At 38.9% G+C, this 72,075-nt stretch overlaps 1 protein-coding gene across 1 annotated transcript; it reads right to left on the reverse strand.

Moving 5' to 3' along the window:
- Nucleotides 1–4,317: 4,317 nt before the first annotated feature.
- Gprc6a (G protein-coupled receptor, class C, group 6, member A) lies at nt 4,318–25,990 on the reverse strand. Its single transcript, XM_005389118.1, is given in 12 exon segments — nt 4,318–4,920; nt 4,923–5,091; nt 5,093–5,429; nt 7,557–7,680; nt 12,195–12,407; nt 19,314–19,333; nt 19,336–19,412; nt 19,414–19,985; nt 19,988–20,152; nt 21,697–21,998; nt 25,799–25,918; nt 25,921–25,990. Coding segments are annotated over 12 exon segments (2,772 nt in total).
- Between the last annotated feature and the right edge of the window lie 46,085 nt (nt 25,991–72,075).

Genomic DNA, 72,075 nt, shown 5'->3' on the forward strand with positions numbered 1-72,075 from the left:
AAACACTTCCAAAAGTTTAAAATAAATTTTATTAAATACATTTTCTTTTTATAAAATTCATTTCAAATTCTTTTGGAAGCAGGTTGTTATAAATATAATAAACTATACTGACAAACACCTCACTTTTCTTGGTGCTTACCAACATGAGGTCTCTTATCAGGTGCTGTCACTTAGGTTTAGTATCATGAATGGACATAGTGATTTTTCAAATATTCTGGATTCCATTGGTTTCACACTGAAAATTCATAGCACTCGGTTCCCATGCTTTCTGTTTATCTTGTATTTATAATGGATGGCTTTTTGAAGAGAAATACTCCAACACAGACCCATTGGTTAACTGCAGATTGCATTTAATACTTTAGGTTTCTACATTTTTGGTCATACCTTCGGGTGTCTACCAAGCAAAAAACAGACCCAGTGCACAGATGTGCAGATGTAAAATAATGGCAGTTGATAAAAATGAGAAGATATCTGGCTAATTTGTCTTTAGGCCCCAAATTTTCTGATAATCTGATTTTGACTAAAAATGTGCTGTTGCCAAGAATCAGGAGATGTTATGAAGTATAACACATTCCAGAGACTGGAAATCTCCCTGTGGGAAGCTCTTGGGTGTGTGTGCATCTGTGGCTGTGTTCAGCATTCTGTTGCTCTTAGTAAGCTCCCAGCATGGGAGTTAGGGCTGAAAGCCGAGCCCTAGGAGCTGAGGCTGCGGCTAGCTTGCTGCTCTGCCGTCCTCAGCCTGCAGGCCCATGTCATGGCCACCGTGGCGCAGGAGGAGGTCTACTCCTTTCTTTTCGGTGACACACTGCAGGCGCCACTTCAAACATTGTTTGTACTCTTATTCTCTATCTTCTTTTCACCTGAGCTTTTAGGTTTTTGTAATTAATTGTTTTCTACTCTAGCTATTTAGAAGTCTTACGTGGAGACTTTCATATCACAGGGAAAACTTGGGAAAGCTATTGAATTACTGTGTTGATCGGGATTTTAAGGACACTTGTGGCAATGTTAGTTGCTCATTCAACAGTTTTTAAACTCAGGGCACATAGCTGACAACTTGAATTTTGCTCTTAAATCCCTTACAGTTTGAGCTGACCAGCTTCTGATTTCATCCTGCCAATAGAAGCTGTACGTGCAGTGCATGTTATTTATTCCCCCATCTTGAATTCTAACAATAAAATATTCTACTGTGTGCTTCTCTGTGGGAAATGGGGGGTGCCATATGAGTAACCTGATGCTGAATACTAAATGTTTTCCCCCTAAATCAATTTGTCTTGACTAACTGGAAAATCTCTGAATAATGCTTTGCACTTTAGGGAGACAACCTGTAAAGAGTTGGTTACTTTATAATGGTGGGTGCTGTTGGCTGGAGCCATGGATACTTTTTCTGGGTTCTTTTGGCTTACTTTTTATTATTTTAAATGCTTTACTCTAAAAAAAGTTAAAAGAATCAATTTATTATACTCAATTGAATTTAAGATTTTCAAAAGTTAAAAGAAAATGTTAAATAGTCGTTCTCTTCCTTGTGCTTCACCTGAGGGCAAAGACTCCGGAACTGAATTTCTTGCATTGCGTGGCGTTGTTTCTTCTGGGATAGTGGTTGAAAGCTGTGCCACTGTGCCTATGAAACTATGTTTCTTTTATTGCTCTATTGGCACAACAGACTGAGATTCCTGTTTTGTGTGATTATACTCAAGAATCTGGAAGCTTTCCTGCAACATTGCCCTCTTGTCAATAGGAGAAGGTGTTTTTGATCAACAGAGCAATGAATTGGTAAAATCGCAAACAGAATAGTCCTTTCTTAATATTCTCACATGGATCAGAATATTTTATCCCTTAACAATCCCCCCTGCAGTGCTTGGGACTGAACCCAGGGTCCTGGCACTGACACAGCTCAGCTCACTTTATCTTTTTCTTTCTTTGGTATTTCTTGTGCAAGACATAGACCTTGTGTGTACAGGCACTCGATTGTTAGCCGAATAAACTGAAAGGAAAACAGATGAATGCCGTGAAGTGTAATGAGTGCCAGGACAAAGGCAGGAAGACAGACTTCCCAGGAGAGGCAGTCTGTAGGTGGGCTGAGGGCTCAGGGAGGATGCGGCGTGAGGGGACTTGGAGGCTCTGGGGCAGGGGCGGCATGGTGTGGGGTCATCCCCAGCAGCTCACCCTGTCTGGAGGCCAAAGCACCAGAAGATGAGCCCTGGTACTGGGCCTGAAGACCTTGAGCATCAGCATGAGGAGTGTCGACTTTCTGCAGGTTTTTAAAATAACTGAGTAGCATGAGGAGGTTTTTTCCTTATAGAAACAGGTCTAGTGGAAGTAAATAGGAACTTTACTAAGAACTTCTTGTTTGGAGTAAAATATTTGAGACCAGAGGCAAATTAGGATGCTGTTGTAACAATCTATGAAAGAGAGGACAAAGGCCTGGATTAATAAAGGGATGACAGGGAAGGTCATGCCAAGGTTTTGAAAGTATAGAAGAATTAGAAAATAAAAGAATATGACAAATTAAAGAGGTAGAAGGTGAAGTAGACAGGAGAATTGAGGGTGACTCCCAGGTCCCAATCACCTCGAAGGGGAGCATCACCCTGAGAAATGGGGAGCAGGAGCAGGAGGGGGAAAGGAGGAACGGGAGAAGAGAAATGGGCTCCCTTCTGGATATCTGACTTTAGGGCCAGGTGTGTTGTCCGGGACAAATGGAGGCGACGTGGAGGTGGGCAATGCTGCTGTGAGGTGGTAGCTGAGAGGAGGGACCTGTGGGCCGAAGCCAGGGCTCTGCGGAAGGCCCCGCTGAAGGGAGACATTGAGGAAGACAAGCTGACAAGGGAGACCCTGCAGGTCAGAGTGTGGGGGTGGAACCAGGAGGGCTTTTCATCAGACTGCAGAATTCTGACTCTTTGAACTCAAAGAGGGAACTAAGGAAAGGCATTCAAATGGAGAGAAGTTAGACTAAATGCCATCAGGATGCAAGGGAAATGAGCACGTAAAATGGCCACTAAATCTGAGAGATAAGGGTCATGATGACTGTTCTGTGAACTATCTCAACAAGTGGTCCAGCCAGATACCGGAGTTCAGTGGGCTCAGAACTAATAGGTCACTAATATATAACTAATGTACCAAAAATCACAGTATTCCTTTAAGCATTCAATTGTAAAAAGAAAGGAGAAAGACAGAAGAGCTAAAGAGAAAGTCAGGATTGGGGGGAAAGCTATTTTGTATGTTTATCTGCTTTAAAAGGACGGGAAAGATGTGAACATTATATCCAAACCTTGTTCCCACTGCTGGCCCTCTGAGTATAAAATCTTATGTCCATGGGGATGTTTGACACATCTTGAAACCACTGAGCTACCTCAAATCTAACATGTCACCTTATATTCCAATGTAAACCAATTCTTCCTTCTGTGTTTCATATCACCTATGAATAACATCCTATAGCAAACGCTTTAGGTAGATGGTCACCTCTTGTAGAGCCTGAGCTCTTACTCAGGCCCTCTCTGCTCTTCCTTTGAATACAGCCTCACCCTCTCCTAAGTAGACCCCAACTTCGAGCTGCTTTCAACCTTGAGGCTGCACACCGTGATGGCCACCCACTGCCCGCAGACAAAGACGCCTTAGCAAGGAGCTCTGACCACCTCCACATGGAGCCCAGGCAGACTTCTCTCCAGGAATGCCAAGACTCCTCTCACTGTCACCCTTCTGCTGCTGCAGCTTCTCTTGCTTGTCTAGAACTCTTTGTACTTTGAGTAGCTAGCTCTTGTTCCTCTCTCAGGTGTTCTCCTAAACATCACACCCATTATTTAATCTTCTCCGAAAGCTTCCCGTCCTCCCCCAGGGTGGCTACGTGTCCTATGATGTTATAATCATAGACACCCCATGCTGAAAAGTGATATGACTCTTTCTCCCTGAAATTTGATCTCCTAAGGTCAGGAACGATTCATTGCTTGTGCATCTCACTGAGCAGTGGAACGGGTAGGTTAAGGTGCTTAAGAGAGGAGGGGGCCATACAAAGAGGTTTGAGAAAAAGGGGGAGAGGGTGGAGTGGGGTGATACATTATAGGTTAACTCTGGATGGCAGAGGTAACTCAGGTGCCTAAGAAAAGGAAGGCAGAGATAAAGACTGACAGTAGTGCTGAGCAGGAAGGGAGTTTCAGAATGGAGGCTCTCTTTCCTTCATTAATAGGTGGTTGGACAGAGTGAAATTTGGTGAAGATGGTGACAGAGAAGAAATACATAATATTTTCTGGGAGACTAAGTGCACATCTTAGGACGAAGTCCCTGCAAACACTGTACTCTGGAACATGCCATCTCCTAAAGGCTCACTCATATACTCAAAGTTCTTCTCTGAGGCAAAGCTTTAGACGTATTTGCAGCATTTTCTTTGCGTAGGTGTTCAAGTGCTTGTACCTGAAGGTCTTTGGTTCTCTGCCAGGCTGCACACTTGCCACCAGGGCTGGTGTGGCTCACCGTGAAGCTGCTGTTGGTGGAGTTCAGGGAAGGGTGACTCACAGTAAGGCTGTCGGCACTATGCGAAGAGTAGCTGTAAACTAACTGGAGAAAGGCAGACTTTGTGTTAGTCTCTTGCTTGCAAAGAATGATATAGCATTTGGGGAAGAACGTGCAGCATAGGATCCCATAGTTGGATATTAGGATGACGATAATCTCCACAGCAGGCAGATACTTGCCAAACGTGGTAGCATAGACAGGGATGAAAGTGACCCATGCTATGAAGTAAATGAGCGTGCCAAAGGTTATGAATTTGGCTTCATTGTAATTCTCAGGTAACTTCCTGCCTTTGAAGGCTAATATGAAGCAAACGAAGGCTGGGATAGCGATGTAGCCCAGCATGATGCCAAATGCCAGCACTGACCCCCCATGGCATTCAAGTATGATGACCCTGGGCAGGGGTACATTCTCCGCCACCACACAGGTGCTGCGAAGGTGAGCCAGAGCATGCGGACGAGGACCTGGATTCCTGTGCATGAAATGACAATGGGCACCGGTTTACAGAGGCACCTGAGGGTATTCTGCAACTTGGGGTCAAAGCTAAAAGCCAACAGAATTTTTAGGGACTTCATGAAAATGCAAGAGACACACAAAGCTCACACCAAATAACGTCTACCTGGTTTTACATGTGAAGTCTCGTGGTTCTCCAACGAGGAAGCCAGTGCTGGCAAAGTTGAGGAAATGGCAGAGGAGGATCACATAGTACAGCAGTAATCCCCCGGAAGATTTCACAGCAGGTGTGTTCAGGGTTCGTGTAAATGTTATGCCAATGGCCAGGACAAGGGCGATTCCCAGAAGGGAGAAGGCCGCTAGCAGGACAGCCAAGGCATCACCCAAGCTGAGGAGTGCAACCTCCTTCTCAAAGCACATGGTGCTCCTCACAGGGGCCTGGTGAATTTCATTGTTGCACAGGAAGCAGTGATCCATGTCTGAAGGACAGAGGAAGGTCAGCAGCCTTGCAAACAACTAAACCAGGTGATTGCCCACAATACCACAAATGAAACTCCCAGGGCACTCATTCCAACCACAAAACAGATACAGGCAATTATCACAGCAGTTTCTTTTTAAAACGTGCACAGAACCCAGAAAAAGAGAGAGTGAAACAGCAAAGGTGAGGAAAGAGGCAGAGGGGAAGAGAAAGACAAAAAGCCAGCTAGGCTATGGGCCTGTAGGGTATTTACATTTCAGGATAGACACTAGCAGCTTTTAAACTTGCTGTTACACATAGCAGTTCACCACTCTGATATGAATAAGTGATTTTGAATCAAATATAGATGCGGTTCCTGTCTTCTCTTTACCACTTGTGAGTCCTGCAATCTTGAACAAGTGCATCGAAATTTCTAATCCCATTTCCCACTCCCCTCCCCACCCCTAATGGGTGCCCCATCAGAACACTGCACATAGTGGGCCCCCAATGTGTAGGAGCTGCTATTATGAATGAGGCTGCAGTTCTTTGTAAAGCAGGGGCATTACAGCTAGCTTGCCCTAAAAGTTCGGTCTCTTTCCAAGTTGAGATACCACAAGATAATCACATCATGACAGCTAAGAAAGAATTAAAGTTTATTTTTTCCTCAGGAGGTGAGCAGACTTGATCCTTTTTGATAAACCGGAGCAGTGTTTATGCAAATCCCACCCGCAGGGCAGCATGGGATCTCGGGAGTAGGGTGCCTTTGCTCCCTATCCCACCCCTTAAAATGATGGATCCTAATGCTTCTGAAAAGCCTTTCTCAGGACATCATCCGATTACATGCAGCAAAAATCGAAAGTGCTCATTCAACTTTTTAAAATGTCTGTGTTCTTGTCTATGTCGACCTCAGAGTGAGGTGCTTTTGTCCATAAACTTTATGGACAAAACTTCCTTTGCTTTTTAATATCTATTTCCCTACAAGTACCCTTCTTTGTTTTCTTTTTATCCCTGGCTGCTACCGTCTCTGCTCATTCATTCAGGGGACATTTGTGGTCTCGTTGTGTGGACAGCATGTGTGACAGATGTGGAGAAGAGGAGAGGGTAAGCCTTCAGGTTACACTCACTCCTGGCATTCCCGCCAGGGTCCTCAGTTGTCTACACTCATCCTGTTTGTCCAAAGATGGAGCCCACACTGGACCTAGAAAGGCTTTAGAGTCTTTCTATGGGAACTTAATGTGCTTACTTCTCTACTTGGAGGATGGCTGCTGGGTACCATATTGCCTGAAGAATTTATCCCCAGTTATCTAATTATTTAGGCAGCACAGGTCCTCTCAGACTAGAACAAGTGGCATCTTAAAGGCACTGACAAAACATGAGCACTGGAGTATCTCTATTGTTATACTTTTCCCTTTGGAGCCAGTAAGAAGAAAGAATGTTTATTTGGGAACATTCTGATTCTGGGATTCTCAGTTTTCCAGAAGATGAACAGGAGTGTGGCAATAAGTGAAGAAACGTGGTGCTTTCAGGTGGGCTTTGCTGCGGAGAACATGCCAGTAGTTCTTAGAGCTTCTAAAGTTGCTGACTTCAGCTGTGCACTCTAATTTGTGTACTGTGCTCTGATCTTGCCAAACTGATAAAGATAGGGTGGGCAAACAGTTGGTTACTCACACCTCATCTCTGCTAATACTGGGTCCACTTGTCTTACAGAAGTTCCTTTCTAAGCAGAAGCAACCTTTGCCTCTTGCTAGGAACATTAAGATCTGCAGGATATGTGCACCTGTGTCTTGACTGGGAGCTCTGGCTTTATAGCATGTTGGTTTGGTTAATCCAACATTTACTTCTTTGTACCCAATGACAAGAGATGTGCATATGGAAAAAAATTGGTGGAAAACTTGCTTTGTTTTAAGAGTTGCTAATGACAAAGTATGCTGGAAGCAATGACTTTTTCCTTGGAAGTGAAATTCCTCTCATATCTGTATTATTTATTGGTCATATACCAAGTGATATAAAATAGGAAATTCCAAAATAAAATGAAATTTCATAGCCATTTTTACCTAGCAGATAGGAAGCTTGTAAAATTCTTTTTAGATGAGAGAAATCAAAATGGAATTCATGAAAAGGAAAACTGTCCCAGTGTGCCCACAAGTACCCGCCTGGTTGCTGTAGTGATTTTCAGGGCAGCTCACACAGTGAGAGCAGCAGGTGTGTTGGCTTCCGGTTGTCTTCTTCATTTGTCCTGGGCTGCAGTCCTTGGAGCATTTAGATAGAATTTGCTGCATAGAAAGTGAAAAGAAATCCCCAAAAGATTTTTAAAAAATACCCTAGTGATCTCTCATTTAAAGATGTATACTAAGTGGCATTGTGATCATTTTAGTACCACTAGGACTTTTTGTACTCCTGAGATATGAACAAGCTTAAAATATATAAAATACTTCAGGTGGAGAAATTGTTTTAGAAAGTATTTAATTGTCACATCAATAACATCTGTAAGAAACAATGGCCATTATTTCCTTCAGGCTGTTCTCAGAGGAGAAATGTATAGTAGCAAAAAAATGAGGATTTAGAAATTTCCAATCCTATGCTGAATAGAGTTTTGTCAAATAAGAAGATAGTAAATTATAAGCTTATATTCTTTGGAAGACATTTTTTATCATCTGAAAATCCTTAGAAGGCTTCTAAGAAGCCTATCCAGCCTCACTCTAAAAAAACAAACAAAAAATTGGAATATTTTGAGTTTATAATTCCAGCATTTTGGGAGGCTGAAGCAGGAGGATTACTGGTTCAAGCCCAATCTGAGCAACCTAATGAGACCCTGGTTCCAAATAAAAAAAAGGACTAGAGATGTAGCTCAATCCTCAGTACCATAAAAACACAAAACAAACAAATGAAACTAAAAAGCTACTAGTGCTAGTTAAAAAGACAACCTAAAATACTGAGAATTTAAGTCAGAGTTCTGCATGTCATGATGCAGGTCATATGCAGCATCCTACTTCTGAGGGATTGTCTGCTTCTGATCCAGATAATAGTTCTTTTACAAGATTTACGGTGTGCCATTCTTTTTCATTCAGGATCCCATGTCATGGTACATCCCGTGAATTAATCTGTGTTATAGTTTCACTTTTACCCCAGGGAAGTCAAAACAGAAGCTTTCTCAGGATTCTCTGAACAGCTGTTGCTGAGTCCGGAACACAAAGTATTAGGTCAACCACTGTTTTCTCTGGAATATGAAGACCTGGGAGGGAGAGAGAAACAGCTAAGTTTTGGGGCCCTCAACTCAATTATTACTGACTGGGTTTTAGCAGGAAGTGGATTGCCTTGAGGACTCCCCAGGCAAACTCCGAATCTGAATCTGAGGTATTTGCTCCTGGGATGTGCTCAGAAGACACAAAAGGATTTAACTATCAGATTCAGCCAGGTGTCAAAGGAGACAAAAGTACAGTCTTCCCTCCCACAGCTTCTCTCCCTGAGCATCCAGAGACAGCAGGGAGAGCCCAGGACTTGGTGTAGATATGAGAGATTGAACGTTATCTGATGTTTTGGACTAGGAATGTTGATGACACACCAGGAATGTGGATGCCCTTACTAACTGCCAACTGGCAAGCAGATCTTGAAATCTGAGCACATGTTCTCAGACATTATTCATTTTTATTATATTCTTGAAATATTTGTCGCTGTTTCCATTAGAAAAGAAGGCTGGCCCTCCTGCATGTGTGTCCTCTCCAGTCAGTTGCAGAAGTCCCAGCCCTGCACCCTGTGCCTGCACCCTCAGAGTGTGTCTCCTGCAGTCCGGAGGCTAAATTTGGGCATAATTAAAAATGGCACTTCTTGCAAAAATGAGAAAGAATCCTCCCTATATTCAATTACTGAGTTAGAATATTTAAAGGTGCAGTGTGGGTTACGGTGCTTCGCAGGGGCTGCGTTCCTAATGCAGTTTCATGAACAATGACGGTAAAGAAGATGAGGAGCTGAGAACACAGAAGGCCATGTTCCTGTCTCCCAGGGAAAAAGCATCTTGCTTCCCTGGAACCTCTGACAAGGGAGACACTATTAACTAAAATGGTTTATGGCACCACTATAACCATTCTCCCATCCACCAAACATGCGCGGAGTGCCTGCTATATGCCAGACATTGTTTTAATTGTGGGAGCTACGGCAGGGAATAGACAGAGAAATCACATTTCTATCTGACAAGGTTGACAATAAAGAAAACAAAAGTAAATAAAACAAAGATGAGACAGTGACTACAAGCTCGAGGTTGGCATTGCCCTCCCTCTCTCTCCCTCTCTGTCTACCTGCTGCGGATGGACCCTGAGGCCCTCACAAGTGGACAAGGGCTCTACCCGTGACCAACACACCTAGTCACTGCAATTTTAAATAAGGTATCCAGGAAAAGCCTCCCTGGGAAGGAAGGGACATTTCAGGAAGTACAGAAAAAAAATGAGAAATTAACCTAATAGACATCAGAGGACATATTACAGACAAAAGAAATGGCAAGTACAAAGCCTTGCTCTGGGAGAGAGAGGAGCAGGAGGAGTAGGGTCGCAGGTGAGGGCGGGGGAGATGAAGCTGGAGGCGCTGCTCAGATCATGGGCGCGAGATCTCTGAAGAAAGGTAGTCTGTGTGGATGGGGCTGCACAGAGCACAGTGTAAGTCCCCTGGCTGGTTGGAGGGATGCAGTAAAGGTGGAGAGGTGGGAACCCCACTGCAACCATCTGGACAGCAGCTTGAATAGTTGTACACACTGGTCAGACTTTAGACACATTTTTTTGTTTTTGTTCAGTTGGTTTTGGTTTTTGGAGACAGGGTGTCACTGTGTAGTTCAGGCTGGCTTTGAGCTCACTGTGTAATGCAGGCTGGCCTCCAACTCATGGCAATCCTCCTGCCTCAGCCTGCTGAGTGCTGGGATTACAGGCATGCCACCACACCCGGCTTTTCTAGACAGATTTTAAAGCCAAACTTTCATTGGTTGTGGAGTATGACAGAGAGAGGTGGTGAGGAACCCAACATAGTTTACTTCATGAAGAGTTAAGAAAGGGAGTTGCCATTTACTGTGCAGGAGCAGCTTTGGTAGGGAATATCAAGAGCTCTGTTTTGGGGAAATTAAGCTAAATTGACTACTGTATGCTAGGCAGAGATGTCAGTTAAGCAATTGTACATTTATTAGGGTGGCAGGACAAAATAAACATCTAGGTGTCCTTAGCCATCTGTGTAATGACACCATCTAACGTCATGCTAGAATAACCAAGGAAAAGGACAGACAAGCAGAAAAAGATGAGCAGCTCTGGGCTGCTGGTGAGTAGAGGTAGCAGGGACAGGAAGGAGCAGGCGAAGGGTTACAGACAGGAGCAGGAAGGCCAGGGACTGAGGTGTCATGGAAGCAAGCAAGAAGAGTGTCTTGTGGAGGAGAGGATCACTGGCTGATATACAGCAGGACAGCGCTGGAGTCGATAATGTGATTAAGCTACACAGAAACAATTTTGATGTATTCTAGACAGCCCCCAGGAGTGCGGGAGGAGAGAGATTAGGGTGAATCACTGTGTTCAACTTGCACAGCGAGTCGTGCTATGAGGAGCAGAGGCACAGGGAATTCATGGAAGAGTACATGGGGTTTCTGTGGCTTTTTTTAAGATAAGAGAGGGAAGCCCCCAGCACATCTGAGTCATCACGCAGATAACGCAGAAGAGAGAAAACTCAAGGGCACAAGGGACAAGTAAGGTGCCAGCACCAGACCTTGAGGAGAGGGAGGAGGTGCTGATCTTGGCCAGGGGCACAGAGGGAGGGATGTGGCACAGAGGGGCTGTGGGGGGCGCTGCATTCTGTCCAAGCGTTACCTTCTCGTTGGTAGAATGGGGAGCAGGATCAGCAGGACAGAAGGGTGGATAAGGCGCACTGATGTCAGAGGCACACAGAAGAGAGAACGCAGCTATCCAGCACTGTGGGCGGGTCAGTGAAGTGGGCAGTGATCTGTCCGCAGCACTGCAGGCCCCTGAAAGCCAGCAGTCTCAGATTCACAGTGAAGCTGGTGAGCAGCATTTCTTTTCTTGTCTTGACTTCTAAAACTTTTGTTTTCTGACAAGTTCAGCTACTCTGGGGCCATACTCAGACAGAGTTGAACTGAACCAGAAGAATGTCCTGTCACATGGCAATGAAGAGAGTGGCGAGGGAGTGACCCTGCGTCCAGGAGCGCATTGCACTAGTTGGCCATGGAGTTTGGCAGAAAGGGAGGACAGTGAGCAGGGAGAGATGAGGCAGGTGGAAGAATAGGAGAGGTGACAGAAGAGACTTTGAATCTGACATCTCTTCTCCCTTACTTTCTCATTACTGAGACAAAATACCCAACATCCAGAGTTAAAGGAGGAAAGGTTTATTTGGCTCACAGTTTGTAGAGGTTTTAGTCCATGATCAGCTGGCTCCAAGGCAGGGTGGTGTGGCAGAGGGCCATTGCAGAGATGAAGCAGTGCATGGAGGGCAGAAGGTAGCAAAGCAACAAGGGGAGGTCACAGCTCTTTCTGCCCGTATGTCTTATCCGGGTTACTTAACGCAGGTAGCATTCACACCCTTAGTTCTAGTGCACTTGATCATGGCATTACACCATGAGTTACCCCAGCATCACACATTCTAGATCCAGCAGGCTCTGAAAAAGGCCTGGCTACGACTGCATTAGGCTTTAGGGGATGTCTAGACACAAATGATGGAGGGGATTGCGGAGGTCCTGGCGGGTTCAAGGACTTTGGCAGTAAGATACCAATAGGTTCAAACGCTACAGTGTAGCCTACAACAAAACTACCTTAAATTTCCTGAATTCCTTTTTTGTTTCTTGACTTGTGAGGATGAAGACATCATCCTGCAGGTCATATTCTGCCACCTTGGTGACAGTCATCTGGCCATTGGTCTCTTTCCACAGGACAACATTGTATTCAGTGTTCAAGTCCCCATGGGCATCAAAATGGAAAGAATCCCCTCCATCCCCAAATGTCACATTTCTCAGCACATCAAGTAAATACAAAATGAGAATGAAAACAAGCACTGAGCATAAACTTTCTAGCTGTATCCATCATCCCAATCACAACATTGCCTTATCAGGAATATCACTTCAAGTGAGAAGAAAGAAGATTCTGCGTCTGGTCGGGGGACCTCTGAACCATCAGCACAATCAGACAATGAGTTCCACTTGTGTTCTAGCCTCATCTGCCAAAGTTCTGCCAAGTTCGGATCTATGGGTGGTAGCTACTCCACCCTGGGACATTAAAATCCAAGCATCTGCATGAGTGCATGTCACAGAGTTTCAGAATGGACCCTCTGTAGTAGATAGCAGGTGTCCCATTCTGGCTCCATTCTTTATTAGTAGTACATTTTCGACCGTTACAGTGACTTTCATCTTTTCTCCAGTGGTTCTTAAGTCTGTTTCAATGAGTGAATGCATAGAAAAGTGACCTCTAAATTCTATTTCCTTCCTCTCTTCCTCCTTCTTTGCCCCCTTCTTTCCCTCCCTTCCTTCCTTCTTTTCTTCACCTCTCCTATTCTTCCACCTGCCTCATCTCTTCTCAGCTCCCTTCCATTTGTTTTGTTTTATTGTGAGACAAGGTCTCACTGTGTAGCTCAGACTGACCTCAAACCCATGATTCTCCAGTCTCAGCCTCCTGAAACCTGGGGTTACAGGTGTGTACTACCACAGAAACTTCTTATTTCTAATTTGGTTTATAAGATGATTTTTTTAACTTGGAAGAAAAGAAATATAATGAAGAATTACTTGTCTTCTTACCCAATTTGTATGGTGAGAGCTGATATATGATAGGGCTAGAACAGGACATATGTTACTAACAAACAGGCAGCAGCATCAAACCTGTGCAGCAGGAGGACCCTGGGATTGTCACTGCGACTCACCACCAGCCTGAAGTGTAAGCCGGGTTCACAAAGCCCTCTCCAAATGCACTCATTGTACTTACTCATTACTAGGTTGATAGTTCTCGGTGACTTTGTCAGATTCAAAGTCATGGTCAGAAATTATTGTATATGAGTAGAATTATTCTATTGTATTCCATTTTGGTTAATCTTTTTGAGTGTTTCATTTTTGCCAACAGAATATAAGAAAATCAAGTTAAATTTTAAGGTAAATATGTGAGCTATGTGTTATGGTTTGTGTCTGTGTGTCCCCCCCAAAGCCTCATGCGGCCATGGGGCAGGCTTTTAGAGTTTGATTATGGGTGTGAGAGCTACACCCACCCTAGGGTGGATAGTTTACATATGTAAGGGAGAGGAAGAGGCTGCTTGAGGCCATTCCGCCCTTGTGAGTGCTTGTTGATTCGGCTGTGAGCTGTAGCCCTCTGCCATGTGCCACTCTGCCTTGTAACTTGCCAAGTACGGACTGAAACCTCCACCAACTGTAAATGAAATAAACCTTTCCTTCCTTAGTTTTGGGTGTCAGGTATTTTGTCCCAGCAATGAGAGGAAAGTAACCAAGACACTATGATAGTCATGGCACTGACCAAATAGCACTTTAGTAAAATCTCTAGTATGTGTTTTAATTTTATTATATGTCTATGGATTTACTACTTCTTTTAGTGACTGTAAATTACTACTATAAGAACTACTTTAAGGAAGCAGGATATTAGATCTAACATGGTGGAATTAACCAAAAACATTCTAGAATTGCCTAAAATTTTAAAATGGAAGAAATAAAAATAAAGGAATGTGAAGGTTTATTTAATATTTTCACTTCAACCCATATACTGGTCAATTCTATTCTTTCCTTAACCAATACCATGTATCTTAGTTCTTTAGGAAGTAGAGTCTCTTCCACACTTGTGTTTGAACTATATTTTCCACATGCTTTTTTCCATCCCTTAATTAGACTTTACAGGGTAAAGTTCTGACACATGTATGTTCTATAAATAATGATAACATCATATAATGTAAACAATCTTACACTGTTTTATGCTTGGTCTTACAGGGAAGTGGATAGAGGCAGACAAAACAGTACATTCATTACTCATTAAATATGATAGAACATTTACTTTGGTTTAGAGTAAAATTCAAACATTAACACTTCAGTTATTTATCTCTTAAATATTTTTTCCATCAATTACCTATTTTTTTAATGGAAACTCTGAGCTTCAGTATGAATTGACACTACAAAACATATAAACTCATTTTTACTGTGTAACTCATCTCTGCCTGGTAATATTCTGTTTTTAAGGAACATAAGGCCAGAGGCCACACCAAGTAAGGTGTTATGGTTGACCTTGTGTTGTGTTTCTGTAACTTCCTCAATCTGCTCCAGTTTTGTAAGTGAGTTTGTTTGTGGGAAGAGAGCTACGTGACTGAATTAGAGAACAGCAAAGGACATGGCTTACATCTTTGTCCTAGATTATGTCTTTTTCTTTGTGGAGTTTTCTGTGGTGTAGAAGAAAGCACACTGAACTAAGGCTAACTGTGTGAGTGACTATGGGACAGACTTGAATTTTGGTAGTCTTCTCCATCTATAAATTGCTGGAAGAGGTGATAACCAGTAATACTTCCTCTTTCTTAAGATGGAGTGTAAAGAGCAGAAGCCCTACCTTAATATTAGATGAGAGGTGAGATATACGAATACTTAGAATGCCGGGGCTTAAATTGTCAGTTACTACTGTCCTTACCCCCATTAAGTCACTCTCACATCTCCCCTAACTTATAGACATCTACCATGGCTACACATGCATATCTCATAAAATTTTCAATTCCAACATCTGTCAGCCAGAATATTTAGTATTTCTTCTCCTTACTTTTCTCCATGTTTCCATGCCAACAAACTGTTGCTCACATTGGAAATCATTTGTAATCCATATTCTGGTCTCTGTCATCTTTCCTATCCAATCTATACCTAAGTGTTCTTCACCCATCCTCTTAAAAATATTGGTATTCATCTCTCTATCCTCCCTGCCACACCTGTAGAACAAAGCATTCTTATCCTACACTTGGATTACCACATTGGTCTTACTCTCTCCAATCTTGTATTCCTCTACTTAATTCACACTGCAAGTGGAATTTGATTTCTTCAGTGGAAAACAGATCACATCCATATCTTGCTTAAAACTATCCTTAGTCAGCTCCTTTTTGCTCTCTGATGTCCAAATATTAAAACTCATTTTCCAGCCTTCCTATTTAAATGATGGGTGCTGTACCAGCTGTGAGCATTATAGGGGAAATTGTTAGAAGTGCAGATTTTCTGCTCTTATTATACAACTAGAAAATTAGAACCTGCCTAAGATTCCCAGGTGATCCAAATGCACGGCAAAGACTGAGATGTCTTAACTGGTGAGTTGCTATCAACCTGTCCTTCACAAACTCCTCCAATTTCTTGCTTACAGCTTCTGTGTGAGGCTTCAGTCCCATGGCATCATTTTCCCACCTTTTGCCGAGTATTTCTGTCCTCCCACCCTTCCATTGCATTCTCTATAGATGCCTTGTTTTTTGGAAAGTGTTCTCTGAATTGCTAATACTGGACAGGCTGGCTCAGTTATGTCCTCCTCCGCCATTTTGTGCTCACACGAAACATGGTCATGCACCATCCTACTTTATAATCCACTCCACAGTCACCTGCTTTCACACCACTCTAGACAGGTGACTCCTGGAAGGAAGGAGTCGTTTTCTTCTCCATCATATCTTCAGTGCTCATCACAATCCCTGGAGCACTGAGAGACCCAGAACATAATTGTTAAATAATCAGGACTACCTAACATCATCCCACATGTATCATTTACTAGCTTACATATCATCATAAGTAGGAAAAAAGACCTAAGTCACTAGTCACAACAAGAAAGTGGTATCCCCACACACATCTGACAAACATTAGAAGTCTGTTGAAGTACAATAAGTGTGGCTGTGCTGTCCCCAAACACGGCTCACAATACCATCGAATAGAGAGCCAGAGTCCATTTTATACTTGCACACGGTAAAAACTAAACCCTTTTAAAGTGATTGGAGTCTCAACTCACTCAGAAAGTGTCATTTAGATATCAGTGAATTTTGACGGGGGACAAATGGAGTACGTCATGATGGGGACCCTAAATGTTGCTGATCTTTTAAATTTGGCATCTAGGAAAGTTTCTTCATGAGAAGAGTTGTTTGCAGTGTTTGTCCTGCTGCATCTGGCCCTCCTCAGACAGGCTTATTTCCATCATGATCAAAGGAGCAAGCCACAAGTCTTCTTTTCCAGTCTGTTTGTTTGTTTCTAGATTAATGAACTATTGGGGACATATGGGATGACCCCATGTTCCTGGTGTTTAAATAAAACATTTTAGAAAACTTCCTCAAGTCTTTTCCTCAAAATGTTTGAGACATATTCTTGACTTAAAACACTTTCCCGGATTTTTCCCAGATTGCTAGCAGATAAATAGCTCTGCTATTTGTGTTCTTTTTCTGTGTGAGAGTCTGTGTCCTCTCTTCTTTGTTCTGTTAGTCTCTGTGACTAGTCTTTATTTCTCTTTCTCAATCTCTTACTACTAGAATTGTATGTAGGGGTTTTATTATGGTAGCCTACGTTTTAAATAAAGTAAAAGTTTTTTTTTTTGCAATGTACCAGGCCAAAACTATTGAAATGTTTTAGAAAATATCATATTAAACTTTGATTATAGGGGAAAATGGTGGTCTAAGTAAGACAATTTACAGTTTTCACCAATGCCTCATTAAAGTTTTATACTACTAAGAAAATGCTTTCGAGCATGCATTTAAAAAGCATTATACATATGAATAAATTATTTGAGATTTTAAATTTAAAAAGATCTATTCATTTTACCTCTTCGTTGTATTTAGGCTTTGCATTTACTATGGTGAAAAATAATTTTAAAAGTAAACAATATATACTCCACAGATGTGTACAATAATTATGTGTGAATTGAAAGTAAATTTTAAAAACGAACAGGCTGAAAACATGATTCACCCAAATGTAAAATGTCAGACCCCTGAGCTTACGTTTATGGGTGATTAAAGCAAAAATGCAGAGGCTGGGGTGGCTCAGTGGGTAGAGCCCAAGTCTAGCACACGCAAGGCCCTGGGTCCAGTCCTCAACACCAGTAGAAACAAAGAGCAGCAAGGAGGGGCAGAAGGGGAGATTAACCGTCCTGGAGATCTGCTTACATGACCAGGAGAGTGATGTCTTACTCTGCTACTTTCTTTTCTCTTAGAAACCTAAAGTACATATTTTTAATAATATGATTCTGCTTTAAGATATACAAGTTTGACTTTGAAATATACATTATTGACAAATTTCTTTCTAATGAGTGAAATGTACCACTATTAAAAGAAGCAATTTATTTTTAAATGCTTTTTTCATGAGCGTTTAAAAAACTGACCAAGATATAATATGTATATGCAACAATTCCCCAAGATAAATGAAATTACTATATATCATAAACATATACTTATAAAAAACTAAAAAATAAAGAAAACACAATGAAAAAAATTCATCAAATAGAATCACATTAAATGTTAGCTTTCTCCATATTACCAAAGAGAAGACAGAGAATCAGCTTTAACCTCATTCTTTTTTTTTTTTTTTTTTGAAACAGAGTCTTGCAATGTAGTTTAGGCTGGCCTTAAACTCACTATGTAGCCCAGGCTGGCCTCGAACTCATGGTTCTCCTCCTGCCTCAGCCTCCTGAGTGCTGGGATTACAGGTGTGTGTCACCACACCCAGCATGAGTTGGTTTTGTTTTTTTTTTTGATATCAGGAATTGAACCCAGGGCTTGCACTTGCCTGGTAGGCTCTCTGCCACTGAGCTACATTCCTGGCCTGAGAATCAGTTTTATACACAATTGGTAGCTCATTTACCTGAAAAATCATAACTGGACTAATAGCATTCCCTTGATGATGTCTAGACTCCCAGACAGAGCACCTTAGGTACCAGAGTCTAATGGAGGTGCCAGGATTATGAACCACTAGTGATAAAGTGAAAAGCAAAGGATCTCACATCAGGAGATTCACACTAGGCCTTATTTATGGTTCTTAGCTTTAGGTTCCTCACCCATAATACGCATTGAGCACACCTAATTCAAAAGTCATAAATCCAAAATGCTTCAAAATCTGAAACATAGTGAGTGCCCACATGACAACATAGTGAAAAATTCCATACCTAAACTCATGGTCATGACACATGTACACTGAAAACATTGCATAGAATTAGCTTTGGGCAATGAACAAGGCATATATAAACATAAATGTTGTTGTTGTTGTTGTTTTTCTTTGTTTTTTTTCCAGTACCAGGAATTGAACTCACGACATCGCGCTTGCCAGGCAAGTGCTGTGCCACTGAGCTAAATCCCCAGCCCCCATATAAACATAAATGAATTTGCATTTAGACTTGGGTCTATCCTCAAGATATCTATCTATCTATCTATCTATATATATACACACACAAATATACTATATGTATTACTATATATCTATAATGATATATATTATTTCAAATTTGAAATATTTGAATTCCAAATATTGAATTTGAAAAAGTTCCAAATTTGAAAAAGTTGAAAAATTTGAAACACTTATAATTCCAAGTATTTTAGAAAGGGGATACTCTACTATATTTAACAACAACAAAAAGGTTCTAGTTCTTATAGTTTAAAATGTTAAATGAAATCATTTAAATGAAGTATTGAAAAATTCATATATTTAAAGGAGACAGATTTACTAACAGAATCTTGGGAAATAAAAGTACAAAACTTTGGTGAGAGTAGGAGGTGAGGGTTAAAGATAACTGTCATCTTTAAGAAGAAAGCACTGTGATGAAAACACAGGCTACTCAAGCACTGACCATTTCTACTTATAAAAGGAACATGATTAAAAGCAGTGAAAATAAATATTTGCAAAATAAAGCAAGGAAGTTACTGGGGAAGCAACAGTATTTTCTCGACTGCATGAGGCGGTTAGTACCTCCCACGGCTGGAAGGTGTGGGGTTCTGACAGACTCGAGCTTGGCACAGATCCCGGAGAGCATAAGCAAGGGCAAACACAGCAAGCTGAACACTGTGAAAGCCCTGGTTCTCTGTAATGCTGGAGGAAGTTGTTTCTCATGAACAAGTTCCTTTCTACAGCCTTGTGAACGTTGTGGGTCAATATCTTGTGAGAATGGTTGGAAATGCGTTGACTCAAATCACTGTCTTTGACGTGTTCACGGGCAGAAGAAAGCATGGTGTATTCATGGAGGAGCTTGTTGTTGTCACTGGGATACATATGCAGAGTTTGAAGAAAGGAGTGGAAAGAGGACACACCCCCTCTTATAAAGGGAAATCCCACAACTTTGCCAATCTTTTTAACGTTGGGAATGGTGATGATCTTAGTAGCAGTTGACCAATTATCACTAGCAATCCATATCTTATTTATATTTCTTTCTATGGCTTTATTAAAGAGATTGAAAACGTGGAATTTCCTCAGAAATACCACAGTGACATTAACCTGTGGCTGTGCAATGATTTTCTGAAGTGTCTGATTGATCCTGACTTCGATGGTCTTATCAGAGAGGAAAGCTGGGAGAACCTCGTTGAAAGCTATACACACTTTATTTGCTGCAGCCTGAACTGCAAATGTGTCGAGAGCCAGTCGTGGTTATGATAGTCATCATCCGTGGTTATGACACCGATCCAGTTCCATCCAGATTTCTGGATTAGTTGGGCCATTGCTGTAGTTTGATGGAAGTCACTGGGCACAGTCCGTAAAAATGAAGGAAAATGAATTTTGTCACTTAGGATTTCTGCAGTTGACTCATAACTCACCTGGAAGTGGACAGACTCTTTTGGTGATGGTGTTGGTAAGGTTTAGGTGGTTGTTTATCATAGGTTGTCCTCCCTTTGATTTCCATCAGTTTCCACAGCCTTTCTCTAAATTTTCTGGTGCCTCCTATCTTGCCCTTTCCATGGGCTCCCACTGTACAAAAAGCTAAATCATACACTTACCACCAAAGTGTGGCTCAGGATCAGTGCTCTCTAATCATTTCCTATTGTATACAGTACAGAGCCTGTCTTCTATCTCCATTTATGTGACTATATGCATCTATGTCTAGCTTAAACCTCAGGCCAGGGTAATAGTAGATATTTAAAAATTCAGAGGTAAATACAGACAGAATGTAGCCAGGCAAGTAAACACAGCACATTTGGGATTAAAGACATGAAAAGCCTTCTTTAATCCACAACTTTATTGATTTAGCTTCAGGTAAACTCATCTAGTCCAGGGCTCAACAAACACTTCTGTACAGGACCAGAAACAAAATATTTTAAGCTTTGCTGTTCACAAGTGGTCTTTACATGCCTTATTGCATTTTTCTTGTTAAAACCTTTTAATAAATTTCAAAACCTATCTTAGCTTGACAGCTCATTGGCTAAGAAGCACATTTTTCCTCTAGGCTTTGGTTTTCCAACCTCTGATTGAGTAGAATACACATCAGCATTTTGGGAGACCTACTTGATATGTGAAAAGTTTTGCTTGACTTATAGCTTTTTTGATTTTATTTTATGGTGAATTACTGGAGTTATTGCCTTCCACAGTTGCAATAGCACCATGTAACTTACTCAGTGAGGCTTTTGTTTGTTTGTTTTTGCTACTAAACAGTAGCCAAGGAAGGGGTATGGTAGAAAATATAGGCTTTGGAGCCAGACAAAATTTTGAATCTTAATTCCAATAAATTTAGAAAGTTACTGAATATTTCTTTACCTATATAACAAAGGATGTTTATTAAAATTGAAGGAGAAAACTTAAATAGTTTGCTTATTTTCAGATTTCTGCCTTGCATTCCAGAGAAGTAATTAGTTTTGCTATTTATTCTCAAAGCCTTTCCATTACCTTCAGGAAAAGATAAAAACAATACCTCTGCTTACCAGACAATACATGGCCCATCCTCTTCCTGTCTCTGCAAATGCATCTGGTATTTTTCTCCTTTCTGCTCAAACTGATCTACCTGTGCTGACCTTAGTACTATTCTCCCATCTTTGCACTTGGAGCTTTCTTTGCCAGATACTGTCCACGCGCCCACCAAATCCCCTTGGTATTCTTTTTTATTCATGGTTGAGACTAAATATCTCTTCCTTGAGAAGTCTCCTTTGGCACCTTAGCCCACCCACCCTTCACTCGCAACATTTCCTTCACAGTGCCTGACTGATGCTAAGCAAACAAGGAAGCTGAAACCCTCAGAGTGTGTATCTCATTCAAATAGATAGAAACTAGATCTGACTGATGGAACTGTAAACTCCCTAACTAGTTGCTCTAGGTTTCTCTGATCCTTTCACAATAACAAACATTATCAAACCAATGGGAACAAACCCACCTGTGGCATGAGCTGCACATTCAACATCCTGGAGACAGCCATGGTTATTTCTGAGTAGCCAGCACCTATGACAGCCTTGACTCTTGGTGTGTAGCTGGAGTAGTTGCTCTGAGACTCCACAGCTTCTCTGGAGCAGTTGAGTTTGGAAAGCAACCTCAGGGTGGCCGCCATTGCTGCTCTGACTTCTGTGCAGGTGTTGTAGATTTCATAGCCCAGTTTGATTCCAGATAATAATGTGGAATTATCGATCACCTCAATGCTGTGTATCATAGCGAGAGTTCGGAGAAAGACTGCTGTTTCAAGCCTGTTGAGAAATAAGTGTTTTCTGAATGTATGGGGATTAATATGGGAGATTAAATTAATCTCATTTTATTCATAGTTCTGCCTTATAACAGACAATTTTTGAATACATGAAGTCTATCTCTTGAAGGATCTAAACTTTTTTTGAAAATGATTTTTAGTGGAAAGAATAATGCTAGAGACCACAGTTCTTAATGGTGGCAATAGTACAGAATTTAATTGTTTCTTGAATTTGCATCAATTTTAAATATTTAGTTTAGTACTTTGCAATATGAGATATATCTGATTTGGGTTTTTTTTTGAAATTTGTTGTATTTTACTGCCATCATCAAAGACTCAAACCCTGTTTCTCAGTTTTGTGATTTTAATTTATTGTGGTTGAAAACTGGATAAATAAGATGCTTAACAATTCCACTTAAATAGTTCCTGCATAAAAGTCCAGCAGACCTCTCCTAGCAAGTGCACTAGCTTAACACAGAGGCAGCACTCTCCACATTCAAGAACACTTTGAAAGTCCTTCTCAACATGTGATCATCCCAGATCCCAGAGCTGCTCTGTACTGATTTTCTATTATTTCATCAGTTATTGTATACAAAATATTATAAATAGTGCTAATACATAAAAGTTCAATGGATGCTTGTCACTTCTTTCTTTTTTTTTTTTTTTTTTTTTTCCTTTTTTGGTACTGGGAATCAAACTCAGGGCCTTGGGCTTGCCAGGCAAATACTGTGTTGCTGAGCTATATCCCCAGTGCCAAAGGATGCTTTTTTTAAAAAAAATTTTCATTTTAAAGAGAGTAGTACATGAGAAACAAACAAACAAAAAAATAGACCAGTAGCAGCATACCAGTATCACGAACATAAACAAATCAAAGCAAGAACATTCAAAGTGATACAGGGTCTCAAGACAAATTAATACAAATCAACAGTGATTGTTACATTGCATATTGTTATCTTCAACTACATTGCTCAGATTACCAGATGTAAGAATGAAAGATTGCCCAAACCATTAAAGAGAATAAGAAAATAATTCTTCAATAAAACATTAGTGATAATACAGTTTCACTAGACAAGATGGTAGCAGTTCACCGTTGTAATTTCTTTGCATATTGTTACCTTCAAATCAGTTGCTCAGACCACCAGACACAAGCATGCTAATGGATGCTTTTTAAATGAAGAAAGAGGGATATTATTGTTAAGGTTTTGATAGCCTGAAGTTTTATAATAGTTCATTAAGTTATGCTGCATTATTTAAAAATTATTCCTTGTCATTGATCATCTAAACATGATGTTTTTAAAAAATCAGTATTATAATTTTTATTTTTTGAAAAACATAGGTTACAAATGCAACATTTTAAAAATCAACAGCTTTTCTGTATGCCAATAATGAACTAGTTGAGAAGGAAATCAGAAAAGCAATTCCAGTCACAATAGTTTCAAAAATAAAAAAAAATACCTAGGAGTCAACCTAACCAAGGAAATAAAGATCTGTACAATAACCACAGAACTCTGAGACAGAAATTGAGAAGACACTGGAAGATGGAAAAATTTCCTATGTTCATAGGCTGACAGAATTAATACTGTTAAAATGACAATATTACCCAAAGTGATCTATACATTCAGTATAATGTCAATCAAAATTCCAATGACATTCTCCACAGAACTAGGAAAAAAATCCCTAAAATTCATATGGAAAGAAAAAGCTTCAGCATAGCTAGAGCAGCCTGGGGATATAGTTCAGCGGCACAAGAGCCTGCCTGGCAAGAACAAGGTCCTGAGTTCAATTTCCATACCAAAAAAAAAAAAAAGTTGTTCAGAATAGCCAGAGCTATCCTAAGCAGAAAGAGCAAAGCTGCAAGCAACACAATGCCTGATTTCCAATTATACTACAAAGCAGTAGTAAAAAAAGCAAGATGGTACTGACCTAAAAGTGGACACAGGCTAATGGAATAGAGGATGTAGAAACAAACCACTCAACTATAGCCTCTGGATGGTTGAGGAGACAAAAATGTATGCTGCATATTATTCGGCCATTAGAGAGAATGAAATTTGCAAGAAAATAGAAGAACTGGAGAGCATTATGTTGCGTGAAATGAGCCAGCTGCAGAAAGACAAGTATACTGTGTTCTCCCCATTGCTGTATGTAGAATCCTTTTTTTTTGTTTTTCTGCCTGTACTGGGAATCAAACTCATGACCTTGTGCTTGCCAGGCAGGCACTGTGCCACTGAGCTAAATCCTTAGCCCCTGTATGTGGAATCTAAAAAGGCACTTGAAAGGAAATCATTATCAGACAAGAGGATAAGGGATAGAGGATACGGAGGTATAAGTGAGGGTAAGTGGGTGGATATGATAAAAATATTGTATATGCATGTATGAAAATACTACATTGAAAAATCAATATTTTAAAAATTAATAGTCACTAATAAAATGCATTAAAAATAAAAAAGGGAAATGGTAAACTAATAGATTCCTAATATTTAAATTGCACAATGTTTTCAGAGTCCCTCACGTGTAAGCTCTACTAAAGTCAGGATGATTTTGTTTGATATATTTGTCAGGATATCTCCAGTGCCTAAAACAGGGTCTAGGTAATATAGGTATTTAATAAGTAGTGGTTTAATATTGAATGAAAACTATTTCTCTTGATGAATGACAATAAGGTAAAAGACTTTCAATTCAGTGATTTTTCTTTGCCTCAGGAGAAATTTGTCTCTGAGTCAAAAGATTCTTTTTTTTCACCAGTTGTTGGACTACAGTTGTGGGCTTCAAACCTGCAGTCACTGGGTACCAATGCAGTGCTCTGAAGATCTTCACATTATTCTGCGTTACCCTGGTGTTCCTCTAATCAAAGCCTCTGAGGACAATAGCTCATAGGGCCCAGCACCTGAGGAGAAGGCCAACAAGGGAGCATGGTGGGTCATGGACCACATTTTACCTGAAAGCATTCTTAGAGGGCTTGGTAAATATTTTTGGTGAAGAAGATTAAAAAAAAGTAGGAGAAAAAAAGGAGGTTAAGCTTATGTCAGGACAGAACCAGAATTTTAGAGTTAAAAGGATGCATAGGGGTCACATTGCCAGAGCAATTGAAGCGAATACTGCCTACGTCCTGGGAGGTCTGGAAAGGTCAAAGGGCTGCAGTGATTTGGCTATGTCTGTACGGGACCTGAAATTAGAGACAAACACTCCACTCCTCTTGAGGAAAATGCATTTGAAACTCCCTCCCCTGGTGCTGCTTATCCACATGACACTGTGCCAAAGTCTCTTCTGTGACTAAGCTTCATGCCCATGCGTACACCAGGAGGGAAGTTTTGAGCTGAGAAGGATCATAATTTACCACAAAAGCATTAGATTTTTTCAAGGATGAGATGAATACGGTGTTGACCAAAACTTTGAGAAAAAATTAGATGTAGCCTATTTTAAATACAGTGCTAATAAATGCATCTCAGTTTAGAACAGAGTACATGTTGTGGGTGATAGAAATACAAATGTGCAGCACTGTGTTTGCATGTAGCAAAGAGCAGGTTACAGTGTCTTCTCAAGTGAGTTCAGGAATTAGGCACAATCCCAAAATACATTAATGAAAAACATCCATTATCTCTACACTTGAAGGTTGTTTGATTGCACATAGTGCTAATAGATCTCTCATTCAAGGAAGAATTGCAAGACTAACCACATCCAAGCTAATACACACATACATACACACATATATGCAAGTTCAAATTTTATTAAAATAACGCAGATATTAATACACATAAATGTCTTAGCACAACCTTGACATCTAAATGTGTTTGGGGGTTTACTCAGCCAACACACTTCTGGATTTGTGGCCTTCTGGCGTGGTCTTCTGAGGACACCATTTTTTTGTGAATGGGGAACAAACCTTCAATCGTGATATGTCCTGGAGAAGTGACAGCTACAAAGCATCAGGAGTTTGGCAAGGCTGGGAAGCAGCGAGAATAATCAGAAAGTAGGTAAGCCGTGTGCCTAATGCCATGCTTTGTCTCATGTGCTCAGTTCATGAGTGCACTTAGGGTCATCACAGTCACTAAACGACTTCAACAAGGCTCCTATTTCACCTGTAAGCACCTTGCAAGATGTGGGTATTAGCAAGGGACAGAGGCACTCAGTATTCAGATAGCTGGTAGTGAAAACAGCTCTTTCACCAAAAATAATGTACCAGGCTCTCTCCGACACTCTGCAGAGTTGGAGTCAGACATGTGATAGTCATCATACATGGTGACAGCTGAGAGCGTTATAAACACAAGTTTCACTGGAATTGCAGTGTTTTGCTACTATGTCAAGGGCTTTTGATCATGTTGGAATTTCCTGTTAAATAGGATGTAGACTCCTCAGGAGGGAGCAGTTGGCAAAAAATGTCCACTTTAAAAACGGAAATGTCTGTCTAAATATATCATGTTTAACACACAAATAATTCAACGTAGTTTATAAGCTGTCTAGAGAAAAACAGCTTTGCTTTTATCTTTCCTCAAAATGTCTATTTAATAAAACAAAATTTAGTTACCTTTAGGGTTAAGTCTCTTCTAGTTTACTTGTGTTAGAGAAAATAGCATTTGTGGTGATGGCAAAACTAAAAACAAGATGAAACTTGGCTGATACAGTCTTATGCATTGAGCAAGAAAAATCATGATTTTTGCCATTACTTGTGTTATTTTACTTTTGTTTTAAATTTGGGACTGATTTCAGAATACAAGTTCTTAAATTCTAAGTAATCTGAACTGACAAGATTTGATGGGCATCTTTTGGACTTTGTCAGAGGACAGACAACCCCCAGTGACTTAGGCATCATTAAGAAAAAGTTTTAAGTTTTAAAATGTTTTTCAAATTCAATCTTTAAAAAACATTTGATATAAAAAGAATAGCCCATGGGAAACAATACCAAATCCTATTTACATACATAGTTTGTTTCATGAGCAGCAGATACACTTAAAATAATTTCAAAAAATGTACAGTGACCACTGCAGCATTTTTTATTATCCACACTAGCTTTAGATTCCACAGACTGTAAACCACACCAATTGAGGAACAGAGAAGTCATAGCATCTCCTAGCATCAAACGTTTTCTTAAATCTTATCATTTTTCCAATGGTAGATTTTCTAATAGGGTAAAACCAGTACTTTCAGTTGTCCAGAAAGTTTAAGAAACACATATGAGTTTGAAGTATTTTAAAATGCTTATTTCATTTTACTAATCTTAGTCTGATTGTTCTGTGTGCTTGTGTTTGCATGTGTGCAGATCTGGATCAATTGATTTATATTTCTATGAATTTAGTTATTCTACTCACATAACCTCAAAGGTCTCAAAATTGTACTTCAAAGATGAATTTAGTAAAACTATACTAAAAACAAAAAATCAGATAGTCTTCTAGCAAGAGTATATAATAGGTATTAAACAACTCAGAGCTTGTAGGTTGGACATTTATTTGAAAAGCCAGTGGCAAATGTTATACCAATGATTTCTCTTAGTTTGCAATTTAAACAATATTCAGCATTTTTGTAATTGGTAAAAACATAAAGATAAAGCAAAATTTCTCATTTTAATGAACATAATCTAAATTTGAGGATTTGTTTTTATACAGGAACTTCTGCAGGCAGGGAAACAAAAGCTGTGGGAAGCCCTTTGCCTGTAAACTGCAGTGCTTCGTAGCAGAAAGGCTCAAACTTTGGAAGCTGGTACATCTGAGCCTCCCTGCCCACCACTGGCTGTGTGACAGAGAATGAGTTATGCAACCTTTCTGCACAACAATCTTCTCATCCATAATAACTCAGATGTTCTGTCCGATGGGTATGTGTGAGGACTGAGCTAATCCACTTGTAAAGCTACTGTACTTTTAGCAGGTTCTCAGTAATTGCCTTCTTACTTTCTCCTCCCAAAACCAAAGCTGAGGTTTCTGATTCCTAAGTTTGAAGTGCTTTCAACAGTTGGCTAAATCTTTGTTCAGAGATTTTCCTCAACCATCTTACATGGACATTTGGCAGAAATGCTGATTTTCATAACAGTACTTGCTACCTTTGTTATTGTTTTCCTAGAATAAAAATCCACGATGGATTTAAACTTAATGTGATTATAGTAGCCCAATTCACAGTAGCTAGGTTACTTTCAGAAAGTAAAATCACTTGAGTAAATTTTGAGATATAAGTTATTGATGAGGTTAGCTTGATATTAAGGTACTTTATTTCTCTGAATGATCTTTATGCAAAGAGATACCTGGTTGATATCACTTAAAGGAAATCGTGTAGAACTGATGTTATGCCCTGAGTTGGGCCCATATGATGCCACGGTGCTTGCTGACAGCATGGGAGGAGGTGGCCAGGCCAGAGAGGCTGTGACTGGCACTGGGCACCTGGTGACAGTGAGGGCAGGATGCTTTCATTCTCGATGACAGATGACAGCTGTGGTGACTCAACCCAGCCGGGTCCAAAATAGAGCTGAGGTACTATCACCTCAACTCTGGACTTCCAGGCAAGTGAAGTTAGCATCTGTTTCCTCTTAGGATTGTTTTCTGTGTTTTCCTCTTAGGATTGTTTTCTGTGCTAGCTGTGTTAGCAATACAATTTTAAATCAGAATCATCTCCTGAGTTACTGTCTTACACATTTATTCAATCCTCCCTTCCTAACTATTCATTTGCTATTTCCTCTTCAGCTAGATTGAAGCTTTTTGAAAGCTCAGACAGAGTTTTATACTCTGTACATCTCAAAGCTTATTGCTTTAAACATTAAACAGGGAACCTTGGACAGCTCCAGAAACTCTGGTGAGCTGCTGCAGCCCCTCCCCCATGAGCTTGGGAGCCAGGCAGAAACCCTGGGCAGCTTTAGGGGCCTGGGGGCCACTTATCCCCACTCCATGAGCTAAGCTCAATCTTGGACAGCTTTGGAAATGTTGATGAGCTGGCCCCACCATCTTGGGAACCAAGGGAAGCCCAGGCAAAACCAAGGGCCTTGGGTGCCCCTCCCTGCTTCTACCCCACACCTCAAGGGAGCTAAGCTGAAACTCAGACAGCTTCAGGGGCCCCAGTGACTGCATACTTACCCCCCCAACTGGTGTGGGAACCAGGCTGGGTAGGGGAAGTGTATGGAGGAGTAGTGACCATGGCCTGCCCACTAGTACACACCAGTGGAAACAGGGCTGGACCTGGACAACTTTGGGAACACCTGAGTGGGAGCCAAGCTGAGCCCCAGACAGCTGTGGCAGCATTGGGGATAGCACCCCACCTGCACACACACACCATCGAGGGAGTCACACTGAGCACTGAGGACCTTTGGGTCCTTGCCCCACTACTATGACATCATCCTGGGAGTGAGTCTGAGCTCCAGGGAACCTCTGCATCTCTGAAAATGACAAAACAAAGGAGCAAAAATGCAATTGCAGAACTTTACCCCACCCAGAACAAGTAAAGGAGGTATCAACATAGAAGAGCTTCTTAGTAATACACCTGAAATTTCTGAAATGATAGCAGCTGAAGTAAAGAAATAACTCCATCAGGCCATAGAAGACATCAGATCAGAAATAATATCTGTGGTAAAAAAAGAAATGACAACAATAATGAAAGAATTCCTTAGCATATCTAAAGAAGAAATAGAAAAATAATAGAGGAGCATAGTAAATTAATGGAAATGTTGAATGAACAATATAAAAAAGAACTGGAATGCATAAAACAGATTCAAACAGATAACCAGGAAATTAAAACTTCCATTGAAAGCTGGCAAAACCCTTGAACAAAGCTGAAGATAGACTTTCAGACCTTGAAGACAGCATTATTATGAATGACTGCGAAAGGATCTCTTAAAAAAACAAGAACCCAAGAAATAACAATTCAACAGCTGCAAGATGAAGCAAAGAAAAACAATGTAAGATTAATAGGTACCAATGAAACAGCAGGTGGCAGCACAAATGATAGAAAAAGACTATTTGTGTAAGTGATAGCAGAAAATTTCCCAAGTATGGAAAAACAATTGGACATCCAAGTAAGTGAGGCATATAGAACTCCAACTAGCCATAACCAAAATAAATCTGCACCCAGACATATACTGATCAAGATCCCAAAAATTCAACATAAGAACAGATTATTAAAAGCTGTTAGAGAAAAGAAACACATCACCTATAAAGGAAAGCCTATCAGAATCATGACAGATTTCTCATCACAAACCATCAAGTCAAGAAGAGCTTGGAGTGAACTATTTCAGGTCCTGAAAGAAAACAACTTCAAACCCAGATTGATGTACCCTGCAAAACTATCCTTCAAAATTAATGGAGAAATAAGATATTTCCATGGTAAAGATCAACTAAAAAACTTCATGAGCATCAAACCAACCCTATAAAGAGTACTAAAAAATATTCTAGAAAGAGATGAAAAAGACCACAATTTTAAGAACAACAACAGAAAGGAACCACCAAGCAGAGCAAGCAGTTAAACAGAGGGAAACAAGAGGAAGGAACAGCAAGAAAACAACAGGACAAAGATAAGCCAATGCATATCAGTTATAACCATCAGTGTAAACAGTCTCAATTCACCAAACAAAAGAAGTACACTGGCAGATTGGATGAAGAAACAAAATCCAACAATATGCTGTGTACAAGAAACACATTCAACTGAAAAGGAAATTCATATCTAAAAATCAAAGGATGGAAAACAATACTCCATGTGACAGGTACCCAGAAAAAAGGAGGTGTAGCTATTCTGTTTGCAGACAATGTGAACTTCAATCCAAGAACAATTAAAAGAGATAAAGAAGGTCACTACATACTTGTGAGGGGGAAGACTCCAAGAGGAAGAGGTGACAATCATAAACATCCATGCATCAAACACAGGAACACCGAAGTATGTAAAACAAATTTTAACAAACATGACAAATGAAATAAGCAGCAACACAGTCATAACAGAGGACTTTAATACCTCATTGCTGGAATGAGATAGATCAACTAGACAAAAAATTAGCATAGAAATTACAGAACTAAACCAAACATGTGAACAAATGGACTTAGTAGATCTTTACAGAGTGTTCCACCCAACAGCATCAGAATACACATTCTTCTCAGCTGCACATGGAACATTCTCTAAAAGAGACCATACACTAGCACATAAAACATGCTTAAGTAAATGAAAGGAGTTGAAATTATCTCATGCATACTATCAGACCACAGTGCAATGAAATTGGAAATTAATGACAAAGCAAACCACAAAAACTCCAGAAACACACGGAAATTAAACAGCAACTTCCTGAGCAATCAATGAGTTACAGATGAAATCAAAGAAGAAATTAAACACTATGTGCAATCAACTGACAGGAACCTGTGGGATTCAGTGAAAGCAGTCCTCAGAGGGAAATTTATAGCAGTGAATTCCCACCTCAGAAAAACAGAATGAGCACAAATAGACAATCTTATGCTGCACCTCAAGCTTCTAGAAAAAGAAGAATAAATCAAACCCAAAGCCCAGAGAAGGCAGGAAATTATAAAGCTCAGGGCAGAAATTAATGCAATGAAGACTAAAAAAACAGTACAAAGAATTAATGAATAAAGGGTTGGATCTTTAAAAAAATAAATAAGATTGATAAATCCCTAGCAAAACTTATTAAAAAAAGGAAAGAAAAAACTGAAATACATGCAATAAGAATGAAAGAGATGAAATAACTACAGATCAGATGGAAATTTAGAAGATCATCAATACCTACTTTGAAAATCTTTACTCTCACAGGATTGAAAACAGAGAAAATGGACAGATTTCTAGATACATATGAACCACCAAAGCTGAATAAAGAAGATATGAAAATGCTGAATAACTCTATATCAGCAAGTGAAAGTGAAAGTGTAATTAAAAACTTGCCAATGAAGAAAAGCTCAGGTCCTGATGGATTCACAGCTGAATTTTACAAGCAATTTAGGGAAGATTAAACACCAGTTCTTCTCAAACTCTTTAAGGAAATTGAAAAGGAAGGAATTCTCTCCAATTCATTCTTGGAGGCAAGTATTATCCTGATACCAAAAGCAGAGAAAGACCTAACCAAAAAAGAGAACTACAGGCCAATTTCCCTAATGAATTTAGATGCAAAAATGCTCAATAAAATATTAGCAAACAGAATGCAACACATCATCAAGAAGATTATACACCATGACCAAGTGGGATTCATACCAGGAATGCAGGAATGGTTCAATATATGCAAATCAATTAATGTAATATACCATATCAATACAGCCAAAGACAAAAATCACATGATCATGTCAATCGATGCAGAAAAATCTTTTGATAAAGTCCAACACTCATTCATGATAAAAATCCTACAGAAAATTGGCATAGACAGACTTTACCTCAATCTGATAAAAGCCATCTATGACAAACCAACAGCTAACATCATTCTAAATGGTCAAAAACTGAAAGCTTTCACTTTAAAATCAGGAACAAGACAAGGATGTCCACTGTCACCACTCCTATTAAACATAGTTCTGGAAATATTAGCCAGAGCAATTAGACAAGAGAGAGAAATAAGAGGAACAAGGATAGGAGAAGAAGAAGTGAAATTATCATTATTCACAGATGACACAATACTCTACATAGAAGACCCCCAAAACTCTACCAACAGGCTTATAGATTTAATAATCAAATTCAGTAGTGTAGCGGGATACAAAGTCAACACTCAGAAATAAATATCATTCATGTACACAAACAATAAGCAGACTGAGAAAGAAATTAGTGAAACTACACCTTTCATAATAGCATCTAAAAAAATGAAATAGTTAGGAATTAATCTAACAAAAGAAGTAAAAGATTTATACAGTGAAAACTACAGTACTCTGAAAAAAAAGATCTAAGAGGATTTCAGAAAATGGAAAGATATTCCTTGCTCATGAATAGGAAGAACCAACGTTGTGAAAATGGGCATACTCCCAGAATTGTTGTACAGATTCAATGCAATCCCAATTAAAATACCACTAGTATACCTCACAGATCCAGAGAAAACATTCCTGAAATTCATCTGGAACCAGAAGAGGCCTAGAATAGCAAAAGCAATCCTGGACAACAAAGGCAAGGCCGGAGGCATCACAATCTCTGACTTGAAATTATCCTACAAAGCTACTGTGATAAAGTCAGCATGATATTGGCACAAAAACAGACCTGAAGATCAATGGAACAGATTAGAAGATACAGACATAGCTACAAACACACTCAGCCAGTTTATTTTTGAGAAAGGGGCCAAACATGTTCACTGGAAGAAAGATAGCCTCTTTAACAAATGGTGCTGGAAAAATTGGTTTTCCACATGCTAAAGATTAAATCTAGACCCATGTCTATCACCATGAACTAAACTAAATTCAAAATGGATCAAAGATCTAAATATCAAAACAGAAACACTAAATTTATAGGAAGAGAAAGTAGGTAAAATCTCAAAGACATAGGGGTAGACAGGTCATGAACAACAACCAAACTGCATGGCAAATACTTCAAAGAATTCACAACTGGGATCTCACCTTACTGAAAAGTTTCTGCACATCAAAAGAAATCAGCGACAGAGTAAAAAGAAAACCCACAAATTGCAAAAAAAGTTTATCCAACTGCCCCTCAGACAAAAGACTTCTATCTAGAACATATAAAGAATTAAAAAATTCAGACTCCCAAAATTCAAAGACCCAATCCAAAAATAGGCATCTAAGATGAATATACACTTCTCAGATGAAGAAATGCTAATGGCAAATAAATATATGAAAAAATGTTTAACATCATTAGTCATTTGAGAAATGAAAATTAAAACAACACCGAGATATCATCTAACCCCACAAAGAATGGCTATCATTAAGAAAGCAACCAATGACAAATGCTGGAGAGGCTGTGGAGAAAAAGGAACTCTTCTCCACTGCTGGTGGGAGTGCAGATTGGTGAAACCACCCTGGAAATCAATTTGGAGATTCCCCACAAAACTAGGATGGAAAGTCCCACTTAACCCAGCTATTCTCCTTGATATTTTTCCAGAAGAATTTAAAGCACCATACCACAGCGAAATATGTGCACCCATGTTTATCGCAGCACAATTTGTCATAACTAAATCTTGGAAACAACCCAGATGCCCATCAGCTGAGGAATGGATAAAAAGATATGGTATTTTTATACAATGGAGTATTACTCAGCTATTGAAAAAGATAAACATAAGGCTTTTATAGGTAAATGGATGCAACTAGAGACCATACTCATAAGTGAAATAAATTGAACCCACATGAGTAAACATCATATTGTGTCCCTAGTGTAAGAACATGAAAGAATAAATAAAACCCAAATGTACAATAGATAATATGAAAAGGAAAGAAATTGCTCAAAGGAAGAAACAACTGGGATGAGGGAAGGAAGAAAAAGAAAGTACTAAGGCATTTTATATAGATAGATCGCTAGCTGGCATAATGGTACTGCTGATGTCTGGTGGTTTATTGAGGGGAACAGTTAATGATTAAAATTTTTAAAAATATTTTGACCAATTTTGCATGCTTATATCTGGTAATCTGAGCAACTTATCTGAAGACAAGAATTTGCAGTATAACAACCATTGGTGAATTCCTACAGTCCTGTCTAGTGAAACTATGTATTGTCTCTAATGTTCTCCTAAATTGTTATTTTCTTATTTCCTTTAATGGTTTGGTCAATCTTCTATTCTTACATCTGGTGATCTGAGCAACTTTGCTGAAGATAACAATATGTAATATAACAATTGTTAATCCCTATCATTTGGTTTGAAACCTGGTGTTAATTTTAATGTCCTTGCTTTGTTTTGTTTGTATTTAGCTATTTTTCTTTTTTACTATTTTCTTTAAAATAAAAAAGTAAACATATAGCAGCAGTTTTGTTACATATTTAACTACATCACAAGGAACTGACTTAGTGTGATCATGTTAATAAGCCATCAATAAGCTCATAGTAGATAGATGAGCACCAGGAAAACAATCCAAGCTACTCTCTCACTAGACATAATCAGCAGCTTTTACAGTCTATTGCTATTGTCATTCAGCCATAGAAATAAAGCTATCAGTTTATATTTATATCACTGTACTTTTCAGTTCAGTATAGCTTTGCTTGCAGGAAAATTACAAGGCAAAGGATTTCCTTAATGGACCCACTTACTTGTGTGAATAGCTAAGAAATTAATTCCATTTAGTTGGATTTCAAATATTTCACAAAGAGAAGGACTGACCTTTCTCGGGTTCTTGAAATACTTGAGTCAGATTTTGCTCCCCCTGCCTTCTTGCCCAGCTGGGTGCCTGTCCCAGAAAGCAGACTGGCTGTTGTTGCAGCCCTGTGCTCCAGGCCACCATCTTCCTTTCTTGAAGCGCCACTGTTTGTAATCAGAGTCTCCCTCAGGGTACAGTTTTAACATTAGGTAATTAATATTTTTAGTGTGCACCATAGGTGAGTACCCTACATCAGAACATCACAGGAAACCTATGGGTAGAATTCAAGAAGTCTGTGTATACCTTGAAATTGCACAAGTATTTTGAGCAAACATACATATGTAGATTTTTCTGGGGAAGAGCATTCAGTGCTTTTAACAGATTATCAGGGATTCTGCTAACTTCACAAAAGGGAAGAACCATTGTCTATCTGAACAGATTGAGGGCTGCTTCCCAGGAAGCACAGGAATGTCTCTTGAGATAACATCCTCCTTTGTTGTTACTCATTTGCCATTTGAATCATCCTCACTAATCTTCCATCGATTTCATCGTATGCTTGATAGACATATCACAGTGTGACATCATCAGTCAAAAATTATGTACCAAAGTATAACTGCCCATAAACCACTTATCCACCCAAGGGTAGAGCACAGTTAGGTCACTACCCTAAGAAGACCAGATCTACTTATAGCTTTATTTACCACAAAATGAATGAATGTGAAGAATGGTAATTTTCTTGGGAAAATTAGGCAGCAGTAATAGTCTGTAATGTTTTATTGGTTCACAATAAGTAAAGCAATAATTTTTAAAGCTATTTTTATTCTTTTCTACCAATTTAACAAAACATTGACTGTCATTAATTATTTTGTTGTAATGTTGTATGTTGTGATACACACACACACACACACATATGTATACTCTCCTTAAGAAGAGAATTTCTATATTTTACGTTATCATTTACTTCTACCTTTTATTGTACTATGTAGTATTTCATCTTCTCCCTTACACATGATATTATAGTTACAGTCACAAAATTAATTATTTTAATTTAATTATATTAACTCAGCACTAGTAATAAAACAGGCAAGATAATCAAAGTCCTGAATGGTCTGCCAGTCATCTCTCTCAGGACCCAATCATTGTTTCTCCTTCTCATGTAGTAACTGAATCTTTCCTATTGCAAATTCTATTTTCAGTGAAGTTATTAAAAAACTGAAAGGCTTTAATCTTAGTGTTAACAGGTTGGATAAGCTTAAAAGCCATTTTTGTGTTATACTAAATTATAAATTCCAGGCAAAACAAGTTACTAGTTTAGTGTTTTGATACTGAAATTAATTACTTGAGTGAATGTCTGTCTCACTTTTCAATCCAAAAGTTTTTTTTTATGTAGATAGACATAGCCCAAATAAACCACTTAGCTCTCTTTCAACACAGTAAAGAAATAAGCTAAAGTTTATAAAATAAATTTTCTTTTTTTTATTTTAAAGAGAGTAGTAAAGGAGAAACAAACAAACAAAAAATAGAACAGTAGCAGCATAACAGTATCACGAACATAAACAAATCAAAGCAAGAACATTTAAAGTGATACAGGGTTTCAAGACAAAATAATACAAATTAACAGTGGTTATTACATTACATATTGCTATCCTCAACCATGTTGCTCAGATTACCAGATGTAAGAATGGAAGATTGCTCACTATGTTCCCTATGATCCACCATGTTTTCTAATGGAACATTCTGCACATCAGATAGATACTTACACTAGTGATAAACCTACTTCTTCTCCTCACACTACTACGTTGAGCTCAAAATTGAGAGAGCATAAAGTGCTCTTTTTACCTTGCAGATGTTAAAACTATAATATATTCATCCTTTTTGTATTTGATTTTGGCTTAAATGATACTTCCTCCAAAACTTATTCTCTTCTCAGCATTTATCAAAATTGTCACTCTTAGTGATGGGTTATTGTCCATTTACTTCATTGTATTTGGGAGCTCAACAAGGATAGGTATTATGTCCACATTTTTTACAGGGATATACTCAGTATCTTTTACAGAGCTTACACACAGTAGACACTCAAATATTAATTGTTGAATAAATAAGTACATTGATAAACACAGAAATTATAGCTTTAACTGTCTTTCTTAGCTGTATGAGCGTAGATCTAAGAAATCCACAACACCAGAGAACTCTGACGGCTGAATACTGGTGAAGACCACGCACAAGCTAGTGGCAGAGAAATCTAAGTTCACATTGGTTTTCTCTGGTTTGTAATATCAGAATGAGGGTTTGTTTGGGGAAGGGTAACACCTGCATCCCTATTTATTCATCCTGTGCTCTTCTCCTCCTGAGCTCACGTGTAAGCACCCGGCTCATGGCAGGCCCAAGAGACCCACTTATTATTCGTTTTCAACACACATATTCCAGCAGGTTCAGAGTTCATGTTGTGAGTGTGGCATATACAGACCAGCCTTTTATATGTGCTATCCATGCAGCTCATAAACTCAGTTCACTAGCAAGAAAGAGGCCAAATGTTAGGTCAAAAGTTCTGATGTAGGAGTAGCTCATCAGTGGAAAGTCTGCAGGAGATTGCTCGGAAATAAAAGAACTTGCCATTATCCGTTTCTTGTTAATACAAGCAAAAGTCAGAAGTTAGGGAAATTTTGAGAGGGTAATATGACATTGCGGAGGAGACAAACTCAGGCTTCTTTCTTGTGATTTCAGAAAATCAACAGGCTTAATCCCTTAAACAAAGAGAGACAACAATGGCTAGACCAGTTGGTGAATTATTGCAGATCTGGCTGTTTGGGTTGGCAAGCAATCACTGAATGTTTCCTTCAAACTCTTCCTTGTATAAAGAGATAGTAGAGCTCTTTCAAACAAGCTGATATAAAACCTCTGGATTATGATAAACATAACGGTAACAGATAACTAATTCAGAAAGAACGCATTTACTTATGATTGCTATATGGGGTTCTGGTAAGTTAGATTCTCAGTAGACAAGAAATTTTGTTTGACTCTTTGAGTCCATTAATTTTTCCACAAGTGCTATGAAAGTAAGTTTATATAATCCTTATATCTGTAGAGAAGAGAATGCAAGCTAGAAACAATAAATGAATTTGAATTACAGATATACTTATGTTGGGCTATTATCAAATTATGTGTGAGAATATGGGTCTGTTTTGTTGGTAATTCTATTCTAAGATTGCTTATTTTGTCTACATTAGCACTGCACAATTACCTAGCAGTTGACCAAAATGCTTCTGATTTTGAAAGCTTTATTTTCATATGGAAGAGACATATTACATCAGTCCTATAGCATATTTATTCAGCAAATAGTGTATGTGGCATTGTTTTAGGAGTGAGAGAAACTGAGTGAACACAGCAAGGGAAAATCCTCCACAAGGTTAAATTTTAATCGGCAATTGGCAAATGTATATACCCTTTACAACATGTTAGGAGGACTTAAGAATATGAACAACAATGTGGCAGTGATGGGCATAAAAATTCCAGGCTGGAGTGGAAATTTTGGTCAGGCAAGTTGGCCAGTCAAGGTGTTGTCAGGAGGGTGGCACATGAGCAGACTTACAAGGGAGCACAGGCAGAGCCCAGGATGTGGGAGGGAAGAGTGACCCTGGTGGAGCCGCATCAAGGCCTGCGGATGGGGCTGTGGAGACCAGCAAGGCGGCAGTCCGTTTGGAGTGAAGGCAGAAAGGGGAGAACAGGAAGGGAGGAAGCAGAGAAATGACAGAACCCTGCTGGAGGCCTTTCTCTTCACTTTAACGGCGGGTCTGTATCTGAGACGGGAGTCACTGGGAGGTTTAGAGTAGTGGAGTGATGTTTTCTGACTTAGGCTTTTAAAGGATCATGTTGTCTGTGTTGAGAAGAGCTTGCCAACTCGGTAACTCTTGTAATAATTCAGGTGAGATAACACTGGCTCTCATGAGTCTGGGAGTGGTGGAGGGGACAGAGTAGACAAATTCTGAAAATATTTAAAATATGGAATCGACACAGTCTACTGTTACAATGAACTGAATCTGAGATAGAAGAAAGAGAGAGGAGTCAAGGTAACCACAAGTTTTTATTCTGAGTAACTGGAAGCATCAAATTATCAATACTTGTAATAAATAAGAATGAAAATGTATTAGTTTAGAGTGGGCAATATCAGAATTTCAGCTGTGGATCTTTGAGTTTGAAATATCTACAATTTCACATTTAGCAAAGATGTCAGAAGTGCCAAATACAAAAATGACTTTTGAGCTAGAAATGTAGACGTGAAATAACATGTAGATACTATTAACTCCAGCAACCAGAGAGATCTCTTTATCAAATACTGATAACGTTGTTAAAGAGGTGACTCCAAGGCTGACACCTGAGGCACGCAGCGTAGGAATATGGGAAAACCGACAGCATGAGAAAAAGCAGCCCGTACAACGCAAGGGGTCTTAGGGAACGGAAGATGTGTTTCCAGGATAGATCCATGTGGTCAAACCTTACTTGGGTGAAATCAGAGGACTGCAAGTTGACCACTGGATTTAGCAATGCTATGACATCAGTGACCTCGATGAGAGAAGTGTTGGTGGGGCGAGGTGTGAACTGCTTGTTAATCATGTAAACGATCACCTCCGGACTGACCCCTGGATCTTTTAATACTTCAAATGTTATTAATATAATAATGTTTAAGGTATTAAAAAATCTATCCTGTTAATCAAGTTATTCAGACATTCAATATAGTATGATCAATACTAGCTAATACTTATTGAGAACCTATTGTATTTCACCCACTTTGGTAGAAGTCCATGAGGTAGGTCCTTTTAATATTAGCGTTTCTGTCTCAGATAAGAGTTCAAGGCTGAAGGGGATGTGTAATTTTCTGAGGACAGGTGGTGTGGCCTAAATGCTGCAGCTGGGACTCAGATCTGCATCTGTCTGGATCCAGAGTGTCAGTTTTTACTATGAATCCAAAAGGCCCATGAGACACTCAAGTCATGAGCTTTCTGGAGAATAGTGCTGGGTGGAAAAAACATAGGTGAATTTGTTGTGCACCCTAGAAGCACATCTAGAAAGGAAACACAAAATCTCTTCTTTTTCCTTTTTAAGACAAAGTCTTACTATGCAATTCAGGCTGGACTTTTGAACTTGCAGCAATCTTCTTGCCGCAGCCTCTAGAGAGCTGAAACACAAGACAATCTTGTGGTGAGGTTCCTTCCTAGCTGTTTCATTTAATTCATGTCACTGTCATGGATATATACACTATATACTATATATTATTGTTTCAGAAACAGAAGAGTGGAGTAATTTATAATTTCTGTACCTTGTCATAAATAATATACAATCCTAAAGTATAACAAAACCATGCTCACAGAACTATACCTTTCTGGGTTTTTTGTTTTTTGTTTGTTCATTTGTTTTGCCATAGGGTCTTGCTAGATAGTTCAGGCTGGTGTTGAACTCACTATGGAGCCCTGGCTGGCCTCAAACTTGTGGCAATCCTCCTGCCTCAGCCTCTCAAGTGCTGGGATTATAGGCAAGTGGTACCATGCCCAATTTATTTTACTTAATGACTGTAATACTCTTAAAGTTTAAGAAAGAATCACTGATAGTTTTGAGATATTGATCTTTACAGTATGTGGAAGTGTGAAGTTTTAGCCATTGTCATTTTCTTTTTTGGTACCAGGAATTAAACTCAGGACCTTGCGCTTGCCAGGCAGGCACTTGTGCTGCTGAGCTATATCCCCGGCCTTTTTAGCCATCATTTTAATGACAGCTCTCTCTCTCTCTGTCTCTCCCTCCCTCCTTCTCTCTCTCTCTCTCTCTCTCTCTCTCTCTCTCTCTCTGTGCATTAGAATAGAAAGATTATGATTCTACAAAGAAGGCAGGAAGGATAATGAAATGATATAAGATTATAGGTCTGGAACTTCCTTTTCTCCAATGTTCATAAAACAATGTACTGTATAGAACACTTGAATTATAAGAATGCAGGATTTTTTTCATTTTTTCTCCTTCCATACAAAGCCCTAGCCTGAGTAAGTAAATCAGAGTCTGACATGTGTAAGGCTATCAGCAAATGTTTCTGAAATGAATCAATGAATGCAAACATTTATGGCATCTATCAAATATGGACTCTAATAACATAATGCAGTAACAATGTTTGGTTGTTACTTCATATCAAGCTATTGCTATTGTCATAGCAACACAAACTTTCTGAAACACAAATCTGAGCACCTCTTCTTTCTGCGTGATTAACTACACATTGCCTGGACATCTCTGGTCATGCACCTCCTAACTTGCCATTCTTCTGTGGCATAGTCATAGCTCTCCGTACCCTGAACCCCAACACCAACTCTTCTTCTGATACTTTCCTTCTGTGTTCTGAGCCAGACTGAACACATTTTGTACTTCTGCACTTTTAGACACATTGTCCCTTTTGTTTTGAGCATTCTTATATTTTATCTCTGTTGAAAAATTTCCTGCTTCTTGTTTTCATGCTTAAAAAATAAACTACTGATGTGTTAATCTGACAAAAAATTTACAGGAGTTATATACATTTAAAACCACACTAGATTGTGTCATAATTTTTGCTTCACCTTCCAGTCATAATTTAGAGAATTTAAGAGACAGAGAGTCATGTGTTCTATCTGCCTATACTTTTACTCTTTCCATTGTTCTTTCTTCTTTCCTGATGTTTCAAGTTTCCTTCTTGCATTAGTCACATCTTTTTATTCTCACTCTTGATGTTCTGACATGCTCGGGCATTGTTGACCCTAGAAGGGTTCTTCTTTGCCAGGGTAACTCTTTTTTTTTTTGGGGGGGGGTGTTTTTGAGACAGGATCTTGCTCTGTAGTTCAGGCTGGCCTTAAACTCATTATATAGCACAGGCTGACCTTGAAATCACACCAATCCTCCTGTCTCAGCCTCCTAAGCACTAGGATTACAGGTGTGTGCCACCATGCCTGGCCTAACTAATTCTTAAAGAGAGCAAACAAGTCAATTCTGTAAGTAAACCAATCAGTCCTGGGAATTTACAGTCCTGATGACAGCTTTTTCAGGCTTTCGTACTCTTGGCCATTTGCCCTAACTGTCTCAAGCCAGGTACCAGATAACTGCAGATATTCCTACTCTCCAAAGCCCATGAAATTTATGCAAACTAACTAATTCTAAATGTCCTTACCTATTCTGTCTCATTCCTCCCTTCAGGTGCCTTAGTAGAGGCCTTTGTCCACATTCCCTCTCCATCTCCCGCTGCTCCTGACGGTGCCCCTGGCTGTCCATCTTAGTGTGCTTAGCACCTGTTTCTAGCAATCTGTGAGCATAAGCCATCCCCCATGATAATAGTCATTTTTGTACCTGTTAAATACCAAGCATTATGAAAACAAACCTTGGATATCCTGAAAACATGTCTTTAAATGGATAACAAAGCTTTTGTAAATAGGGAGAGGAAGATGGGTTGAAGGGAGGGGAGGGCAATGGGGAAAAAAAGTGTCAAGATATATTACGTACAGGTTCAACTTCCCTATGATAAGTGTGATCACTGTGTATACCTAAACTGTGTCCATAAACCTAATTAAGTAAAGAATTCTTTCCTCTTTTTGATGAGGTTAGCTAATGGTTCATCAGTTTCATTTATTCTTTCAAAGAACCAACTTTTTGATTCATTGATTCTTTGTATTGTTTTCTTAGTCTCTATTGCATTAACTTCTGCTCTTATCTGTATAATTTCCTCCCTTGAATGAGCTCTGGGTTCGATTTGTTCTTCTTTTTCCAGAAGTTTGAGGTTCAGCATTAGGTTGTTTATTTGTGCTCATTCTGTTTTCCTGATGTGAAAGTTCATGGCTATATATTTCCCTCATAGGACTGCTTTCATTGTGTCCCATAAGTTTTGGTATGTTGTACTGGCATTATCACTTAACTTATGTACTGTTCAATTTGTCCTTTAATTTCCTCTGTGATCCATTAGTTGTTCAGAAGGGTGTTAATCTCTATGCGTTATGTAGTTTTAGTGATTTCTTTTGTCATAGGTTCCCAGTTTCATGGTGCTGTGGTTAGATAGTACGCATGGGAGGATTTCAGTTCCTCTGCATTTACTTACGCATGTTTTGTGGGCTAATATGCAGTCTATTTTGGAGAATATCCCACGTGCAGCTGAAAAGAATGTGTATTTTGATGTTCTTGGGTAGAACATTCTAAAGACATCTGCCAAGTTCATTTGTTCATAGGCTTGTTTTAATTCTGATTTTTTTGTTAATTTTTTGTCTAATTGATTTATCTATTTATGAGAGTGGATATTAAGGTCTCCCACTACAACTGTGTTAGTCCTTATTTGTTTTTTCATGTCTGTTAGTATTTGTTTTATGTATTTGGTTCTGCTGGTGCTTGGTGCATGTATATTTGTGATTGTTATCTCTTCTTCAAGTTCTCCCTTAACAAGTATGTACTGACCTTCTTTGTTTCTTTTGATCAATTTTGGCTTAAAGTTTACATTGTTTGCAAATAGAACAGCTACACCTGCTTTTTTCTGGGTTCCTGTGACATGGAGAATTGTTTTCCATCCTTTGGCTTTTAGTCTATGAATTTCTTTGAGGGTTAAATGTGCTCCTTGAATGCAGTATATTGCTGGATCCTGTTTCTTGATCCATTCTGCCAGTCTGTTTCTTTGGATTGGTGAGTTGAGACCATATACATTGATGGTTATAACTGTTATGTATTGGCTTATCTTTTTCATGTTATTTTCCTGTTGTTGATTTCCTATCTTTCCCCTTCAAGCCCAAATCCAAAAATGGGCATCTGAGATGAATATATATTTCTTCTCAGATGAAGAAATACAAATAGAAAATAAATATATGAATAAATGTTCAGCATCAGTCATTCAAGAAATGCAAATCAAAACAACACTGAGATTCCATCTCATCCCAGAAAGAATGTCAAACATAAAAACAAAAAAACAAAAAAACAAAAAAACAACCAATAACAAATTCTGGAGGGGCTGTGTATCAGTCAGGGTTTACTAGAGGAACAGACATAATACAAGATAAACAAATGTACAAGGAATTACAAGTTTGGCTTACAATGGTCAGCTACAGAGTTGGATGAGGAAGCGTGCAGAGGGTGTCTGCACGCTGGAGATGGAAGAGCCCAGCCCCGGGCCTGGAGCTCACTGCAGTGTCCGTGCAAGTCCGTATCAAAAGGCTGATGAGTCTGCGATGGAATGCTGAAGAATCTACGATGAAGGCCGGAGAGCTAACACCAGAAGGCTGGAGAGTCCAGACGGAAGCCCAACAGTCTGCACCAGAAGCCAGGAGACAACCAAGCTGAAGGCGAAGACCGGAGCTCCTCCGAAGAACCAGCAGCCAGTCCTTCCTCAATTTCTTTTATTATGCAGTCTACCCGCTCTGGGGAGGTGGGGGTGGTCCTCCACACCCACTCTCTCTGCATGCCTGCCTCTTGCACGGGCTCAGGATAAATACAAATTAAGCACCCTGGACCCCTTCTGAGTTGCATAGTTAACCTTCTAAACTTCTCAAATTAACACAATAAACAACATCCCAGAAGGGTAAGGGCGTGTCCTTTTCACCCCAAGATGCAGAATTGCTGAGTCACTTAGCCAGACCTCTAGACTCCCCAAGTTGGCACAGTGTATCAACCATAACAGGCTGTTAGGAAAAAAAGAACACCTCTACACTGCTGGTGGGAGTGTAGACTGGTGCAACCACTGTAGAAATCAATGTGGAGATTCCTCAAAAAACTAGGATTAGAGGTCTCATTTCACCCAGCTATTCCCCTCCTGGATATTTTCCCAGAACAATTAAAATATCATACCACAGCAATATATGTGCACCCATATTTATAGTGGCACAATTTGTAATAGTTAAATCTTGGAAAAAACCCAAATGCCTATCAGCTGAGGAATAGATTAAAAAATATGTTGTCCTTTTCTACAGTAGAGTTCCACTCAGCCATAAAGAAAGATAAACTTGAGACTTTTATAGATAAATGGATATAACTTGAGACCATACTCACAAGTGAAGTGAATCAGACCAACAGGTGTAAACATCGTATTGTCTCCCTAGTGTGAGAAGTTGAATGAATAAAAATGATGCAAAATGTACAATAGATAGTGTGAATTGGGAAGAAACTGTTCAAAAGAAAAGAGAAACTGCTGGGGAAGGAAGTGAAAAGGAAATACACATGCATATAAGAGAAGATAGTTACATAGCTAGTTTCTCTTAGCTCATTGAAAAGGAAGGTTTGAGCTAATATTGTTTAGACAATACTTCATGCCTACATCTTGTAACCTGAGTAACTACTATGAAGATATAAATATGCAATGTATTAATTATTGTTACTTTCCTATTAGCCTGATTTGAAACTGTTTTATTTTTATTTCTGTTTTTTTGTTCTTCTTTTTAAAATAAAACACACACACAATAATTCCTTCTGTTTAGAGAACTTCCTATAGCCGTTCTTTTAGGACAGGTCTGCTGTGGACAAATTCCATTTTCCTTCAACTGTGCCTTCATTTCCTTTCATTCCTGAAAGTATTTTCACTGATAATCTGATTCTGGCTCCTCAGCTCTTTTCTTTCAGTATTTGAAAAATTTTTACTACTTCCTTCTGAAAAACGGAAGTCAATACTTCTGTTTTGATACTTGTTGCAGAGTATTGTAATAGTTTCCTATGCACCTGTATTTTCCACAAATTTGAATCCCTTGAGGTTTTTGTTCAAGTACAGCTTTCTAATGTCAACCTCACGTTTGGCAGATACTAGGTATGCTATAAAGATGTGTAGAACACATTCATCTTGAAGAGATAAACTTGAATCATTTGTAAGCAATGGCTGCACCTTGAGAACACAATATTCAGTGAAATAAGTCAGACACCCAAGCTTAAACATCGCATATGGTTTCTCTTGCATGAGAAACCCAAGATATATATAAAGAGCAAAACAAAAGATAGATAATAGGAGGTATGGAGTTAGAGCTTTCTCAAATGTGAAGGAAATCAAGAGATAGAAGAAAAGGAGAAGGAGAAGAAGGGAAAAAAGATAAAAATGTAGTTAGGATGTGTTATGTCCATGTACCAACTCCCCATAAGGAATGTGAACATTACATACTGAAAACATGTACTAATAAAGATGGAAAAGGAAATAATATTCTTTCTTTTTCTTTTTTTTTCCGGTACCGGGACTTGAACTCACAATGTTGTGCTTGCCAGGCAGGGGCTGTGCCGCTGAGCTAAATCCGCAGCCCCAGAAATAATATTCTTATACAGCAATATGTAATACTTGCTCTGTCCAAAGAATTTCAAATTAATAACTCCTTATAAATGAGCAGTTATGACTTATAAATAACATTCTACTAAGAACTGGATTCTGATGAGATAAATAGAATTTATACTTCACAAAAAGACAGGAGAAATGAAGCTTTGGTTTTGTGTTTATTTAGGTCAAACATCTGTCCTATCAAAATTACTGTAAAAATGCCAGATCTGAAATTTGTATTATTTTTCTCAATTTCCATATACGGATACACTGAAAATCCAGCCTCTCAGATTATTTGGCTGAATGGATTATAATATGAAGTAGATAAGAAAGTTACATACAGCAATATTTTCCAGTATTTTGTATTGTTATTATATTTATCCTAAAATATTTAGATAAAATGGAATAAAAGTAAAACACAAACTGTATGTCTAAGGAGGTAGATACTATTTTAAGGAAGTGTGGCTGAAGCATTGGATTTAGACTTCATGATTCTTTGTGTTTAATAATAGTAGCAGAACATGTGTATCTTGGAAATAACAGAAGATCAAGGAGTTTCCCCATTTGTCTTCAAGGACAGTAAAGGGAAAAAAATGGGAAAAAAATAACATTTTCCAACTTTTGAAACCTGCCCCCCATTAAGAAGCATAAAGGGGTTTATTAGGCAGAATTTTAAAAATACACACAAAGAAATGGAACGGGAGCCCTTGAAGGGGAGAGAGCTGCCTTGTGGCCTCCAGCTGGACTTGGGGTGTCACTGAAGTATAATACCTAGGGTGTGCATCCAGTGTCCACTGAGTTTGCACACTAGGTAGGCCATGTTGGAATACATTCCGTTTGCCTGTGTTAGAAATGAGACCTGATGCCCTTCCTGTGTTGAAAGTGAGACAAGCGCTCTCCCTGAGGATGGGGTCTGGGAGGAGGTGAACTCTCCAGCCCAGAGCCCGCTCTGCAGGGTTATGGCCTTTAAGACCCTTACTTGGAGTATTTGTACATCTCACCTTTATGATTAGTAAAAGCCCATTGTAATATGCTTTAGCAAATGAGAAATGATGAAAATATTTTATATTATAAAGTAAACAACACCCAACTCCACTTAAAAAATAAAAACTCTTGCAGGAGCTGCAAGGTAAGCAGCATGCATTCTCAAGGAGTTATGATTCTGGGGAATGCTAGGATGTTAGCAGAAAAGGCCCTGATGACTCCTAGCTTGAGTACCAGGAAAACCTGATAGAGCATTTACTGTGAGCTACAGAGGAAGAGACAAAGAAATAAAACTACTTGATTAGTGTTTTCCTGTTTCTCAAGATGCTGTTAATAGCTGTCCTTGGATAAAAATTTCTTTCATGTAGTGATGAGAAACACTCGGTTGGACTAAGTACAGTAGTCAGGTTATTTACTCGTGCTTTCTAGATTCCTACCTCTCAGATTTTACTCAGCCGCCGAGAGCACAGCGAGCATTGCCGTGCAGAGCTGAAGCTGCGTCACTGGGTACAGAAATGCACGTTCGTGACGGGCGCATCTCCTTTGGGGGTTTCCCATTTTATCCCTACTAATACATTTTCTATTAAATTCTATCATGTTTGATACTAAACTCTGCCATTTGTTCTCTTCCAGCAAACATTTATCTGGTGTATATTTTCCCCTATATTCCTTTCAATCTTAATATGCCATTTTTTGTCTTAGGTTTGTTTCTGGTAAGCCATGTAGCACTGAGGTATTTTTTTCTTTTCTAAGAATCTGTCCTGATTTAAAAGCTGACTTTAATAGGTGAATTAATCTATTTACAGTTGGAAAGTATAACTGGAGATTGAGAAGATCTGTGAGGAGATCAGAACCAGTTCATATGTTGATAGAGAGCTTGTGCTTGAATTCTCTGCACACAGTTTTTGGTGTTTGTCACATGACCATTAAATACAGTATCTCAAGTATTGCTTGATTCTTATTCTCCATTTCGCATACAGAGGAATTTTCTGTATTAGTAGTGAAGGAAAAGAAAGGAGAGCATGAGAAATAAACAACCACACACATTCAAAAATATGAAGTAAGGAGTCCTTTCAGTCCTACTTATATTGAGGTCAGAATTCAGTTCTTCCCCTTGGATTTGCCAGTGGCAAAACTGAGTTGAAGCACGTGTGGGGCTGAGCACCCGTCTGCTGTGTGTGCGTCCATGAGGTTGGATGTGGCTCCTGGTCCTTGAGTGGGTTCCCCCTCATGTGCCTGCTCTCTTGGCTGCGGTGGGTGAAGCAGTTTGGGGTGCAGAGGGACTGCTGAGCCCACCTCTTGTACCACTCCCAGCAGGGCTCTGCTTGGTTTCAGACTCCCTCCTGAGGGTGTGGCTTGCCAGTTTTTCCCCTTTGTTTATGATTAGATACTTTCAGTTGTGTCAGAGAGGGAAGGGTATAGTGGCTGTCAAGTACCCCATCTTCCACAGCTTCCTGAAGGGACTTTCTCCATCTCTCTCCTTCTGTATGCACTCATCCCTCAGGTCTACTCTTCCTGTACCGCTCCAGGCGAGCCCAAGCACAGCTCTCTTCTACAGCTTCTGCCTTACCAAACTCTCTGTCATGCCTCACAGAGTTTCTCTCCAGCTGGTGAAATCAGTGTGCTTTTGTTTGGAGGAAGCTCAGCCACTTTTGCTTGGTGTGGGCATGGAGCTCGGGGTGCCTGGAGGGCCTGTGTTACGCAGGATGTCCAGCCTGATGTCCCACGGGCACAGAGCTTCTTGGTGTTTGAGGGAGTTGTGGGAGAGCACCTACTGAAGCCCCTCCAGATTCCTTTCGCCTGAATAGGTCATGTCAGTCATGTCTCTGCGCACCCGGGTGGCTGACTGAGCCACAGAGCTCTCAGGGTCTGGTTCCACGTCTTTAACTAGGACCATGCCCTGGTTTCCTTCCCAGGAGCTCAATTGTTCTACCTCACTCACTGCCCTCCAGATGATCCTCTGGTGTTTGCTTTCTCTGGTGCCTGTTTTACGACTGTCTCACTCGCCAGCTCTGTCTCCAGTGAGAAGGGACTTGGGGGCAGCTAGGCTGGGCACAGATCCTAGCAGCCTGGCTGCCATTGCTGTGAGTGCCTTCTTCCTTGGGCTGGATCTTTTCCCAGTGTGGAGTCTTCGCCAACCCTGGAATGTGAACGTTGCCAGGATCGAGAAGGGCTCTGCTTCTTTTGCTAAGAGTCCTGACACTGGAACTCATCTGGGGGACTTCCTCTTCCAGTAGCCTTCCACACTGGGGTCCTTGTTGCCCCATGTTTCTGAGCACCTCCCTTCCCACCATGCACACCTGTGCACCCTGTGAGTGCCACTGTACTATCGATAGAAGGAAGGTAACCACAGCGAGGCTCTATCCTTGTGTTTTACAACGTGGTCTCAGATGGACACTCACGATCATTTATACTTTGTACTCCACTTTCAAAGCACTACATCCAAAGTTTTGAGGAGACAGTGACTTAGAGCCCACCATGCAGCCTGGAGGCAAAGGCTGAACTGCTGACCCTGCACTGTGAGAGCCTTCCCTCATCGCTCCAGAGCTCACACGCTAGGCCCAGTCCAGTCATGTCAGAGTTATTTTAAAGGCTTCACAATGGTATTTACAGTTTTGAGGAAACTTTTCATTACAAAGACATGAATACATTAGGGTAGATGTGTTTTCACAGGTCCATTTTTTCTTGCCTTTAAAAATCAGGAACAGGGTGGGACAATTTAGAAAAATATTATTCAACATCCCCACCTACTGGTTACTTTACATTATAATATTAGTGGGAGAACTAAAAATCCTTGATACTATTACTATTATAATACTTTATTATCAATAAATTACTATCACTATTGATAATGACTAATGTGTATTGAGCACTTACTATGAGTTGGAGATTTTACAGGTCTTTCTGATGTGGAAAATTGCAGAATAACAGGCTATGTTTTGGATTGAACCAGTATGACCTAATGGATAATAGTTTCATCGTTATCACTGAGCGAAAAAGAAATCGTTCACTCACTACAGAATTACAGATCCAGTCAAAACATGGGTAACTGAAATGAACAGACACTCCCCAGAATAAGAAATAGAAATGGCCAATAAATAAATGAAAAACTGCTCAATATCTCTGGCTATCAGAGAAATGGAAATTTTAAAAATTCAGATTTCTTTGTACTCTAGAAAAAATGGTTCTTAGCAAACAAACAATAGCAAATGTTGGTGCGCCTACAGGGAGAAAGAAACTCTTCTACATTTCAAGTGGGGACATAAGCTGGTACAACCACTGTGGAAAGCATTATGGAGATTCCTCAAAAACCCAAAATTAGAAATTGCACTCAACCCAGGTATTCCATATTCAGGTACCCTCCCGAAGACATCATACCACAGCGACATGTGCATATCATGTTTATAGCAGTGCAACTCATAAAAGGTAAATCTTGAGATGGATAGATTGAGAAAATGTGGTGTTTGTACAAAATGGAGTGCTGCTCTGTAATAAAGAACAATAAATTCGAGTCATTTGTAGGAAAATGGATGCAACTTGAGGCCATAATGTTAAGTGAATTTAATCTGACACGTTTAAATATTGCATAATTTCTCTTATATGAGATACCCAAAGTATAAATAATTTGACAAAAAGAATTAAAGGTAGACAGTGGTAAATGGGGAGATTGATCTTTTGCAAACAGGAAGTGGATCTAGAGATGGAGGGAGGAGATTGTGAGGGGAATAAAAGGAATTAAGGTGTGTTAGTACAAGGTGAATGTAAACATTATGTACTAATAAACAATTTTTAAAAAGATGGATAAAGAAAATATGGTATTTATATACAATGGAGAACATATTATTCATGCATAAAGAAATATACATTTCAATCATTTGTAGAAAAATGGATGGACCTTGAGATCATAATCCTAAGTGAAATTAATCAGACACCAAGGGATAAATATCATGTTTTCTTTAATATTAAAAACCTAAAATATAAAGAACAAAATAAAAGAGAGAGAGGAAAAAGGGGGTGAACCTTGTACAGATGGGAGGGAATCCAAGGATGGAGAGTGAAACAGATGCAGCACTTTGAGAATAAATTTTCTGAGCAGAATGTAATCGCCATCACTGCAGTCACTGTCAACATCATCTATTCTGTAACCACTTCTGAATCCCAACTGAAAAGAAATAATAAACTTTGCCAATGCAATTCTTTCTCTGAGGTGATAGCCAAAGCACTGTCTCAACTTAGCTTTGTTCATTATTTCAGTAACACTTTTCCTCTTATAGCACCGGTATGTTCTCATCTTTTCCTGGTTTGCTGACCACTCTATATGCATGAAGTTTGGCAAACAGCTTTTCTATGTCTGTTAAGATGCATTTGTCTGCTTATTGAGCTAATGTTGTGAATCTGTTGGTTGATTTTTAGAAAGCTAAATCATTCTTGCTTTCCTGGAATAAACCTCCTTTGTCATGATGCATTACCCTTTTAATATATTATTAGATTCAATTTTAAGATTCTTTTGTTTGTTTTACTGGGCTATGGCTGCCTGGATAATTGGTAAAGCCTTGTTCTGGGTATGTCTGTGAGGACGTTTGTGGACTTGTCAGGAGGTGAATTGGGAGGCTCTGTAGAGTGGGTTGTCCATCTGACGTGAGTGGGTTTATCCAGTCTGTTGAGGTTTGTGTAAAACAAAAAGGCTGAGCTGCTGAGAGTAAGAGAGGGTTCTTCCTGCCTGGCTGCCGCGAGCTGGGACCTTGGCCTCTCCTGCTTTGGAATCACATGGCAGCATTGCCTCTGCCTGGGCTTTGTGCCTCTGGTGTTTGGGCTGCAGCTGGAGGAGCAGCTCCTGTTCCTGGGAAGCAACATGTGCTGCAGTTGCAGCATTAGGGCTCCCGGTCTCCGACTTGCTGACTGCACACCTTGAGATTTGTCAGCCTTCATAAAAGGCTGATTCAGTCTTTATGTAAATCCCTTTCTCTGTTTCTGTGCACCCTATTTTCTAGAGAACACTGACTAAAACAATTCTTTAACCTAATTTTTGTATTTCATTGTCTCTCATTAATTCAATCTGTGTATTTTATTCTTGTTTACCTTCTTGTTCCTAATTCCATTACACTGAATTTCTAATTTCATTGACTTGATTTTCATTTCTAAAATCTCTTTTTTAAAAAAGAATCAGTTATCAATATTTTATTTATTGACCATATATCATGATTATATCTTGATTAATAAATTTAAAACACATATCCAATAACTGTGTTTACATTTATGAATTTGTTCCAATTGGTTTTTCTTCTTGTGCTTTTAAAAGTTACATTGTCTTATTTTCTCCTTATCTTTTATTGTCTTTTTGGAGTGCCAGATATTGTTTAAGAATATTTTATTTTAGAACTAACTGAGGTCAGCTGGGTAGAGCAGTGCACACCTGTAATCCTTGCCTCTGAGGCAAGCAGATTACCAGGAATTCGAGGCCCACCTAAACTACGCAGTGAATAGAAGGCCAGTCTGAACTACACAGTGAGACCCTGTCTCAAAAACAAAAACAAAACAAAACAAAAATAACTAATTGAGGCCTAGGTGGGGGTTTTCTTCCACTAGAAGGCAATGAATTTTGTTCCTGGCAGTTGGATAAGGACAGCAGCAATCCAGCGTTCTTTCTCTCAATTTCATGGACTGAGAGTATTTGAGATTGACCTTATAGTTCCTCCATGACCACACTATTACTAGTATATTCTTTTTTTTAAGAGAAAGGACCTTTCATTGTCCCATAACAGTCTTCTTTGTCAGGAAGCCCTTTTGTTAGCAGGACTTGAACTCGATTTTGTCAACTAAGTTTTGTGAACTTGTCAGTGCAGTGTCCAGTCTCAGTCTCAGAGACAGTTCTTACCCCAGCCTTACACGTTTCCAGGAGAGAAGAGCTTCGAAGAGCTGAGCTTTCTTCAGTGACATGTTTTTTCTCTGGGATCTTGTTCAAATAATCTTATCTGTATGTTATGCTCCCCAGTGTCTTTAAAAAGATGTTTTAAAAATTATTTTTAGCTTTTCTATCTGTTCTCTATGGGAAGATGTATTTGCATTACCTAGTTTATTATCACTGAAATAAGTCCTTCTTATTTAATATTTACTTTCTGGTATAATTATGCATTTCTTCCTTTAGTCTCTTGTAATTCTTTCCAGGAAGAGAATAGTTGGAAAATTTGATACTTGGGGGAAAATAGTGGGATGGCCCCTCCCCGACTACTTTACTCCCCGGGTCAGAACATTTTCTTCAAATGTACATTATTATACAATGGCTACTCCTGTGCACTTTTTCCTTTTTGGTAGGACATGGTCAAATTAACTGTTTATCTTAAGTAAACTGAACAGTTTATCTGTTCATTGCAGTGTGAAGACAATACGTTAGCTGCAACTATAAATGCAGTTACTTTCTAAACCATGATGATATGCAAAATGTAGCTGAACCTTAATGAACTGTGGTGAATTTTAATGCAGCTGAGGGAGGATTCCTCTGCACCAATCTAATGGCAGACCAAATCAGGCAATTCTGCAGACCAGATTAATTTCTTCTGGGTGTTCTAGAGAAGTAGAATATGAAGGTCTTTGAAATGTTGGACTTCTATTAATTCCCTTATTAAGGAATTAGTGCCTTTTAAAAAGCCCACTTTTCTAAAGTCAAATTTCCTTACTTTGCTGAATTTCTCCTCAGAACCATGGAACAAAGCACTATGCTAGGTGTTATACATGATTTATATGGATTTCCTCTAAGCTAGGTGTTATTATCATGATCCCCATTTTGTGGAAGACACAACTGAAGCTTGTAGAAGCTAAACACATGAACAAACTTACACAAGTACTCCATGGCAGATTCTGGACTCTACTCCACATATGAGTGGAAAGTACAGTGTATGTTTAAATTTTAAAACATTATTATAGTAAAAGGACTCATGAAGGCCATGAGTCCCTCTTAAAATCAGAGGCTGGGGATTTGGCTCAATGGCACAGCGCCTGCCAGGCAAGTGCAAGGCTGTGTTTGATTCCTGGTACTGGAAAAAAACCAAAAAAAGAAAAAATCTTCCCCCTTGCTTTGAACACGCTTATCCCATCATCCAGGAAGTCCTCTCTCCTGAGTGTCTTCAGTGGCTCTGTTTTGGCTGCCTAGATATCCTGAGTTGATCCCAAACATCGAACTTTCATGGTCATTTTGCCTTTGAGGAAGAGCCAGCAATCACAAGGTGCCAGAGCTGGTGAATAAATGGGATGAGGGCACACCAGAATGTGAATGTCACTCATCAGCGTCATTCACCATATTTTTGATAATACCTTGTAAAGACACTTACAAAAGTGTCTTTACCCTACTTCAGAAAGTGGCAAGCATGATGGAATAAGTGTGTTTGGTGCAGGGAGAGTATTTTGAGTGGGATTATGGCAATATGTCTTTTACTCTAATAGTATTTTTATTTAAGCATTCATCACATTTTGTGATCACCCCTTATACTTTCATCCTTAACCAATTTTCACCATAGTGTCTTTACTTTAATAGGTAAATATTATTTACTTTTTTTTTTTTTTTTAAACTGGTAGCATTACTTTTATCATTTCCCCTAGGGTTTCTGTTAAATTTTAGATATTAAACCTATCTTTCTTGTTATTAAGAACCTGTGTGTCATTCAGAGTCCCATTAAAAAAAACAGAGCACATATGAAGTATTTTTTAATTTTAACTTTAATTTTTATTTAATTTTTGTCTTTTTGAGACAGGGTCTCGCTATGCAGTTCAGGCTGGCCTTGAGCTCACTGTGTAGCCCAGGCTGGTCTCGCACTTGCAACGATCCTCCTGCCTCAGCCTCCCGAGTGTTGGGCTTACAGGCGTGTTTCACCACACTTGGCTCATGTGAGGTATTTTAAAGAGAAGATTAATATATGAACTAGGCTGGCTGCTCACAGGATGAAGCTGCAAGGACATCATCCCCTCTATTCCCCGATGCAGTAAGTCTACATAAAATCAGGGAGGGCCGTGAGTTCATGAAGTAATTTCACAGGTGCAACTTTTAAGTTAAAACTCAGAGTTTTATTGTCAATGACATATTCATATTTCCACAAGTTTTGATGAGTACAAATTGTTGTAGCTTAAAGCACTTAAAGTCATTTACATCAAAGTGGATGATGAAATAACTGGAATTCTAAAACACGCCTATTGTTTGCACTGTACAATTACTTTTTCTCGCCATAAGCTTGTAATTATCAACATACCGGAACAGGGTCAGAACAGAAATCATCTTTATCATGACCCTGACTCTATTAAAGTCTTTATTTTTACTTCAATCACTTCCTGTCTCAACTATTGCAATTTCCTCTTGTTTTATGATCTTCCTTGGTAGTCTAATTTTAAACACTAAGTGAAGGCTGAAGGCAGCTGGTGATCCATACAGTATTTAATGAAAACCTTTCATAGGAGAATTTTCCATTAGCTTAATTTTCCGTATATGGGCAACCTGTAAATTGTATAATGACCTCAATCATTTACCTACTGTCTCTGGAGGGAGCAGTTGACTTTTATATCTTTCATGTGTTCCTTCCAAATTAACTCACAGCTATAAACAGATAAATCACATTTTTCATGTGATTTAAGTTATAAATTAGTAGTTATAATAGCTAAGCTTAAAGGATGAAGTGGCTATTCATTCACTTCATAAAATTGAAGCTTGGTTCGCATTTACTGCAAGTTCATGAATAGACAATATGGATTTTAGTTTTACATCTTCTTTCATGTTGTCCATCTTCTCAGTGCTTTAAGTTCCTGGAAATCTGAGCAAAGAGAAATCATAAATAGATCAACCTAAAATATCTACCCATATGTAATCATTTATTTTCTATGTTAGGGTAAATGTTATCGTAGTTTACTTTTAGTTCAAGGTGCCACTTAAGTTTTAAAGAGCTGACATATGATTTTCAGCTTTACATTTTTCTGACTTATTTTGTAATATTTGCCATTTAACTGATGTTGAAAGATATGTTGGTAAAATTCAACATAGTTTGACTTTCATAGACAAATTGACATTTTTAGCACTACAGAATTTAAAGAACAGCCTTTTAATTTGAAGTATTAATTACTTAGTAGTTTTTGCTGTTTTACTTTTATAACAGCTAATCTCACAACCATCTTTGGACTTCATTTTTGACTGACTATGTTTCTCTGCCTTTACTTCTTTTAACTTGGAATGCATGTTTGCTTATTTTATTTTTTAAGGTACAAATACATCAACAAACAATTGTCATCTAAAATAAGTTGACTTTCACTATCACTTTTCTAGGTATGTTATATTTATATGTCATCTTATTTTATGTGAAATAGAAATTCTCTTGTAATTTTACAAGGTTTTACATATTCCTTACATCATAGCTTGCTAACTGGGAAGAAAATTCAGGTAAACTGTGCATGTACAATAATTATTAAATTACTTCACTAACATGTAACTAAAATAATGAAAAATACACTACATGTAACATCATATCCATTTGGAAGTGTTCACTAGTTACCCGTGGAAAAGCACAAACTCTACCACATCCTTCTTTAAAACCAGCTGGAGAACAGCCCAGCAGCTACCTCAGATTAACCCTCTGCTCTACGAGAAGGAGCAAGCAAACCCAGAGCAGAAGCCTGGTGGACAGCGAGAGTAGAGACAGCATTAGCAGAGAGTGGGAGACACCCATCTCTTTGGGGTGTCTGCTCACCTTTATCTGTGATACTTATTTCAGTGCTAGACATGACATTAGTGCTTTTTCAATGCCATGATTTGAAAATACCAGGAAAGCACTAAGGCACCTGCAGGGTCCATGCTTACCAACCCCTCCCGCACACCGAATCTCTTCCCCACCCTGCCTTTCTGAATAAACAATGCTGAACTGTAATCTGGCTGAAGGCATTGTTTATTACATCTGTATGCTTCTAGATTGTGGTGCAGACTGAGATACATTCTCCCTCACATTTTCTAAGAGCCAGTTTTCCTTGTCTTGGTGTGTATATTACTGTACTGGTAAAACCCATTGCATGCATTGATTCACTGGCTCCAAGGTAAGAATTTGTATATTTTACAATGACTTCAGGTAATTCTGATATTGATAGTCTAACTTTAAGAAACCAAGAGAGCTGGAAGAAAAAGCAGGTAAAAATCTTGAAGACAAAGGGGAAGGCAGAGAGTTCAAGAACAAAAACCAAACTGCACAGGAAATACTTCAAAGAATCAACAACTGGGATCTCATCTCACTGCAAAGTTTTTGCACATCTAAAGAAATCACCAGCAGAATAAAAAGAAAACCCACAAATTGGGAAAAAATTCTAGCTGACTGTCCCTGAACAAAGGACTTCTATCTAGAACATATAAAGAATTAAAAAACATTAGCCCCCCCCCCAAATTCAAAGACCCAATCCAAAAATGGGCATCTGAGATGAATACACACTTCTCAGATTAAGAAATACAAATGGCAAATAAATACATGAGAAAATGTTCCACATCATTAGTCATTATGAAATGAAAATTAAAACAACACTGAGATGCCATCTCACCCCAGTAAGAATGGCTATCATTACAAAATCAACCAATAACAAATGCTGGCGAGGCTGTGGAGAAAAAGGAACCCTTTTCCACTGCTGGTGGAAATGCAGACTGGTGGAACCACTGTGACAATCAATTTGGAGATTCTTCAGTAAAGTAGGACTACAGGTCTCATTTTCCAAGAAGAACTGAAAACATCATATCACAGCAATATATGTGCACCCATGTTTATAGTAGCACAATTTATAATAGCTAAGTTGTGGAAGCAACCCAAATGCCCATCAACTAAAGAATGGATAAAAAAGTTGTGGTGTTTTTATCTAATGGAATATTTCTCAGCTGTAAAGAAAGATAAACTCAAGGCTTTTACAGGTAAATTGACACAACTAGAGAACATAATCATAAGTGAAATAAATCAGACCTGCATGTGTAAACACAATATTGTCTCACTAGTGTTAGAACCTGAAAGAGTGATTAGAATCTAGGAGGTACAATAGACATTGTGAAATGAAAGGAAACTGCTCAAAAGTAAAGAACAACTGGGATGAGGGAAAAGAGAAAAGGAAGAAGGGAAAAAATATGTATATATGTATACACAGGGTAGCTAACATAGTTGTACTACTCACTTTTATTGATCTATTGAAAGGAACAGTTAATGTTTAAGTGTTTGATCAATCTTACCTGTGTGTGTTTATCTGAGTAACCAATTTGTAAATATCAATATGTAATACAACACCCATTGTTAATTGCCTGCCACGTTGTCTGAAATTCTGTATTGCTTGTATTATTTTTGTGTTATTTTGTAAATATATGTGTGTTTGTTAATATGTTTTCATTCATTTATCTTTAAAATAAAAACAGGAAATAAAGAGATCTAATTCTTCGGCTAGATTTAGCCCACTGCCTCTTCTCTTGACTGAATGCTCACTGACTTATTACATTATTCTATTTCTACCCACCCACTCCTGTCGCCCAAAGCAGGGTATTACAGAAAGAGTAGCATGCACTCAGTTCTTCCATTTGATAAATCATTCAGTAAAGGGTGTACATTGGGTTCCAAAGCTTTCAAACAGAGTGAGAGACGTGGAATGGGTACACTGCACACATAGTTTTAGAACCATGCCTGGAGTTAGTAGACATGGTCACCCATTCTACTAAGAGATACAGTAAAGAGTCTTTGAAAGGAAATGAATCTTGTTTAGCTCCAGGAAATTACAAGGGATCCGAAAAGAGTTACTGCTTTCAGTATTATACTTAAAAACCAGCATATTTCATTAAAATTATTAATGATCATCAGACAAATCATGATATACCCAGTGATTACAATTAGCATATTCATATATTGATTTTATAAAATATGAAAAGCAGTGGAGAGGTTGAGAAAAAATAAATACTTATGGAAGAAAGATTTGAAGTAAAGGAGCCATTTAGAGTGCCTTTAACATTGTTTCCAGAGGTACACTGGAAAAAAAAATAATATTGGAGCTAGGTACTTATTACAAAAAATAAAGACAAATTTGTAGTAAGTCATGTGTAACAAATTTGTCATTGGAGTTTTCTTTTTTGCACTAGGAATTGAACTCACAACCCTATGCTTGCCAGGCAAATGCTGTGCTGCTGAGCTATATCTCCAGCCCCAAGAGCAAGACTTTTTCTTTCTTTCTTTCTGTTTTTTTTTTTTTTGGCTTTTGACACAAGGTCTTACTGTATAGTTCAGGCTGTTGCTAACCTCACTATGTAGCCTAGGCTGTCCTTAAACTTGTAGCAATCCTTTTGCTTCCGCCTCCCAGTGCTGGGATTACAGGTATGTGCAACCACTCCCTGAAACAAATTTTTATTTATTTATTTATTTTTGTCTTTTTGGGACAGGGTTTGGCTATGTAGTTCAGGTTGGCCTTGAACTCACTTTGTAGCCCAGGCTGGTCTTGAATTTGCAACAATCCTCCTGCCTCAGCCCCTACAGTGCTGGGATTACAGACATGTGCTAATGTGCCCAATGGCAAATATATGATAAATCATGTGCATTACCTTAAATTTCAGGTGATCCAATTTTTTCTATATTGTTCATGGCAGTGGATAAAACAACTAAACATCATAAAGTATAAGATACTTCAATTATTTGCCTTGTTATGATAGGAATATTAGTCCCTAACTTCAATTATTTGCCTTGTTATGATAAGAATATCAGGATTGAGAAGCATTCTAATTTTGCCCATTTTTCCTACACGAACACTGATATGGCACTGAACAATTTGTTGTTTTCATTTTGTAGACTACACATTATGTTTTGAAATTAAATGCATGGTAAAACAGCGTATCTTATTACATAATTCACTATCTGAAACAGTAGGCACTTCAGCCCCAATTCGCAGGAAAACAAGTGACAGAGTACTTTAAATATTTTGGAAGTGAAAAGGAGTTTGTTTAGTTGTCAAATATGTTTATGTAAGGGGCTTAGTGTTTACGCTTGGAATTTCTTATTCTGTTTATACCCTACTTATGTACAGAGTGTGTCAATCTGCCTCTGTGTGAATATTTTTGAAAAAGCAACAGCTGAATTCTCTGGATTTGGGGGATGAAGAACAGAGCGGTCTGCAGAAATTACGTTGCATCTGTAGGCAAAAACTTCAAGGTGCCCACAAAGCAATTACATCCCCCTGTACGCAGAAACTTCAGGAGCTGTTTAAAGTGTGCTGGGGGCTGGGGCGGCTTCCTGGGGCTCGTGCAAGGGCTGCAGTGAATGGGCTGTCTGCTGAACGAATCTGGCTCTCTCGGGGGCTCTGTTCGCAGCGCGGGCAGTTGGCATTCGCGGGAGATTAACTCTGGATGCCGGGTGGAGTGATGTGTTTGACACGTCTCCCGGCAGCTAGCCTGGGCCAAGGCACTTAGCGGTGTTCCTGAGCTTTCTCGCCACAGCAAGCAAAGTAAAGCCCAGTGCTTACACGCCTTGTAAGCTCGTCCATGAGGTTTGCTGACAGCCAGGGTCAGTTCATTCCGGAGCGTAAGGTAAAGGCTGAGTGGAGACGCACGAACCATCGAGACTGGCACTGCTGCAGTCCTCTGGTCCCATTACACACCCTCAGCACCCTCTGAACACCCGGCCTGTCATCACTGCCACTGCCTGGCCTAAGCCTTCAGTCGCTAATCTCATCCTTTACGCTGTCCCCTCTGAAGTCCCTGGGTGATCATCACCCTCAGTTACACTGAAGTGGACAAGTCCTAGCTCTGCCCTCAACTCAGGTGCTTCCACGTCCTCCAGGCTTCTCTTCAGCAGCTGTCCCCAGATCTGACCTTTCTCATCCTTCATGCCCTTTCCTGCTTCTGCACATTCAGGTCCCTCATGTGAATGGGTTTCCTACCTTTCCCGCAAGACTATGTTCAGACCCTCGAGGACCACGGCTGCCTAGTGTGAACCGGCCACCCGGGCCTGTGTGCTTCTGGAGCACCTGCGTGCACTGATAACCACGATGCGTTCGTCGTCTGACGTTATACATTGCGTCCTCCTCCAGACCAAGCGTATGGAAGGAAAGTGATCGTGTTGTGCTTGCTTTCTAATCATTGTGTCAAGATAAATAGGGGCTGGGGATTTAGCTCAGTGGCAAAGCGCCTGCCTGGCAAGCACAAGGTCGTGACTTTGGTTCCCGGTACCGGAGAAAAACCAAAAAAAAAAAAAAAAAAAAAAAAAAAAAAAAAAAAAAAAAAAAAAAGATAAATAATATTTGATTAGCTGAGGAAGATGGAGGTCTGTCATTACTTTCCATCCACTTTTGTAACAAATATTTAGTAGATATTTATGATGTTTCAGAGGCTGTTTAATATGTATGTATAGTATTTATTTACTACTTTATTTTACTTTTTGGTACCGGGAATCAAACTCAGGGCCTTGTTCTTGCCAGGCAGGCGCTGTATCACTGAGCTACATTCCTGGCCCTTATGTGTAGTATTTAATAAGTTGATTTGCAACTTGTTTTTCCCATTCATTGTATATTCATTACAATACTATAAAAAAAGCAATACATTATTTACTTTTGTACACTGACTAAACTATTTTCTTTCTTCACTATTGCAAAAGACATACACTTAGTTTTATGTTAACTTAAAAAGAGCATTAAACTATCTTTTACTGGAAGTGGAAAGAAAGGCGAGTGCTTATCATGAAGGACAAAGTTTCTCTGAAACACAGGATATCAAGGTTTAACAAAACAACTTCCAGCAAAAAAAAAATAGTGATTTTATTTTAACTCAAGGAGTGAATGCTAAAGTATTTCAAATGTAGTTTCTCTCTCCATTTTATCATTGTCACGTTATTTACTTGCATTGGTTTCCCACTTTTCTACCTTTTTGCTTGCTTCTCTCTCCATTTTAAAACAGTAGCATTGTAATAAAAACATATTTCCCAAGCTTTGACATATTTCCTATGTAAATATGTAACTCTAGAACTATATAAATCTTCTATTTATAAATAACTATGAGGTCAATTTTAACTAAAGATTGTAAAACTCACTCAGCCTTTTACATATTACTTCAAGAAAATTTTAACCTTAGGTAAAATGAAAACAATAATGTAAGAAGTACCTATGAGCTCTCTATCTTAACATTTTTACTTTGCTATATAATATATCAAGTACAAAATGAACGTACTGGAATTGGCTACTCACTGGGGTGTGTGGTAAGATGCATGTCTAGGGAAGGTGCCTCCTGGTCACAGCCTTCAGGGAAATCTCACTGTGCAGGGCCTGGGACAGCTCAGCAGCGCACTCTACTGAGACCTGCTGCCGGCTGAGGTACCGTCTGCAGGCCCAGGTCCAGCTGAAGTCCTTGTCCAAGGCTTGAGCTACGTGTCTGTCCTTGGATGATGAAGTTGAAAGTTAATTCTCATAAAATTGCTTAGTGACTGTGTTTGTCAGTGAACTCTGTGTTTGTCTGTGAATTCTGGCATGGAGTCCTCAATGAGCTGAGAAGTTGTTTAGAGAGAAAATGCATCCTATTTCCCTTGTGCTTCGCATAGGCTGCAGCAGGGAAACAACTTCATTTCCTCAGAAGACTTGCTACTGTTGCCAGGCAAGGTTCACTCTCCACTGAAATAACGTCTGTGCCCGCACCTACCTCCTTCCAACCATAGTTCTGACCACTGCCCAGACGGACTTGCACTGTAGCTTCCTAGCACACCTCTTTCCTCGAGTTTTTCCAAATTTATTTACCCTTTACCTAGACTCATAGAGAAAATACAGCAGTGTTCTCCACGGGGAGACTGGAGCCACCAACTTGGGCTCCTAGATCCTAACCAGCACTCTTTCTATTCTGTTCACCCCACTCCCTCAGCCATTCTTTACCCTTTCTTTTTGTTCACTCTCCATTTTGGTCTCCATTACTCATATTTCTCTCTTGTCTTCATGCAATAGGGACAAAAAATTAACATAAAGCACAGCAAGATTGAAGGAGAAAGAAATTAGATCTGAAGAAGGAATGGAGACAGAATTAGTTGATGTTGGCAGAACAACTGCAAGACCGACAGCTCATTTTTTTTTGTTTTTGTTTTATGTTTTTGTTTTTGTTTTTCTCCGGTATTGGGAACCGAACTCACGACCTTGCGCTTCCCAAGCAGGCGCTTTGCCGCTGAGCTAAATCCCCAGCGCCCCCCCCCCCCGCCACAGCCCATATTTTAACAGGTTAAAGAAGATGGACTATGTTTTGGATATTTCCTTCCCAGCAAACTCCTGGACTAAGCCAACTGTCTAGGAGTGCAGTAGATTCTTACATTGTATCTTTAGAATCTTATTTTCCTTGTTTTAATTTCTTTCTTTCTTTCTTTTCTTTTTTCTTTCTTTCTTTCTTTCTTTCTTTCTTTCTTTCTTTCTTTCTTTCTTTCTTTCTTTCTTTCTTTCTTTCTTTCTCTCTCTCTCCTTCCTTCCTTCCTTCCTTCCTTCCTTCCTTCCTTCCTTCCTTCCTTCCTTCCTGTCTCTGTGTCTTTTTTCTTTCTCTCTTCCTTCTTTCTTTTCTTTCTTTTTTCCTTCTCCTCCTTCGTCATCCTACTCTTCCTCATTTCTTTTTCTCAGTACTGGGGATCAAATCCAGTACATCCTGAGCTACCACCCCCGTCCTTTTCTAATTTTTTCTTTTAAGACAGGGTCTCACTAAATTGTTAAATTGCCCAAGCTAGGTTTGAATTTGAGATCCTCATTCCATAGCTTCCCAGAGTAGTGGGGTTAAAGGTATGATCCACCAGAGCCAGCTGAAATGTTTTTCTTTATTGAAATAAAAATTAACCATTTTAGCTATTTCAAAGTATATAACAAACTGATTTCTTATTTGCTTCTTTGTTTTGTGGTACTAGGGATTGAACCCAGGGGACTCTACCACTGAGCTACATTCTCTGACCTTTGTTTTTTATTTTATTTTTTAAAATTCTGAAACGGGGTCTTGCTAAGTTGCCCAGGCTAGTCTTAAACTTGTGATCCTCTGCAGCAGCATCTCCAGTAGCTAGGCTTTCAGGCGCATGCCACCACATCGGTAATTAAGTGACTTTTAGTACATTTACAATGTTGTACAACCATTAGCACTATCTAATTTGATTGCATTTTCATCACCCAGAAAAAAAATTCCATTCCCACTGAGTATGTATTCCTCATTTCCTCTGCCCTACATTCCTGGCTATTCCATTAATTTACTCTCTGTCTCTATGGATTTGCTTATTTTAAGTATTTCCTATAAATTGAATTATACCATATGTGGCCTTATATATATATGTCTTGTTTCAATTGATATAATGTCCTTAAGGTTCACTGATATTGTAGGCATCAATGCCTCATTCTTTCTAATGGATGAATCATATTTTCCTACAGGGTGGTGGTGGTGAGCCGATGGCACCTGCACCGTGGCAGGCTGTTTGTGCTATTGGAAGCTCTAGAATGTTCACCAGCACAGCAATAGGGAATGCCACATGTTTTTATTTTCTTTCTTGTTTTATGCAGCTTTGTATTGAAGTTTAATTGACATATAGGAACGTGAACATATCTTAGTATCACAACTTCAATTTTAATCTGTCACAGTAATGAAATAAATACCCAGAATGAAAAACGAAACCCTGCCCACAACACGAAAGCCCTCCACCTTATGTCTCTGGGTCATTATAATCCCCTTGTTCCTCTGGGACTTATATTTCTTTATTCAACAGTTGGTGGCATTTTGGGTTGTGTCAGTTTTTTGACTACTATATGTAATGTTGCAACGGGCATTTGTATAGTAGTGTGTATGTGTATTTGTGTGTGTGTGTGTGTGTGTGTGTGTGTGTGTGTGTGTGTGTGAGCATGTTTCTTTTTTCTGAAGTATAGACCTAGGAATGGAATTAAAGAGTCGTATGCTTAATCAGTTATATGCTCAAATGACCAAAGTGTTTTTCAAAGATGTTACCTCATTTTACATTTCCACCAGCGATGTATGAAGATCACAGTAACTCTACAACCTCACCAACTATTCTCTTTTGCTTTTATTTTATTTTAATAGTAGGCACCCTGATGGGCATGAAGTGTTGGTTTCCGTTCCCTAATGCAAGTAATCTTGAGCTATGTATGCATCTTATCTAGAGAAATACCTATTTTAATATTTGCCTCATTTTTAAATTGGACAATTGTCTTTTGATTATTGAGTTGTAAGGGTTCTTTATATATTCTAGGCATTTTGCCAGCTTGTTTTGTGTTTTCACTTTCTTGATTGTCTTTGTATGCATGCCCATATTTTGATGGATTTCATTTTTTTTTCTTTTATTTGCATTTTTGTATTTTAACTAAGGAGTCCATGCCCAATCTAATGTTGTGAATTTACACCAAAGTTTCTTTCTAAGGGCTGTACAATTTTAGCTTCTATATTTTTTTATTTTAAAGAGAATAAAAATTTTAAAAACACATTTAAAACAATACAGAATTTTAAAACAAGATGATAGGAAATCAGCAATAGTTGTTATATTACTTATTGTTATCTTCAAAGTAGTTGCTAAGATTACCAGATATAGGCATGCAAAATTGATCAAACAATTAAGCATTAACTGTTCCTTTCAATAAACCAATAGAAATTAGTAGTACAGTTATCTTAGCTATCTACACATATGTATATATATTTCCCTTTTTTCTCTCTTTTCTCCTGTCTCTCATGTCAGTTGTTCTTTCCTTTGCAGCAGTTTCATTTCCTTTCACAATATCTATTGTACCTTTTGGATTTTATTTGCTCTTTCAGTTTCTTATGCTAGAGAGACAATATGATGTTTACGCATGTGGATCTGATTTATTTCACTTATAAGTATGGTCTTTAGTTGTGCCCATTTACCTATAGAAGCCTTGAGTTTATCTTTCTTTATAGCTGAGTAATACTCCATTGTATAAAAAAACCCATTTTTTTGTGTGTAATCCTCAGTTGATGGGCATTTGGGTTGTTTCCAAGATTTAACTATGGCAAATTGTGCTGCTGTAAATACGGGTGTACATATATCGCTGTGGTATGACGTTTTCAATTCTTCTGGAAGAATACCCAGAAGGAGAATAGCTGGGTCGAATGGGACCTCTAATCCTAGTTTTTTGAGGACTCTCCACAGTGATTTCCAAAGTGGTTGCACCAGTCTACACTCCCACCACTTCCTTTTCCCCCACAGCCTCGCCAGCATTTGCTATGGGTTGATTTCTTGATGATAGCCATTCTTCCTAGGGTGAGATGAAATCTCAGTGTTGTTTAATTTGCGTTTCTCAAATGACCAATGATGTTGAACATTTTTTCATATATTTATTTGCCTTTTGTATTTTTTCATCTGAGAGCTGTGTATTCATCTCAGATGCCCATTTTTGAATTTTGGGGCTTGATTTACTTTACACTTTATAAGTTCTTTGTTTGTGCAAGTTCTTTGTCTGAGGGACAGTTGGGTAAAATCTTTTCCTAATTCATGGGTTTTCTTTTTGCTTTGTTGGTGATTTCTTTTAATGTGCAAAAACTTTTCAATAAGATGAGATCTCAATTTTTGATCCTTTGAAGTATTTCCCATACAGTTTGGTTTTTATTCAAGAACTCTCTGTCTATCCCTATGTATTTTCTTTTTTTTTTTTTTTTTTTTTTTTAATTGCTGGGTTGATTCTTTTTTTTTTGGTTTTTCTCCGGTACCGGGAACCAAACTCACGACCTTGTGCTTGCAAGGCGCTTTTGCCACTGAGCTAAATCCCCAGCCCCTATCCCTATGCCTTTAAGATTTTTACCTACTTTCTCTTCCAGTAGACTTAGTGTTTCTGTTTTAACATTTAGATCTTTGATCCATTTTGACTTTAGATTACTGCACAGTGATAGACATGGGTCTACTTTTAGTCTTTGGCATGTGGAAAGCCAGTTTTTCCAGCACTATTTATGAAACAGGCTATCTTTCTTCCAGTGAACATGTTTGGCCCCTTTGTCAAAGATAAGGTGGCTGAGTGTGTTTGTAGTTGTGTCTGCATCTTTTGATCTGTTCCATTCATCCTCAGGTCTGGGTTTTTTTTTTTTGTTTTTGTTTTTGCTAGTACCATGCTGATTTTTTTTTTTTTAATCACATTTAGGTCCTATATTTAGATCTTTGGTCTATTCTAATTTTGTATATTTGTATGAAGTAGGGATTCAAATTTATTTTTGTTGCTTGTGGATATCCACATTAGCAACACTGGTTGAAATAGTCATTCTTTACTCATTGAGTGGTCTTCACACCCTTGTGAAAAAGTTAGTGTACCGGCATGGGTTCTCCAGAGGAATCTAATCAGTAGAAGATACAAAATGATGACAGGAAGCTGAATAGTCCCACAGTGACTGGCTTAGGATGAAGAAATAGAGAAACCAACAATGGCTCAATCTAAGAAACTGGAATCCTCAGAACCAAAGGGGTCAATGTTGTAGTCTGGTCTGAGACTAAAGGCATGGGAGATCCTTGATGTCAGTTTCCATTCAAAGGCTGAAGAATCTAGAGTGTGATATCCTTAGGCAACAGTATCATCAAAAAATGAACATGCTAGACTTCTGGGAAGAGTGGAGTGGTGAGCAGCAGAGACAGAGCCTGTCTGAGATTTGGTGCCCAGACCCTGGAATGGCACATGAAGAAGAGAAGAAGGAGGGAAGTGGGTCCTGGGACCTAGGTAGGATCTGAAGTGACAATTGAGGCACACGGGGAGAGCAAAGAGAGAGACTTCAATGCCAAAGAAGGAAGTGGTAGGTGACACTTTCTCCCAGAGTCCAAACTCACTCTGGAAGGAGCAGCTTGAACCTGCTGGTGTACAATGCTACTGGTAAGCTCAGAGGCTTTCCTACACAGAAAAACACACCAGTGTAATGGAGCAGTGTACACAGTGGACTGCTGTGGCGGGTGAGCCACTCAGATTCAGACGTCCTCGAGGAGAGGGTGACTGGCCTGTAGCCATCTTGGAGAGGGGCCAACTGAGTTTAGAATTCAGATGGTTGTGGGCTGGCCCCACCTAGTGGCTCCCAGTGTCAGGGTGAGGCTGCCAGTTCAAGTCTGCAGGAGGTCAGGGAGCTGAATTCAAGATGAATTTAAACTGGAGTGTTGCAGGCTGAACAAATTGGTTTCAGCCTCACAGCCAGAAACCAGCCTGAACGTCAGTGGAACTGAAGGTGCTGGCTTGCTGGAATTATCAACTACCCCACCATAAAGCAACAACTGTCTCACTAGCTTAATCAAATTAGATCTGGACTCTGTCTGCCCACATTGTCTACAACTGCCACCAGAGACACACTTTGAAATAGACATTTTTTCTTCTTTTGTTCTTTGTTTTCTTGTTTTTCTTTTTTGTTTTTTTGAGATAACATTTTTCTATGTAGTTCAGACTGACCTTGAACTCATTATGTAGCCCAGGTTAATCTCAAACTTGCAGCATGGCAATCCTCCCGACTCAGGCTCCTAAGTGCTGGGATTACAGGTATGTACCACCATACCCAGATGTTTTGCTTCTTTCTTGATTGTTTTGTGTTTTTTCTATGAGTGTGAACATAGTTTCTAGTCCTTTTGTTGTTCTTGCTTTATTTCATTCTTGTTTTTATTTCTTCTTTCACCCTTAACATTTTGTCCTCTTTCCCAGTTTCCCAAAAGTTGCATACTCTTCCTTTGTCCTCTGGGCTCACTTCTAATTTCTTCCTCTTGTTCTAGTTCTTTATTTTTTCCCCTCTTTTTAAATTTTCTCCCCTGAGGATAAAATTGTCATACTGAGGGTTTATTTACTGTATACAATTTTCTAGTTCCTTTTAGATTTTGTTATATAACCACAAGTCTAGTTCATACAGTTAAAGGTGATACATTAATAGTTACCACAGTTTGTCATTTTCTAGGCTGTGTTTGAAGCTACGGTTATTGCTGATTGTACTACTTTAGCCAAGGTGACATAACTGTTCTAATCAGTTGTTCTTCATGGTATGCCAAGAGTGAGATTACCTAAGGGTCAGAAAAAAATACTATAGGTCAGTGCCAAAGAACCAGGGGCTATGCCAAATAGGCAGAAATTTCTCATCTCCAATGAATTGAAGAGGTAGAATCTTGCAACAGACTCAAAACCCAAAAGCCAGCTACACCTTGAAGCTACCTCTGAGAAATAGTCATTTCCTAGGGGTTCTCAATACTAGCAATAAAGCTACCTACTCTAAACAATTTACAAGCATCAACCCAGGAATGAAACCAAACACTAGAAAATGAGACAATACTTCAACAAGATGCAGTCCCAGCTCACCAAAGGCAAACCCAGAGAGCAATGAGAAAGCCACCCACCTGGACTCTCTGAAGTGGTAACAGCAGACATAATAAAGCAGAAAATAAGGCTTTAGAAAAAAAATCAAATCAGAAATAATTTCTCAGATAACTATGGAGTTGGTGACCTAATGAAATACATACTTAATGAGTCTAGAGAAGATACAGATAAAAAATAGAGGAGCTTAGCAACCATGAACACCCAACATAGGAAAGAAATGAAATCCATGAAACAGATTTAAACAGATATCCAGGAGATTAAAAATTCCATTACTGTATGCAGCAGAATGAGCCAACGTGATGACAGAATTTAGATATAGAAGACAGGATTTTGGTAAGCGATCATGAAAGAAAGATTTCTTAAAAATAGCAAGAGACTATGAAAAATCAACCTGACAGCTGCTAAATGATGCACAGAACAATAACATAAGATTGATCAGAGTCAAAGAAAAAGCAGGAGCTAGTGCAAATGACGTTAAAAAAAAACATGTTTGCAGAAATAATGGCAGAAGACTTCCTAAGCAGGAAAAAAACCAATTTGACAACAGGTAAGTGATGCATATACAAATCAAATTAGCCATGGTAAAAAGAAATCTACACCAAGGCATAAGTCAAGATTCCAGAAATTCAGCACAGAAACAGAGTATTAAAAGATGTTACAGAAAAGCAAATCACCTATAAAGGAAAGCCCCTTAGAATCACAGCATCTCTCTCAACACAAACCCTCAAGTCACAGGGAGCTTGGAGTGAAGTACTTCAAGCCCTAAAAGAAAACAACCTCCCACCCAGACTAATGTACCCTGAAAAACTATCTTTCAAAATTGATGGAGAAATAAGATACTTCTATGACTAAAGTAATTCATGACTACCAAATAGGCACTCTAAAATTTTCTGAAGGACATTCTAGAAAGAGATAACAAGGACTACAACTCCATGAACCCAAACAGAATGAATCCACCAGAAAGGGCAAGTACTTAAACAAAGGTGGGAAAAAGAGATCCAAAAACAGGAAAATAACTTAAAGATCAGTCAATACATATCAGTTATAACCATCAACATTAATGGTCTTAATTCATTGATCAAAAGAAACAGACTGGCAGAATGGGTAAAGAAGCAAGATCCAACAATATGCTGCATACATTTAATTGAAAAAAAAATTCATAGACTAAAAACCAAAGAATCGAAAACAGTATTCCATGGAACAGGAGCCCAGAAAAAAGCAGGGGTAAATAGCATATTTGCAGACAAAGTGGCTTTCAAGCCAAGACTGATGAAATGAGATGAAGATCACTATATTCTTGTAAAAGGAACAATCCAAGGTGAAGAGATAACAATCATAAATATATATGCACCAAATACCACCACACCCAACTACATAAGACAAATATTAACAGACATAAAAAATCAAATAAGCAATAATACAACTGTATTGTAGAGCCTTAGTACTCCATGGTCACAAATACATCAACTAGACAAAAAATCAACAAAGAAATAGTGGAACTGAACCAAATTTGTGAGCAAATGGATTTAATAGATTTTTACATAGTGTTCCACCCCACAACATCAGAATACACATTCTTCTTGGCTACACATGGGACATTCTCCAAAATAGACCACATACTAGCTCATAGAACATGCTTAAGTAAATGCAAAGGAACTGAAATTATCCCATGCATATTAGCAGACCATAGTGCAATGAAATTGGAAATCAGTGACAAAAGAAACTATGAGAACTTCATAAATGCATGGAAATCCTCCTGAACAACAAATGTGTCACAGATGAAATTAAAGAAGAAATTAGTCTCTACAATTAAATGATAATGCCAATACAACATACCAGAACTTATGAGACACAATGAAAACAGTCCTATGAAGGAAATTTATAGTGGTGACTATCCACATCATGAAAAGAGTGAGCTCGAATAAACAATTTATTGTTCAACATCAAGCCTATAGACAAAGAAGAGCAAGTCAAGTCCAAAGCTCGTACAAGGAGGAAATTATTAAGATCTGAGCAGAAGTTAAAGCATTGGAGACTATGAAAACAATATAAAGAACCAATAAACTGAAAAGTTGACCTTTTGAAAGAGTAAATAAAATTGACAGAACCTTAGCCAATCTTATCAAAAAAGGAAAGAAGAGACTCAAATCCATGCAATTAGGAATGAAAAGAGTGCAATCACAACAGATCCTGCAGAAATCCAGATGATCATCTATAACTACTTTGAGAACATGCATTCTAATAAAATGGAAAACACAGAAGAATTGGACAGATTCCTAGATACATATGAATTACCAAATCGAATCAAGAAGATTTAAAAATTCTACATAAACCAATATCAGTCAATGAAATTGAAGATGCAATTACAACCCTACCAGCAAA

Source organism: Chinchilla lanigera, unplaced genomic scaffold, assembly GCF_000276665.1.
Source record: "Chinchilla lanigera isolate Chin_1 unplaced genomic scaffold, ChiLan1.0 scaffold00035, whole genome shotgun sequence".
Classification (NCBI taxonomy): domain Eukaryota; kingdom Metazoa; phylum Chordata; class Mammalia; order Rodentia; family Chinchillidae; genus Chinchilla; species Chinchilla lanigera.